At 40.9% G+C, this 72089-nt stretch overlaps 1 protein-coding gene across 1 annotated transcript; it reads right to left on the bottom strand.

The window, feature by feature from the left end:
- Positions 1–39102: 39102 nt before the first annotated feature.
- On the bottom strand, positions 39103–66364 carry LOC121471881 (plasma membrane ascorbate-dependent reductase CYBRD1). The gene is made up of 4 exons (XM_041722761.1): positions 66105–66364; positions 48794–49002; positions 40228–40382; positions 39103–39719 (listed from the first exon to the last, which is right to left on the bottom strand). Exons 1-4 carry the CDS (start codon positions 66289–66291, stop codon positions 39428–39430), a joined length of 843 nt encoding a protein of 280 aa, XP_041578695.1. The 5' UTR covers positions 66292–66364; the 3' UTR covers positions 39103–39427.
- Positions 66365–72089: the final 5725 nt, after the last annotated feature.

Genomic DNA, 72089 nt, shown 5'->3' with positions numbered 1-72089 from the left:
CTCTCTCTCTCTCTCTCTCTCTGTGACTCTCATGAATAAATAAATAAAAATCTTTAAAAAATGTTTTAATATCATATGTCTTTTATTCTCCTTGTCAGAACATTTGAAGCATAGAAGTGGTGGCATCACATTGTGCTGCATTGTTCTTCAACTTGCTTCTCATGGTGTGACAATAACTAAACTTGCTTTCCCATTACATTAGCTGTAAGACCACTAAGGTAGGTGTCCAGTAGCCATTTGACATTCAGTGTACACTCTGAAGTGATCATTGCATCCAAAGAACCATGGAAGATGCTGAAAGTATAAAGATGAAAAAAATAGAATTCTTGACTTCAAAGAGGTTACAGTCTCATGGGAAGGTGGTCATATACTCGGTAAATTACATAATAAAGTAGGCACAAAGAGACCATGCACAAACCATGAGAGACTCCTAACTCTGGGAAACAAAGGGTTTCAGAAGGGGAAGTGGGTGGGAGGATGGGGTAACTAGCTGCGGGCATTAAGGAGGGCATGTGATGTGATGAACACTGGGTGTTATACTATATGTTGGCAAACTGAATTTAAATAAAATTTTAAATTACCCCCAAAAAGAAGAAAGAGACCATGCACACAGTGACTTGCTGCTCTGGAGGTGTTTGTTAGTAAAATTCCTGCATATTTCAAGTAATTATGGTCTTATTAAAGAGAAATTTAAATTCAATTCCATAAACTCTTAGTTCACTTAAGTGAACACCTAGCAAAGCAAATGAATAACTGAAAACATTCTATCACTGAAGCATTTTCTATGCATTTAACACTCTCCCAGAGTCTGTGGAAAGCCCAGAAGAAAATAGGAAAAACTCCTAAAGGATTTTCTGGTCTTGTTAGAGAGGTAGGATTTACGCGTGTGGAATAATGATGAAGAATGAGTAGCCTTGGGCCAACGTGATTTCTCCTCTAGGCAAACTATTCTACAAGCACAAAAGGAAGAAAGAAAAAAAAGTCAGGAAATGATCAAACGGTAGGGATTTTTAAAATCCAATCTATGCTAGGATTACAACAATGTGTGTATGTATGTAAGATGAATGCATGCAAATTTAGGGCACAGGGGAAGCCTAGAAAATGGAATCCAGCTGACTTCTTAGCAGGGTAGGATTGTGACTTTTTAAATCTTTAAAAATTCTAGTTAGTCCTATTGTGTTAATAAGGACAGGAAACTTTCTAAAGCACACAATAATTTGGATTTACAACAGAAAGATCATTCTTAAAGATTGAGAGGAAATGGGAAACAGTAAAAAAAATAAGATCTAAATAATCTTTCAGTTTTGGTGAATTCTAACTAATCAGTTCTCCTAGGCTGGGAAGAAATGACCAGAAACCTCTAATATTTAGAAGTCACATTAAAACAAAGCGATAACATCTCTCATGTGTAGGCTTTGGGTAAATTCGTTTGGTTAAATGGGTGTGTAGAAAGGAGACAGTTTCCCTCAAACTGAACAATTTTGATGTCTAATTTGAGGTCAGATCCCTTTTAGCAGAAGATTTTTTTTGTCTGACGAATACGGCAAATGCCAAGCCTCTCCTGCTTGTCCTTTCTCTGGATTATTTGCTTACTCTGGGAAATGAAAGGATGGCATGGTTTGTGAACAGGGAGTTGTTATTCTTTGCCGGCATATCATGTTGGCTTTTTTTTTTGTAAGAAAAATCATAAGAATATATAAAAGTTTTTGATGAATAGAACCCTTTATTTTTAGCAGAAAATGGATGGAACAGTTTGGGGCTTTGTGGCTGCCTGTTGCTCTCGTGTGAGCACCTCCCACTGCCTTGACTTTTTATTCTGCTGCGTACTCGGTGCCAAGATTTACATGGCCACTGTGGGGAACAACTGGATTTAGCATAAGTAAGAATAACTGCTTTTCCCCTGGGGAGAGGCAAAAAGGATAAGTGCACAAGGCGCAGAGACAATATTACCGGGAGTTATATTCCTGTTCAGCTCTTTTATTCACTCTGAATCCTGGATTCTGTTGCAAATAATAAAAGCAAGAAGCCAGTTGGCTTGGATCCAAGTCTGGGATTAGCAGAAGAGACTATTTTGTTTTGGGCTAAAAATATGTTGGTCAGTGATGGTTCTATATATTACAAATTTGGCCATTTGGATTACAAATTGTTTTTTTTTCCCTCAATTGAGATATTGCCAAGAAAGTACAAATTAATAACAATTTGAATTAGGGAACAACGAGCTTCTGAGCTTCTGTAAGGGCGCCTGGGAGCCCAGGCAGTGTTTGTGCACACCTGTTACTGCTCGCTCCACTTCCTCACTTTGCACCATGTTCTCTGAGTTTGGGTTAGGTTGTTATTACTCCCTTAATAACCTGCACCTTCCCTTAGTTCAATTGTGTGGTGCTTTTTACTCTAGCACTAAAAATGATGTCATTTTTTTCCTTTTCACTCTCATCTCAAATATCCCCCTCTTCTTTTTTTCTTTCCAGAAAATAGACTGAATTGGTTGCAAGAACTCATTTTGAATTCAGGCAAACCTGGGTTAAAATATTAGCTCCCCTACATGCTACCTACTTTTAAATAGATTCTAGGGAAATTACTTAATTTTTTCCTCACTTCAGTTTCCTCATTGATAAAATGATAAATGATAATTGTACACATCTCATTAGGTGAAGATTAATGAGAAAATACATAGAGATCATTTTGCACTGCTCCCATGCAATAGTAATACTGCATAGTAATAGTAATGAAATTTTATTTTGATCATTGTTGTGGGGTAAAGTGGATTTAGAGGGAAATTTATAGCTTAAATATATAGATATACATATATATATATATATATAAAAGAACTATCACCAATGCTATATAACATATTACTAGAAGTCTTGGCCTCAGCAATCAGACAACAAAAAGAAATAAAAGGCATCTGAATTGGCAAAAAAGAAGTCAAACTCTTACTCTTTTGCAGAAGACAGGATACTCTATATGGAAAACCCAAAAGACCCCACCCAAAAATTGCTAGAACTTGTGCAAGAATTCAGCAAAGTGGCAGGATTTAAAATCAATGCACAGAAATCAGTTGCATTTCTGTACACCAACAATGAGACAGAAGAAAGAGAAATTAGGGAGTTGATCCCATTTACAATTGTGCCCAAAACCATAAGATACCTAAGAATAAATCTAACCAAAAGACAAAGGATCTGTAGTTAGGAAACTATAGAAAACTCATGAAAGAAATTGAAGATGACACAAAAAAATGGAAAAACGTCCCATGCTTATGGATTGCAAAAACAAATATTATTAAAATGTTTATGCTACCTAGAGCAATCTATACATTCAATGCAATCCCTATCAAAATACCATTAACTTATTTCATAGAGTTTTAAACGAATAATCCTAAAATTTGTATGGAACCAGAAAAGACCCTGATTAGCCAAAGCAATGTTGAAAAAGAAAACAAAAAGTGATGGCATCACAATTCCATACTTCAAGCTGTACTACAAAGCTGTAATCACAGAGACCGTATGGTACTGGCATGAAAACAGACACGTGGATCAATGGAACAGAATAGAGAACCCAGAAATGGACCCTCAACTCTATGGTCAACTAGTATTTGACAAAGCCGGAAAGAATATCCAATTGGAAAAAGTCTCTTCCACAAACAGTGTTAGGAAAATTGGACACATACATGCAGAAGAATGAAACTGGACCATTTCCTTACCCTATTCACAAAAATAGACTCAAAATGGATGAAAGACCTAAATGTGAGACAGGAATCCATCAAAATCCTAGAGGATAACACAGGTAACAGCCTTTGTGACCTTGGCCATAGCAACTTTTTGCTAGACAAATCTCCAAAGACAAGGAAAACAAAGGCAAAAATGAACTATTAGGACTTCACAAGATAAAAAGCTTTTGCACAGCAAAGGAGTCAATAAAACCAAAGACAACCAACAGAATAGGAGAAGATATTTGCAAATGACATATCAGATAAAGGGCTAGTATCCAAATTTATAAAGAACTTGTCAAACTCAGCACCCAAAGAACAAATAACTCAATCAAGAAGTGGGCAGAAGACATTTCTCCAAAAAGACATACAAATGGCTAACAGATCATGGAAAAATGCTCCACGTCACTGGGCATCAGGGAAATACAAATCAAAACCACAATGAGATACTACCTCATATGGGTCAGAATGGCTAAAATGAACAAGTCAGGAAATGACAGATGTTGGTGAGGATACAGAAAAAGGGTAACCCTCTTGCACTGTTGGTGGGCATGCAATCCTCTTCCAGCCACTCTGGAAAACAGTATGGAGCTTCCTCAAAAAGTTGAAAATAAAGCTACCCTTTGACCCAGCAATTGCATTACTGGGTATTTACCCCAAAGATACAAATGTAATGATCCAAAGGGGCCCCTGCACCCCAATGTTTATAGCAGCAATGTCCACAATTGCCAAACTATGGAAAGAGCCCAGATGTCCATCGACAGATGGATAAAGATGTGATATATATATAATGTGATATATATATATATATCATGCGATACACACACACACACACACACACACACACACACACACACAATGGAATACTATTCAGTCATCCAAAAAATGAAATCTTGCCATTTGCAGCAACGTGGATGGAACTAGAGGATATTATGCTAAGTGCAATAAGTCAATCAGGGAAAGACAATTATCATATAATCTCACTCATATGTGGAATTTAGAAAACAAAATAGAGGATCATAGGGGAAGAGAGGAAAAAATAAAACAAGACAAAATCAGAGAGAGAGACAAACCATAAGAGACTCTTAACCCTAGGAAACAAACTGAGGATTACCGTAGGGGAGGTGGGTGGGGGGATGCGGTAACTGGGTGAAGGACATTAAGAAGGGCAGGTGATGTGATGAACAATGGGTATTATATAAGACTGATGAATCACTGACCTCTACCTCTGAAACCAATAATACATTATATGTTAATTAATTGAATTTAAATTTTAAAATAAAAATTTAAAAAAGCTTTTAAAAAGGAAAAGAGCATTCAACTTAAAAATTAAAGAAAAAACAAAGAAGATGTTTATGTTATAAATAGGATAACTTCTATTTCTAGTTCTATGGAAGACTAGAGAGGTCCAGAAAATGTCTTCCAGTATGGAATTTAAAATTTTGGATAATAAATAAATAAATAAATAAATAAAATAAAAATAAAATAAAATTTTGGATAAAACATACTTTTAAGTATCTTTTAATACACTTGCCTATTGGGAAAAGGAAGACTATCCTTGCCATAGGTAATAAAAAAGAGTAAAAATCCACAGAGGTTGGCCTATCTGATGCTAGTGTTTGGCACAGAGGTTTCTAGCTAATTTTGGTGTCCATATGCTGAAGAGGACAGAAAAAAACACAAGGCCTATATATAAATGCTGAGAGGATGGCCTGGAAACTTTCTGCAGAAAGCCAAAATTCCAGAAAGGTCGTACTACGTGCATTCAAGATGGTAGAACTCAGGGGTGGTGGTGGATGGTGGGTAGAACTCAGGGGTGGTGGAGGGTGCAACACCCTCCAGAGAGAGACAGTGAGGAGGATATACCTGTTGTCTTTAGATCTAAATAAAAAGTGAGAGAAATACTTGGAGAATATATAACCACAAATTGGTTACAACATGTGTTTAGAGCCAGAATTTATACCATCCGTGTTACCTACTACCTAATAAATGTAAGTCAAATATTTGGTTAAAAGTGCTCCCCCCCAAAAAAAGTGCTCCCAAATATTTGGTTAACAGGAACAGAGTAACAGAATAAACCTAAAGAGAGTAGAAGGATGGAAATAATAAGAGAAAAAAATTAATGAAACAGAAAATAAACAGCAAAGTACATCTTTTGAAAAGACTAAGTAGTGATGAACCTTCAGAGAGCTTGACCAAGAACAAGGAGAAAACACAAACAACATAGCCAGGAGAAGAGTACATAATTTAGATGCTAAAAGGATTTAGGAAAAGACTTGCACACCTTTGCTGATAAATTTGAAGACAGATGAAATGTACAAATTCTTAGAACAATATTTCTCAAACTTTCACCTGTATCTGAATCATCCGGAAAGTTTTTAAAAACACAGATTGCTGCCCGCACCCCACAAGAGTCCGATTTCCTAGATCTAAGACAGAGTCTGAAAGTTTGGAACTTTAGCAAGTTCTCAGGCGATGAAACATTGAGGACATTGTCCCAGAAATTATAAATTACCATACACGCTTCACAAGCAAGAGAAATTACTTTATAGTCTAGGGCTTTCCTACCTTTTTCACTTCATGGCACACATACCAAAAACCCCATAATATTGTACGGCACACGGGGGTAAACAGATGAGGCTGCTCTTGAACTCTACCTATGCCCCCTTGACCTGCTTGCTTTTGGCAGCCCCAGTAATTAAAGGATCAACATCCCTGGGTGAGTACAACTCACCTGTACTCCATACTCCACCTACCAACGTGCTCGTGCTCAGGCTGCTGCATAAAAAACTCACCCCCAGATTTAACAGCTTAAAACAACATACAGTTATCATCTCACAGTTTCCAGGAATCCTGGACCAGGAATCCAGACGAGGCTCCACTGGGTCCTCTGGCTCTGGGCTCTACGAAGTCTGCCCTTGAGATATGGGTGGGTGCTCTAATCATCTTCTGGGGAACAACCTGCTTCCAAAGCTCACTTACTTGGTTGTTAGCAAGGGTCAGTTCCTCCTGGGCTGTTAGGCTCAAGCTTCAGCTCCTCTCTGGTTGTTGGGTGGAGCCCTCATTTCTTGCCATGTGGGTTTCTCCACAGGTACAGCCTGCTTCTCACGGGTGAGCAAGAATGAGGGCCACCTGGGTGACTCAGTGGTTGAGTGTCTGCCTTTGGCTCAGGTCATGATCCTGGGGTGCTGGGATGGAGTCTGCATCAGGCTCCCCTGCAGAGAGCCTGTTTCTCTCTCTGCCCATGTCTCTGCCTCTCTCTGTGTCTCTCATGAATGAATGAATGAATGAATGAATGAATAAATAAATAAATAAATAAATAAATAAATAAATAAAATCTTTAAAAAAAAGAACGAGAGTCGGGCAGAAAGCAATTTTTTGAAACCTCTCAGAGGTGGCTCTCCGTATTCTATTTTGCTGTATTCTGTTAGAAGCCAGTTACTAGATGCCGCCCACCTTAAGGGGAGGAACTTACCCACCATGGAAACTAGAGGTGGAGCTCATGGGGTGAGAGTGGGGGACTATCCTGAAAGTCTGCTTACCACACCAGAAGAGAAACAGCTTGGTGGTAGGGTTAAGGCACATGTTCAGCTTTCCTGGATAGTTCCAGATTACCATCTAACAGTGTTTGATACCATTACCATTATTACAAATTCTCACCAACACTTGCTATTGTCAGACGTTTTTGGTTTGGCCAATCTGATGAGTATCAAGCAGGAACTCATTTTAATTCTCTAGTAACTAATGAGGCTGAGCGTATTTTCACATGTTTATTTATCACCTAGATGTGTTCCCTGTTCAAGGCTGTTCATATTTGTTCATCTGTATAGTAGATTTTTATCTTTTTGTTATTGATGCAAAGGAGCTCTTGTGTCTGGCTACGACACCTGAGTCTACGCTGTGTAGTGAGTGTCCCTCCAGTTTTTGGCTTCTGTTTCACTCCCTTGAAGAACAACAGTTTTGTTATTTTAATGTAGTTGAATTTATGCTTCCAGTTTGGTGTTAAGACATCCTTTGTTACCTCCAAATTAGAAAGATAATATTTTACATATTCTTCTAAAATTTTAAAGTTTTGTCTTTGACCCTTTTATCCGTTTAGAATTAATTTTTTTTTTAGAATTAATTTTTGTGTATGGGGTGAGGTAGGAGTTCACTTAACCCTTACCCTCTTACGGCTCATCAATTAATACCGAGGGGTCTGGGGAATCCCTGGGTGGCTCACGGTTTAGCGCCTGCCTCTGGCCCAGGATGTGATCCTGGAGTCCTGGATCGAGTCCCACATCGGGCTCCCTGTGCGGAGCCTGCTTCTCCCTCTGCCTGTGTCTCTGCCTCTCTCTCTCTCTCTCTCTCTCTGTGTGTCTCTCATAAATAAATAAAATTTAAAAAAATACTGAGGGGTCTGTCCCCCTCCTCCTAATCTGCAATGTGATAGATAAGTTCTCTGCATATTCATCTATTCATGGGTCTTACTCTGGACTCTGTTTTGATCCATTGACCTACCTCTGAACCAGTAATATGTTCCAAATTACTGAAGACTTTATAACAAATTTTAATAGCTTGTAGTAGGGTCATTGCTTCTATCCGTCCATCTCCAGGACTGTTTTGGTCATTCTTGGCTCTCTATTGAACTATAGTTTAGGGCCAGCTTATCCTGTTCCATGAATAGAATATCATTAAATCTATAGATAGTTTAAGGGAAATATTATTTACATCTCCTTTAATGTCCTTTACTGAGGTTTTATGATTTTTTCCATCAGAGACTTAGCCATCTGTGGTTAGATCTATTCCAAGCCGCCTTATATTTGCTGTTGCCCTCGTAATTAGCATCACTCATTTCTATGTGTTGCTGACATGTAGATTTGCAATTATGTTTTGTCTATTGATCGTATATTGGCCTGAAAGTTTATTTTCCCAATTCTTCCCTGGTTTTAGTATGAAGGTTACACTTGCCTCAGATAGTAAGTTGGACACTATTCTCGGTTTTTTCTATGCTGTGAGATTTCACATATGATTGAAATTGTCTCTTAAATGTTTGGCTGTTCTTGCCATCAAAAGTAGCTAAGCCTAGTGTTCTCTTTGTTGGAAGACTTATCATTCAATTTCTTTGATGCTAGTAGCAGAGTTTTCTATCTGGTATGTCATGGAAGCAAATTCAGAACACTGGTGTGTTCTGAATGGCTTTAGAGATTTTCAACCCTCGGCCCTGAAGAGGCCAAGGCAGGCAGATGAGAAGCAGACATGGGGCTGCAGATCCCTTGGCCATGCTGCCTTTGGTCAGAAGCATCCTTGTCCCTTTACCCCCACTGTGCCTTTGATGGATATTACTATACTTTTTGATGCCTCCATAAAGATCTTGCATAGGTTTTGTTGGATTTACTCCAAGGTGCCTCATAATTGGCATCTCTCTTCTAATTGTGTTCTCTAAATATTTGTTGCTAAAGTATAGATTTTCAATTGTAGTTTATTGATCTTATTTATAGCCAGCTTAATAAAGTCTCTTATTAATTCTAACAGTCTTTCTGTATAATAGCTTCGGTGGGGCACCTGGGTGGCTCAGTGGTTGAGCGTCTGCCTCCTGCGCGAGTCATGATCCTGAGATCCTGGGATCAAGTCCTGCATCAGGCTCCCCCTGGGAAGCCTGCTTCTCCCTCTGCCTGTGTCTCTGCCTCTCTGTGTCTTTTGTGAATAAATAAATAAAATCTTAAAAAAAATAGCCTTGGTGTATGTGTGTGTCTGTGTGTGTGCACGTGGATGCCATGGTGTGAGGAAAGTTAGGAAGCATTGTCTTAGAGAAAGTCTAGCCTTAGTTTCTTCGCCTATGAAATGGGATTGGAATAGTATGTGCTTCATAAAATTGTTAGGAAGATTAAATGAGCTAACCTGAGTTAGGCAACAGAACAGTACCTGGCACGCGGTGTTTAATTACTGCTAGCGGTTGTCATTGGTTTTTCATTTTCCTCTTTCTTAAGACCTTGTGTTCCTCTCCTGCAGGTTCAGCCTGATGCCCCAGGCCGTCAAGAGTGGGTTTTGATCTTTTCTGGGTCTTATGCCTATGTTTAGATCCTGAAGGAAGCTTTGGATCCTTACCCTAGGAAAATCCAAAAACACATAATTTTGTGCATCATTTGAGAAAGATCAAGATCCCCTTTTCTATATTCATGGATCTTCCCCTGCCTCCAAAAGATTTGTGGAACTAGGGTAAGAATCCTGCTGTAAAACAATCCTCCTAGTTTTCTAGAGGGGCTTAAGCTGGTCTAGTGGGATCCCCTAGGGATTTAGTATGAATTTACTTTGCTCCTAGTCTGGTCATGACACTGCATCAGTTCTGAAAAATAGGACTCTGTCCTGCCTCACTGACCTACAGGCTAGCTTTGGTTTGGGGCCACATCTTACTTTCCTCATCTTGAGCTTTTGCCTTGGCAGACTGTTCAGGACTCCCAACATCCCTGCAATAGGGATCTCACCCTTTTAATATTAGTCTCCCTAGGGCGGAGTGTCTCAGCATTGGCACTACTGTTATTACATGCTGGACAATTTTTTATTGTGTATGTCTGTGTGCAGGGGCTGCTCTATGCATGATAGAATGTTTACCAGCAACCCCGGCCTCTATTCATTAGATGCCACTAGCATCCCCCAGTTATAACAACTAAAAATGTTTCCACACATGACCCCATGTTCTCTGGAGAGACAAAATCACTGCCAGTTGAGAATCACTACCCTTGGGCCCAAAGTCCTGTCATTATGTTTCTTTCTTTCTTTCTTTCTTTCTTTCTTTCTTTCTTTCTTTCTTTCTTTCTTCTTTCTTTTTTGTCATTACGTTTCTGATGCCTAGAGTCCTGCTCCCTGCTGAAGGTCCTCTCTAATACTAACTGCCAGCCTAGTTCTCCAAATGTAACTGCTCCTGGATTTCTCAATGCCATGTTCTTCTTTCCATTAAAGAGGTTACTGCAATTCTGACAGCACCTTTCTGGTGCCAACAGCTTGCCTGGACTACCAGTTGTTCTGTTTCAAGATACAATTTGCTCTGGCTTGCCTGAATGACCCTCCACCCCCACAGCTGCTAGCTTTCCTGCAGGGATGGATGGGGCCCATTACAGTCCCTGGATCTGGGCAAGATCCAGTGAGTTCTTGCAGGAGTGGCTGTGTCATGAGATAGGACAGTGAGAATTTGCTTGTTTTCCCTGAGAAAGTAATCTTCCCAGTGGTTTTAGGTGAGAGGGCCTGTCCTTTTCCTATGTAAGTGCAGATAAAATTTTCTGAAGGCGATAAATTGCCCCACTCGACTGTGCAACAAGTCAGCCAAGAACGAGCAGCAGAACCGCAGAATGTGCAGCCTTAATAGATGCCAACAGCACAAAAGTGGTGAGCTTAATAACAGAGCCTTAGAGAGAGTGAGAAAGATTGATTGAGTGACCAAAGGCTCAGAGCAGAGAACAGAATGAGGGAAAGAATATTGTGTAATGCTTTTCACAGAGAACATAACTAAGAACCACAGGAGAGAGAGAGAGAGAGAGAGGAGAGAGAGAGGAGAGAAAGTGCGGAACAAATTATCCTTTGCAGTATCCTAAGGTTGGCCTAGATAATCATAGTGGGGTAGGGGGTGCTGGGAGGGCCCAGTGCATGAAAGGGACCCCAGGGGCTGATGCAGATATTGACATTGGGAGAAATCCACTGAAGCAATGAGAATGGCATGCCATGGCTGTAATCAGAAGACGATTTCTCCCTCATGTGAAAGTTAGGGCTTTCCTTTGCAAAGTAGTCAAGGGCCCAGTTTTGTTTTGTTTTTTAATTTCATTTATTTATCTGACAGAGAGAGAGAGCACAAACAAGGGGAGCAGCAGGCAGAGGGAGGAGGAGAAGCAGGCTCCCTCCTTGGCAAGGAGCCCGATGCGGGGCTTGATCCCTGGACCCCAGCATCATGACCTGAGCTGAAGGCAGATGCTTAACTGGCTGAGCCACCCAGGTGCCCAGTTTTTTTCTCTCTTGTTGGATATTGCCCTCATCTTCATGACCAGGATGGTCCATTCCCACACCCATATTCCTGCTAGCAGAAAGAGGGAGAGAAGGGAACATACCCCTCCTCTTCAAGGCATAGCCTAGAAGTTGTGCACATTATTTTGGCTCACGTCCCGTTGGCCAGAATTTAGTCATATGACCATACCATATGGCCATGCTTAGTTGCAAGGGAGTTGGAGATTCGGGAAGACCACATGCCCACATAAAAATCAGTGGTCCTCTCTGAGAAATTTTTCTACTACCACCAGCCTGAGCACTTCTCATCCTTAGTTCTTTCTCCAAATTCAATTTCCCAAATGCCCCAAGAAGCCGTCTGGCAGATCCATTGTTGGAAGACAGAAGATGTAAAGGAAAAGAGTAGGCAAGGATGGGTCATATTTAACAAAAGAGGTTAATAACACTTCAGTTCTGTTTACTCCTAAAAGAAAGGTGACTTTCGGTATGATGCCATCAGGCAGGCAAACTGACCTCATCTTGTGCCACCACCCTGCAGGAAGACTCGCCAGCCGGTCACTGCTGTGCGATGGCAGAGAGGCCTAAGGCAGTGTTGCGGGCTGTTGGACAGCAAGGGGACACGTGCACTTGAACTGTGCCCTGAAGTGCAGCCAGCATGCGAAGGCAATCATCCCTAGCAATGCTCATCTTCCAAAAGGTGAAATTTAATTTAGGGACGCCAGCATATTTCTGGGACTGGAAGAATTAGAAACCTAAATGGGAAGTGTGTCTCGGGCCACACTGGAAAAGATGCTGCATGATGCTGAGAGACATTCTGTGGGATGTGTCTCTTGGCTGGACAATCTCAGCAGTCTACCTCTGAATATCAAGAGGACCAGACATCTGTGGTCGTAGGACATCACAGGATTATAGGCTGTGAAGGCAGAAATGGGAATTAGTTGAGAACTATTTACATCCAAGATATTTGACATGATATATACACTTTTATAAGATTATCTTTTTATACATTTAAATAAACTTTTAAAAAGCTATTTATTTGAGAGAGAGAGAGAATGAGGGGGGCAGGGCAGAGGGAGAAGCCTGCCGAGAAGGGAGCCCCACGCAGGGCTCATCCCAGGACCCCGAGATCGTGACCTGAGCTGAAGGCTTAGCCACCTGAGCCACCCAGGCACCCCTTAAATAAACGTTTTAAGAACAATTTCAGATTTACAAAAAAAACTGAAAAGACAGGGCAGGGTTCCCATATGTACCCTATACTTTTATTTTATTTTCAGAGATAAAGGAACTTTTACAGCATAGCAAGAAGCATAAAATCCGCATCTTTGTATCTTATATTTTTTAATGAAGGCCTTTTTATTCTGAACATTTTAGTAGAAAAATTAAGAACAAAATGAGTCAGTAGTAGAAAATTTTAAAAGGTACCATTTTCACTGTTCTGCTACTCCCTGAATGTGAGATTTTTAGTAAATCACTTAACGTCTTTGCACCTCAGTTTTGTCACTTATAAAACAGAGATAAAACTAACATTTCACAGAGTTGCTGTGGTGACAGCATAACAAAGTACATACAGAATATCTGTATGTAGACCTATTGTAAAGTCTAAAACACTGATCAAGTCATGGGTCTAATAATTATTCTGCAGTATCTATGGCATTTTAACTGACTGAACACAGTATGTGAGCTGACATGCAGGGGTTAATTAATTTAATTAGCTTGTCATACTGTGGACTGCTGCCTCAGTAAGGAACGGTTGCTAGACTGATATTAAGGAAAAAAAAACCCTACAAACTGTTAAACAAATATCCACTTGTAAAAGTGGAATAATTTTACTATGAGAATAAGTATAAAAGTTTAGGTGCTCTAATAATAATTTCCCCCCAATAAAACATATTTTATGTGACTGACAGAGGATATGAAAAAGAAATAGTTCTTAAGAGTGTGTTGGATTTAATATGCCTACTTTCTAGGATAAGGAGTAGAACAAATGTACAAGATCTGTGTCTGGAAGTGGATTTTATGAACCAGAAAGGGAATAAGGATTTTCCTAAACTGCTGAGTACGTGAGATGCTTGTAACAGATTTTTTTTAAAAGATTTATTTATTTACTTATTTGAGAGAGAGAGCAAGGATGAGTGGGAGGGGCAGGGAGAGGGAGAGAGAATCCTAGGCAGACTCTGCTGAGCACAGAGACCATTGCAGGGCTAGGGCTCCTGATATTGAGATCATGACCTGAACCAAAACCAAGAGTCCAATGTTTAACTGACCGTGCCACCCAGGTGTCCCTGTAATAGATTATTTACAAAGATAATTATCTCTGGGTGATGGAATTTAATTCTTTTTTTAAAAAAACATTTTATTTATTTATTCATGAAAGACTCGGAGAGAGAGAGAGGTAGAGACATAGGCAAAGGGAGAAGCAGGCTCCATGCAGGGAGCTCAACGCAGGACTCGATCCCAAGACCCCAGGGGTCACACCCTGAGCCAAAGGCAGATGCCCAACCACTGAGCCATCCAAGCATCCTGAATTTAATTTTTTTATCTACCTTTTAATATGTCCAAATTTCCTACAATGAACATGCATTGTTCTTTTGTAATAAAAGTTGTTTAAACACTAACTGTCAATATTTAAAGTATATGGTGGGTTACCTTAACTTGTTAAAATAAAAACTGTGAAGTATTGGTTTTTTTATTTTTTCCTGGTCAAAAATAAATGTGACATATCCTGGAAAATCCCACCAGTCACTAAGCTTGTACTTCGCAATTCAGATTTCCAATAGGGCCACTGTGAAAGTAGAAAGATTCCAATAATTAATGGATGAAAGGGTAAGCTGGTTCATTCACCTTTGGGATCCATGATATATCATCAGTCTCAGATATAAACCCGTGAATTTTCTCTTTTATAGAATCACTAATATTTTTTTCTTTTCTTTTTTTTTTTAGAATCACTAATATTGAAATAAAAGCTGCCTCTGGTCACCTGGAAATGAAAGAGAATGCTAAAAGAACATAATTTTTTCTTTCAAAAGAAAGGTCCAAATCAACTGGCTTGAATAAACACATTATTAAAAATTGATATTCATTTCAACTCTGCCCCTTTATTTGTGGAAGTCATTGTGTTTTATACAATTGGGAAACCCAAAGATGAGACACATGTGTACTGGGTCTAATGGGAATATAATCTTGGCCCTCACTACTCAAGTGAGAGCTACTGACCAGAAGCATCAGCATCACCCAGGAGCCTGTTAGGCAACCAGGAGCTCAGCTTCCACCCACATCAGCATTTTGACAAGCTCTGCATTCAACAGATTTGTACATACATCAAACTTTGAGAACCACTAACCTAGTGAATATTGGGCTTTCCTACCTGACAGTATTGGCTAAGAGATCCAGCTGTTCAAGCTGGATCCAGCTGGCTAAGATTTCTAAGAAGTTCATCTTCTTGCTGATTCATCTAAAGCCTAATCAAACTAATCAGGAGTAAATATAAAAGGTGGAGAAATTAGTCACAGAAATTATCAGAGCTTTGTGCAAAAACTGTATTACAAGAATTTATTGTAATATTTTTATAACAATAGAATAACTGAAAACAAGTGAACATTAAATAATAAGAAATTATGATGCATCTAATAGCTGCAAAGTAGCTATTAAAAACCATGTCATGAAGGGATGCCTGGGAGGCTCAGTGGTTGAGTGTCTGCCTTTGGCTCAGGGAGTGATCCCGGAGTCCCAGGATCAAGTCCCACATTGGGATTCCAGTGTAGAGTCTGCTTCTCCCTCTGCCTATGTCTCTGCCTCTCTCTCTCTCTCTCTCTCTCTCTCTCTCTCTCTGTCTCTCATGAATGAATAAATAAATAAAATATTAAAAAAAAAACTATGTCACAGAAGAAAGTGTATTGGTATGAAAGATGTGCACGTTGGATTCCCAAGTAAACAGACTGGCTATAAAACGTGCCCTGAGTCTGTTTTCATTTTTAAAATATGCATATATACACAAGAAAAAAGAAACTGCACGCCCCAATGTGTTCAGTGGCTACAGATTTAGACTCCTTTTGTTGTTTTATTTTCATTGTGCTTTTCACATTTTCTTCATCAAGCAAGTTTTCTTTTGTACAAAGAGAAAGAGTGTTATAACAAAGAAAAGCAATCTAGACATAGCCCTGTATTTCTGGCCATAAATAGTGGACATTTTCTCTCAACTAGAAACTCATTTCTACTCTGATTCAATTATAACCAATATTCAGTAATGACACTTACTTCCTTTTGCATTAGAGCAGTGGTTCTCAACCTGGCTGCTTGTTATTATCACCCAGACGACTTAACCAACCAACCAAACAACAAAAAACAACGGCTGGTTCCCACCCCAAAACCCCTGGGCACTGGGAATTTTGAAAAGCTTCCCAGAGTTGAAAACCACTACTTAGTATGAGTGGAAAGATATTCACTGTTCATTTCTGAAAACCATTACTACATTATGTTTTAGTTATAAAACCCTGTGGTTATATATTATGGGTTGTTTATCAAAGTACAGCTTTTAAAGTCCTGTCACCATCATTTATACTGATTTTAACAATGTTCAACAAACATTTATTGAGCATCTAGATTATTTGTTCCATGTGAGTCTCACAGACCCAGGAGGTCAGGAGGAGAGATATTATTAAATCCATTACACAGAAGAGATATCCCATATCCCATAGTTCCTTAGGGAAAGGGCTCAAATCTGTCTTCCCAGATGCCAAAGCCAGTGATCATTCTGTTACCACACTGCTTCTGGTATTCTATATTTATGCACAGTTTAGAGAAGGCATTTTTCTCGTTCATGGTTCTTTTTCTTGATATATCTCAAGCATGCTTAGAATGTTTATATCTGAGGAATATGCAAGAGTCTTCTTTAAATTAAAAATTAAAAAAAATAAAAATAAAAATAAAAATAAAAATAAAAAAGGGGCACCTGGGTGGCTCAGTTGGTTAAGTATCTCACTCTTGATCTCAGCTCAGGTCTTATCTCAGGGTCTTGAGTTCAGGTCCGGTATTGGGCTCCTTGCTGGATGTGGGGCCTACTAAAAAAAAAAAAAAAAAAAAAAAAAAAAAGAGCAGTGTCAGCTCAGGAATTTCTGAGGACCCCTTTCTAATTTTCTAATTATCCTTTTAGGGGCTGTAGGTGCTTAAGCGTTCAGAGCTTTTGAATCTGGGCACTGTAAGACAGAGTAAGCCAACTAGAGACTTGATGTGACATTTCCCAGCTGAATCTGGATTTTAGTGACAGTGCCCTACAAAAGGAGACCACTGGGACCAGCCATATTTTTACCTGCTGTCATGATACCATTTACACAATCCAAATTGTTGGGAAGATTATCTGTTTCTTTGATTATTGTAGATGTTGACTCCCACTGTGCCTTCACAATATAAATGTTTTATTATTTAAAATTATTCACATGCTTAGTGCATTTTTGGAAAGTAAGCATGTTTTTAAAATATTTAATGAAGTATTGGGGCACCTGGGTGGCTCAGCGGTTAAGCCTCTCTGCCTTTGCTCAGGTCCTGATCCCAGAGTCCTGGGATCGAGTCCCACATCAGGCTCCCCCCGCAGGGAGCCTGCTTCTCCCTCTGCCTGTGTCTCTGCGTCTCTCTGTGTGTCTCTCATGAATAAATAAATAAAATCTTAAAAAAAAAAATAAAGTAGATCACTAAGTGTACTGAAAAAAAGAAGGAAAAAATGTGAGACTGCTTACACCACATACCAGATTCGGGCTTATATCAGTTGTGATTAAACCTGGATAATTTTCTAATTGCAAATGGTCATAATATTTTTCTAAATCCCAGCTCTTAAAGAAAAAAGCAACTCTGAAGCCACAGGGGGAAGTCAACGGCGGCCTCAGCTGCCCACGGAGGCCCCGGTCGGCAGCTGAGGACTTGCTGCCACCTGGTGGACACTGCAGGTAGCGCAGCCAGGGAGGTGGCTTCTGCCCCGAGGGAGCAAAGGCTTCGCAGCCCAGGCAGTGACACTTGTGACACTTCAGCTGAGCTCCCCTGTACAGCGGAGCACCAGGGGCCTGTGCGGCTTATTATGGGCTTGTGGTGTTTATTAATCCCCGACAGTATTGTTTTTGATAGACAACCCAAGATTACGGCTAATAGAGACTCTGGGAATGTGGACTCAATAATTTTGTTGGCTTGAGAACAAAGAAGAAGAAAGTCAGTAAATAGTACCTGGATCGTCCAGTAATTACTCCATCTTATAAATTACTGTTTTCTCCTATTCCAACCCACAGTCTGTCATTCTCAAAAGTATGATACATTAATTTTTAGCTAAGCAATATCCACAGGGAGTAATCAGAGTCAGCGCCATACAGGTGTTTTTCCAATGAAAAAGGTTACTATTGGAATTATGTATAAACCACATCAGAACTCTGAATATTAACAAAGTGATTTTCATCTGCTTATTAAGTGTCAGGAGACAACACGTACCAAATCATGTTGTTCTGGCTGACATTTGAAAGGTCACGCATTATCCAAGGAAGAAGCTCCCTGACTTCACGGTGTTATTAGCCTCCCTTCTTGTCCTCCTTTTTTCCTTTTAGATGTTATTTTAAATTTAATTATTACAAAATAGTTTAGTCCTACACAGTCGTATTAAAAATATGATTTTGATCATGCTTGCCCTCACCACTCAGCTTAAGAAACACAGTAGTATTAATACAGCTGGAGCCCTCTGTGTCCCCCCTTCTTTCCTGTCACTTCCCAGTTATTTATTATTCCCACTTGTTGCTTTATGCTTTTGTTAATATATGATACATATTAATATATGATATATAAATATGTAATATATTAATATAATACAAAGTATCTGTTTTCAGGTTTTTTTTTAAAGATCTATTTATTTATTTGAGAGAGAGGGAGCGAGTGTGCACACAAGGAGGGGGAGGGACAAAAAGAGAGGGAGAAGCAGACTCCCCACTGAGCAGCGAGCCTGATGTGGGGCTGGATCCCAGGACCCTAAAATCATGACCTAAGCTGGAATCAAAACCCAGATGCTCAACCGAGTCACCCAGGTGCACCAGTTTTCATGTTTTTAAATTTTTATTTCAGTATCATTTTTTCCCTGCACCCTGAGTATTTTTTTCTTTCAATGTTGTGGTTGTGAGATTCACCCATTCCAGTAGTCTGCTAGGGCTGCCATACAAATTAGCTCAGACTCAATGGCTCAGAACAACAGAAATGTATTCTCTTACAGTTCTGAGGGCTAGAAGCCTGAAATCAAGGTGTCCACAGGGCTGTGTTCTCTCAGGGGCCCTAAGGGAGAATCCCTTCTTTGCCTCTTCCATCTTCTGATGGTTCCAGACATTCCTTGGTTTGTGGCTACATGACCCCTATCTCTCCTTCCATCTTCACATGGTCTTCTGCTCTCTGTGTCTTCCTCACTTATAAGAACCCTTATCATTGGATTTAGGGTCCATCTGTGTAATCCAGGATGATCTCCACTCAAGATCCTTACCCACATCTGCAAAAACCCCAGATAGTATGTGGGGAAGGCAAGCTTCCAATCTATGTATTTTGACCAACTCCCTGACCATTGGATCACAATGGCCTCTGAGCTCAGATAGCTGAGACTGCTGGTTATTTAAAAGATGAGCATTCAATATGGCTTTGGTTTTCATGTTTAACCCCTATAGGTAAAAACTAACTAGTATTGAGAGGCTACAGTGTGAGGAAATGGTGTCCTAGCTGGGGAGGCAGGAAATCTGAGTTCTGGAGTCTACCCTTGGCTAACCTCCGAACTCCAAGTAACAGGATGCTGTTTTGTCCCCATTAGTCTTCCAAGCCACTTTACATGATTTAACCAGCAGGGAGGTCAGTGAGAAGAAATAATCCAACTCATTCCCCGGGTTTGGGCTGGGAAGTGCAATGGGATTTTTTTTTTAAACGCTTATGTTCTTTTGATTACTAACGTAAATAATCTTACAGAAATTTGGAAAATCACTTTTAAGCCCACTAATCTAATCTGTCTCTCATCCGCACATTTTTACAGTTGTAATCATTTGAATCTAGTTTTGTTTTATTTTTTTTTTTAAGATTTTATTTTATTTATTCATGAGAGACAGAGAGAGGCAGAGACACAGGCAGAGGGAGAAGCAGGCCCCATACAGGGAGCCCGATGTGGGACTTGATCCCAGGTCTCCAGGATCACACCCTGGGTGAAAGCAGCGCTAAACCACTGAGCCACCAGGGCTGCCCTGAATCTAGTTATATAACCTACAACATATCATCATTTTCCTTGTTGCTATATAATCTTCATAAATGTTTTTTTTTTTAAAGACAAGTATTTTTATTTCTATCTTAAGAGTTGCAGAAAATGAAGCTCAGGAGACTGGCTTACTGGAGGCCCCAGAATTACAAGTGATGAAGCATAGGGACCATAAAGCAACTGTAATTTCTAATTCATAAAATGATATAGCTGTCAGAAGGTTTTGTTGAGATATGTGGATATTTCTAGTAGATATTTGTGAATCAGTATCTGGGTCTCTGCTGCATAATAAACCACCCCAAAACTTAGTGCCTTCAAACAATGACTGCATTTATTTCTCACATGAATTTGTAATTTGGGCAGGGCTTAGAAAGGACAGTTTGTCTTTGCTCCCTATGGCATCCATCTAGGGTGGCTTGAGCCCCATGGCTGAGGCCATTAGAAAACTCACTCACCCAGAGTTTGCTGATTCATGCTGATGTTAGCAGGGCCCTGAGCTGGAGCTGGGGCCAAACACCTATACATGGCCTTTCTGTGTGGCTGTTTGGCTTCCTACCAAAATGGTGGCTGGGTTCCAAAAGCAAACATTCCAAGAAAAAGAAAACAAGGTGAAAGGTGTCTCTCTTTTTGTGAGCTTGTTGGAGCAGTCACATGGTATCACTTCTGCCAAATTCTATTTGTTAGAAGCAAGTCACTGAAGCCAACTCTGGTTCAAAGAAAGCAGAATTAGGCTCTACTTTTTGTTGGGAAGAACTTCAAATACTTTGTGGACATATTTTAAGCTGATCACAACTCACCCCCTGTACATAAATTACTTACATTTCCCCCTACACATGCAAAATACACTCATCACCCAACACACACACACACACACACACACACACACACACACCATACCTAGATCCCTTAAACATTGCACCTGCTGTACCCTCACATTCAAGTCCATGATCTGGACACATAAATCAGGTTCAGGGGAGCAGAGGCTCCTTGGGTACTGTTCTCCGGATGCAGCTGCTTTCAATCTGAAGACTGGAATCAAGAGACAAGCCATCTGCCGACCACATTTAGTACACGGTGGTGGGACACACTCCCAGAAGTGCTGTGCACAGTTCTATTCAAAAAAGAAAAAGGGGGAGGCAGGCCTCTGTCACTGGTACACAGCAGCTCTGAAATCCACCTGAGATCACGTGGCCAGTTCCTCAATTAGTGCTCAGTCCTATTTCCTGGAAGTAACCTTTGGCTCTGCCCACTGCACCCTTGGTTCCATCCTTGGAGCCAGTCTTCCTTCTCCAATGAAGGTAGCCCATATTTGCTACTAGTAGTCCTCTGGACTCCCCTCAGCCCTTGGAAGTCTGGGGATCCAACAGCCAGACTGTCCCTCTCAGTCCAAGCTGATTATAAATCTTAAAAAAAAAAAAAAAAAAAAAAAAAGTTGTAGGCTTCTTATGAATCAGTTTATCACCAACTCAGACAAAAGCCACTCCAGTAAATCTCTTCTCTACCTTAGATTCTCCAAAACTACAGTCTGGTAACACCCTCACTTGTCTGTGGGCCTTTTGTCTGCTTGCAAAGGTCGCCGAAGCAGCACCTAAAATCTTTGCCAGGGCTTGCCACCATTAGAGTCCCGCTGGTGGCCTCACCTTTGATCTGTGTTTTCCTGATAGCATTCTGAAACCACTCTACCTGGAAGTCATTTCTTTTGACATTTGGAGAGGTGAGGAAAGAGAAGCTGTTATTTTCCAACCCAGCAATTCCTGGCTCCTCTATGCGTACCAGTGCTTTCTTATTTCTCTCCTCCTGCATTTTATTGTGGTCAGAGAAAAACCAGGCAGCACCTGTAGCACTCTTCTGGAAAATCTCTTGGACCATTCAATTAATTTGTATATTTTCTATTTTTCACATTACCACAGATGATAGATATTGCTGAACTTTGTACCACTTTATGGCAGCTCCCAATAACATTTTCCTCACTTTCCTGTCAACCCTAACCAATAACTTCTTCAAAAGCCATGCAGCTGGGGCGCCTGGCTGGCATGGTCCATAAGCCTCGGACTCTTGATTTCAGCTCAGGTCCTGATCTCAGGGTTGTGAGGTTGAGCCCCACATGGGGCTCTGCACTGGGTATGGAGCCTGCTTAAGATTCTCTCTCTCCCTTTCCCTCCGCCCCTTCCCTACTACTCTCTAAAATAAATAAATAAATCTTAAAAAAAAAAAAAAAAGCGAGATGCCTGGGTGGCTCAGTCAGTTAAGTGTCTGCCTTCAGCTCAGGTCATGATGCCAGGGTCCCTGGGAGCCTGCTTCTTCCTCTCCCTCTGCCTGCCACTCCCCCTGCTTATGCACTCTCTCTCTGTCAAATAAACACATAAAATCTTTAAAAAAAAAAAAAAAAAAAGCCACAAAGCTTCCAGTAACAATTTCTTGAGGACCTGCCCAAATTCTACAGTCTGACCAGTCCTGAAGTCATCCCCACAAGTTTTCTGTTTTGTCATAGTACCAAAATCTGTTCCAGTCATTTGTTGCTGCATAACAAACCACCCAAAAACTTAATGGCTCAAAATCATAACAATACCTGTTTGCTCATTACTCCATAGTTCTGGAGAACTTGGAAGAAGACAGTTTATCTCTGTTCTGCTCAGTGTCAGCTAGGGTGGTTCAAAGATTGGGGCCTAGAATAATCTGAAAACTCATTCACATGTCCGGTAGCTGATGTTGGTTGTCATCTGGGAGTTCATCTAGAACTGTTGTTGGAATTTCTATGTGTGACCTTTCCCTGTGGCGGCTAGGCTTTTCCACCGAATGGTGAAGTGGTTGGGTTCCAAGAACAATCATTCCAAGGAAGAGAGCCAAGGGGAACTTAGTCTCAGAAGTCACATGGTATTATTTCTGCCACATTCCATTCTTTAGACATTAGTCACCAAGTCTGGAACATATTTAAGGAGGGGAATTGGATTCCACCTCTCAATGGGAGGAGTATCAAAAAATTTGAGAATCTGTTTATAAAACCACCATTAAAAGGTTTTCTTAGCTCCACTCTAAAGATGTAGAGGCTGTAATTCAGAAATAGACTTGCTAAAGAGTTTACAATTAGTAAGGGATGAGGCTCTGGAGGATCAAATGTACTTTGCATAATTCATTACTAATTTTTTTTAATATTCATGAGAGACGAACAGAGAGAGGCAGAGACACAGGGAGAGGGAGAAGCAGGCCTCCCCCAAGAAGCCCAATGCGGGACTCGATTCCGGACCCCGAGATCATGCCCTGAGCCTAAGGCAGACGCTCAACCGCTGAGCCACCCAGGCGCCCCTCATTGCGTGCTATGTAATGAACAATCCATAGAGCATTACAATGCTCCAGCATTTTTCTTAGAAAAGCAGAGATGTGCACGTGTGCAGGAGAGAGAGGCAAGAGAAGTTTTCTAGCAGGCCTTTGCACATACAAAATACTCCAATAATGTTAGATTATATACGGAGCACCTGTCTGTGAATATAATAGCTGCCAAAATCCTCAAATGGCACATTTCTGGATTCCAAAGGGTAAACATTAGTATGATCTCATTCGAGCTTTCTTAGCTTCTTACCACAAGTAAGAGAACTGTAGAGTTATGAATCATGGAACATTGTTACTTTTTTGTATAATGACAAATGAGTTTAATTTGCTGTTAGTGTTCGTTTAATGAATCAAACTGTCGTACTGGCCAGAAATATCTCCAGTCCTGACCTCAGGGCATCTAACTAGCTTAATTTTCCCATCAACCACTGTCCACTTTTACACACAATGCACTTTTACCTTACTAACCCTGTATTTGGCTAAGATAACTGAGCCCAGTGGAGTTCTTTAAAATAACATGACACTGGTTTCTTTGGAGTCTCATGAAGAGGGAATGTGCTCACCAAGTTTTGCCCAAAGGAATTTTTGTTCTCATAGTTAAATTTCTGATTAGTGGTCAGTTTTCCTTACTGAATAACTCATATTTCTTTTTCTTTTCTTTTCTTTTTTTTTAAAGATTTATTTATTTATCTGAGAGACAGAGCTGGGGGACAGGTAGAGAGAGAGGCAGAGAATCTCAAGCAGACTCCATGCTCAGCATAGAATCCAATGTGAGGCTTGATCTCACGACTCTGCAATCATGACCTGAGTCAAAATCTGTTAAGCATCTGACTGAGCCACTCAGATGCCCCTATTTGTTTTCTTACATGACATTTATCCATGTCTGTGTTTGGTGGCATCTGAGAATGGGTACATGCCTTATGTGAGCATTTTTCACCTAGTTTGTTGTCTAGTTGTTTACCACTGGTGGCCCTTTGAGTTCTCTTGGTAAGCAGTTGTGCAAATTATGATATACCAAAATGAAAACAAAATGCTGTGCCTCACAATGTATCTAAATATCCACTGAGGGGAATCCCTGGGTGGCTCAGTGGTTTAGTGCCTGCCTTTGGCCCAGGGCGTGATCCTGGAGTCCCGGGATCGAGTCCCACATCAGGCTCCCTGATGTGTCTCTGCCTGTGTCTCTGCCTCTTTCTCTGTCTCTCATTAATAAATAAAAATCTTTAAAATAAATAAATAAATATCCTCTGAGAAGTATAAAAATATCTTTTCCTGACACTATTATGTCCTTTATGGCCATGTTTATTCTGTCGTTTTTCTGGAACAAAACACCAGTCTCTATTGAATTTTGGCCATCTTTCCATTTTGTCAAAATCTATGATATTACCATTATGTACAATATTAAATATTCAAGGACAAGGATGTTTGGTTTAATCTCTCCCTCTCTTGCAATAATAGAACACAGGAATATTGTTCGGTTCAGATTGTTCTTGCCTGAAAAGAATAATGAATTGTACATCGAGGGAAAATAAGGCATTTAGACTATCATGCTTAGGAATTTACTACCATGATCTATAATTTTCTCCATTGCTTTCGCTCCAGGGATTTTCCCCTTTGCCCTCTTCCTCCAAGTTGTTCTAAGCCAAGTGGATTCCAATCTGGTCCATCTCTAACTCTTCATTCAGTTTATCCCTTATCCCAATCCCAGTCTTGCCTCTGTTGTCACTTTTAAAAAGCTCACAGTAACTTTCATTTCTGGAAATCTTAATGCTTAGATTACAAATGTTCTGTTCCTCTCTTAAGCCTTGAAAATTCTGGATAATTCTGTGCTGAAGCATGGGAATGGTAATATAAATTAAATTAGAGGCAAGTCTTATAAAATAACATAGGTTCATAACATTCTAGCATGAGCCTAGGGCAGTGCCTATGAATAGTGCCTATGCCCACAGGAATGCTTCCATGAATCATTGGTGAGGAAATAAGAAGGGCCTGTTTTTGCAGGGGATAGAGAGATCAAGCACCTTGTCCAAGGTTACACTCTTGGACCATGACAGAGTTCTTACCAGAATCCAGATCTTCCTGTTTTATCCAGTTTGGAGGATTTGACATTGACCAATTTCCAGTAACTTACATTACCCTTGGAAAACTTGGAGATGTTGATGCCTCTGGGGACGTGAGGATCAACAGTGCTGCAAAGCAAGTGGTTCTCAGGCCAGTTTGGTGCCTGACCAAGTTGTGCTCTGCCAAATGCTTTGGCTCTACTTTCCTGGTGTTGACATAGCACTTATTTTGGCTTTAAAAATATTACCTTTTAGTTCTTGTTAAATTAGACAAAACAAAGATTTGGGTGATGTCAACCAGGCAGATGGATTTCTGATAAGACATATTTTAAAGTATTTGTGATATTTTCTTAGTATAGAAGTAATACATGTCGATTATAGAAAATGCAGATAAAATGAAAAGAGGGATGTTTAAAATGCCCATTATTGGGGCACCTGGGTGGCTCAGTCCATTAAGTGTCCATTAAGTGTCCATCTTCCTGCTGCTCCCCCTCCTTGTGCTCTCCCTCTCTCTGTCAAATAAAAAAAAAATCTTAAAGAAAAGGAGTAAAGTGAAATGCCTATAATCCTACTGTCCCAGTGAGAACTATATAACCATATATATTATGCACATTAACATTTACCAGTTGTTCATATACAGTTTATTTTCCTCATTGATATTCTATGAACTGTTCTCCATATTGTTAAATACTCACTTATAGTGTTAACTTTTGGCGATGTAGTTTTTTTATAGTATGACATTGTATTTGTCCATTCTCTTTCTATTGGACATTGTTTCCAAAGACAAGAACTCTTTAAAGAATCATTGCCATATAGATAATCACTGAGGTACTGATTCTCAGTCTCCTGTTGCCCCTCACCCACAATCCAGTGCTCTGGATACGAGACAGAGATTGAGAGGAAGCATGGCCATGTACATGGGGCTGCCTCTGGGAACAAGGATCCACCAGAGCGCTGGAGGAAACCGGAACTTGACCAGCTGACCACAGTGCCCTTTTCCTAGTCTTCCTTGAGGGAACAAAGATTTTCATAACCTGTAAATCTTGTGAGCTTCTTTCTCGCAATCAAACATTTGTACTTTGTAAGGTCGGGAACCAGAGAATTGAAATGGGTTGAGGAACAACTTTATACATTTAATATAATTTTGCAGGATAGAAATAGAATTTAAAAAAATATTTTTAATGAAGCAAAGAAATCGTTTGTATGTCGTATGTCGATTTGTATGTACAAATCGTTTTGTATGTCGATTTAAACTGATAAATCGAGGGTGCTTGGTTAGTTCAGTGGTTGAGTGTCTGCCTTCGGCGCAGGTCATGATCCCAGGGCCCTGGGATGGAGTCCCATGCCGGGCTCCCTGCAGGAATCCTGCTTCTGCCTCTGCCTCTGCCTCTGCCTCTGCCTCTCTCTGTGTCTCTCATGAAAAAATAAAATAAAACAAATAAATGATCTTAAAAAAAAGAAGAAGAAGAAAGAAAACTTAGGTAATTTTATGGTTGTTCTTTGTCTTATTTTGAAAAAACAGCATACCATCTTACCCAGATTTGCAATATACATTAACATGGCTACTCCAACAAGAACAGAGGTTGGCAGGTTGTGGGAGCCAATATACCCCACTTATCCAGCATCTTCTCCATCCAAATTTGCCTGTCCTTAAATAGGTAGCCCTTTGCAGCTTATACTCTCTTCTCCTCTTCTCTAACTTCTGAAAACCTAACATTCTATAGTTAAAGATTTATTCTCTGGGGCCCAAGACTGTCCTTCATGCAGCAGATTATCCAGATTATCTCTGTAAGAAGAGATATGGACCCTGGGGAGGTACACAGCGAGAAGTCATCTTAGCTTTTTTCTAAGAGGGCTACCTAAAGAAAAGTCAAAAGACCCTCTTAAAGGAGAAATGCCGGGATCCCTGGGTGGCGCAGCGGTTTGGCGCCTGCCTTTGGCCCAGGGCGCGATCCTGGAGATCCGGGATCGAATCCCACATCGGGCTCCCAGTGCATGGAGCCTGCTTCTCCCTCTGCCTGTGTCTCTGCCCCTCCCTCCCTTTCTCTCTCTCTCTATCATAAATCAATAAAATAAAATAAAAAATAAAGGAGAAATGCCTTAGGTATCCCCAGATTTCTAGGTGCTGGCTAAGGACAGAGTAAGTGCCCTGTGGACTGGAGATGCAGTTTTTGTCCAACAACCTCTGGAGCTGTGGGCCTAACCCAGCACAGCAGTATCCTCTCTATCCACCCCCTTCCTTTTGAACAACTAGCTAGCCTGTCTCTTCACCCTTTTCTTTTTTCTCTGTCTCTTCATCTGTTTTCCAGGTAGAAGCAGACACTTGTCTGCTGTGGGCACATATCAAACTCTCCAAGTGGCCTCAGGAAAATTCTTCCAAATTAGAAGTGCCTTCTTTAGTTGCCATCATCCCTTGCACATTCATGCAAATGGCTTTTTTTTTTTAATTTTTTATTTATTTATGATAGTCACATACAGAGAGAGAGAGGCAGAGACACAGGCAGAGGGAGAAGCAGGCTCCATGCACCGGGAGCCCAACATGGGATTTGATCCGAGGTCTTCAGGATCGGGCCCTGGGCCAAAGGCAGGCGCCAAACCGCTGCGCCACCCAGGGATCCCGCAAATGGCTCTTGATGAGAGAAAAATAGTAAGGTGAAGGCGCTGAGAAACTAAGGAATGAAGAGTTTAAGAAAAAATGCCAGTGAGCCAGGAAGGGAGATTTAATTCGGCCTGGGGCCAAACAACAATCCCTACTGTCCAGCCACAGAGGAGCAGCAGCTCTCACCAGGTCTGCTGCCCCATGCTTGTTTCTCTTACTCACCACTGACCATCTCTCTTGCTATCATAGCCTGCTTATCTTGTTGATTAACCTTATGTAAACATTCAACATATATCTGTCTGGCCCTACCATAAGCCTGAGGGTACAAATCCTAACTCTCCAACACTTACAGAAATCAGGGAGGAAGAGATAATGAGCAATAGATAGAGAAGCAGGAGCCAGGGCGGGGTTTTCCTAGGCAGTGGTTCCTTGCTAGGCTTAGGACCAATCTCTGCCATTAAATAGCTTACAAGATGGTCAGGATCTGGTAAAACAGACCCAAACATCACGCTGCCTTGTCTGCCTTGTTTGCCTTGTTAAGTTCGGCATCTCCTTTAGAGCTCAGATCAGGTGTACTGGCTTGAAGAGCCAGAGAATAAAATTCAATCTGACCACAGTAGCTTGAAACTAAAGGGAGAGTCCTGGAAAGAAGACAACCTCTAAGAAAAGCCTTAAATTCTGCAAGTAAACTACTCACATCTCTGGTCAACCTGGAACTATACATAGTATAGAACAGACTGAGCAACCCATCTAAGATGGATTCTTTTAACCCATCTGTTAAAAGAGCAGAGGCTTCAGCAGCTGCTTGCTTCAGGGTAAATGGAGTATACGGATTGAGTCTTAAACAACCATGCAGGCTGGAGCAGCTACTCTGAAAAACAGTACGGAGGTTCCTCAAAAAGTTGAAAATAAAGCTATCCTACAAACCAGCAATTACACTACTGTGTACTATTCCAACTGGGTATTTACCCCAAAGATACAAATGTAGTGATCCGAAGGGGCACCTGCACCCCGATGTTTATTAAAGCAGCAATGTCCACAATAGCCAAATGATGGAAAGAGCCCAGATGTCCATCGATGGATGAATGGGCAAAGAAGGTGTGAGATATATATATATATATATATATATATATATATATATATATATATATATATAATGAAATACTACTCAGCTATCAAAAAAATGAAGACTTGCAATTTGCAAGGATATGGCTGGAACTAGAGAATATTATGCTAAGCAGGATAAGTCAACTAGGGAAAGACAATAATCATATAATCTTATTCATATATGGAATTTTAAAAGCAAAACAGAGGATCATAGAAAAAGGAAGAGAGGAAAAAATAAAACAAGATTAAATCAGAGAGGTAGATAAGTCATAAGAGACTCTTAAATATAGGAAATAAACTGAGGGTCACTGGAGGGGAGAGGGTGGGGAGATGAAATAATTGAGCGAAGACATTAAGGAGGGCACATGATGTAATGAGCACTGGGTGTTATATAAGACTGATGAATCACTGATCTCTACCTTTGAAACCAATAATATATGTTAATTGACTGGATTTAAATAAATTTTAAAAATATATATACAAAATAAATAAAAATTTAAAAATAAAACAAAAAAATACAGTAAAAAGTCAGGTGCCCCTGGATGGCTCAGTTGGTTGACGGTCTGACTCTTGGTTTTGGCCTTGGTGGTGATCTCATGGATTGTGGGATTGAGCCCCATGTCAGGCTCCTTGATCAGCAGGGAGTCTGTTTGAAAGATTCTCTTTCTTTGCTCCTCCTTCCATTCACTCATGCATGCTCTCTCTCTCAAAGTAAATAAATCTTAAAAAAAAAAAGTCAATATTCTTTAGAGGAATATAACATAACCCAGAGTCTCTTCAACCTTTCTCAATATCCAGGATACAATAAAAATTGGTAGACATGCAAAGAAATAGCTAAATGTAGCCCATATTCAAGAGAAAAGAACAATCAATAGGAACTCATTTCAAAATGATCCAGATATTGGTATTCAATAGACAAAGATTTTAAAGCAGCTATTGTAACTATGCTCAGGGATATAATTGAAAATATGCTTTAAATGATTGGGCCAAGAAATCCATGACAAGACACATCATAATCAAATTTCCAAAAGAAAAAAAAATAAGGAAAAAATCTTGAAAGCAGTAAGAGGAAATACCCTCCCTATAAAGGATAAACAATGTAAATTACCACATATTGCTTATCAGAAATTATGGAGGCCAAAAAGAATGGCATTACATTTTTCAAGTGCTGAAAGAAAAAGTGTCAATCCATAAATCCATATTCACTGAAAAGATCTTTCAGGAATGGAGGAAATAAAGCCCTTCTCAGATGAAGGAAAACTAAGAGAATTTGTTGCCAGCAGACCTAACCTAAAAGAATAGCTACAAAAGTTCTCTAAACAGAAATGAATCTTGGAACATCAGGAAGGAAGAACAATGAAGAAAGTAAATATATGGGGCAGATACAAATTTTCTCATTAATGGGTTTTCTAATTTTTTTTTGGTGGTTGAAGCAAAAATTATAATACTATTTGATATGATTCCCAAAAGATAGAGGAAATATTTAAGACAATTATGTTATAAATGGGGAAGGTAAAAGGATTTAAGTGGTCTGGAGGGAGAGATGGTGGGTGTGAATATAAAGGAGTAACATGAGCAAGATCTTTGTGGTGATGCAAGAGTTCTGTATCTTGATTGTGGTAATGGTTTCACAAATCTACACATGATAAACTATCATAGATTATATACACACATTATACCAATGTCAATTTTATATTGTGTTATACTTAGGTAAAATAAAATCATTGTTGCAAACTTGATCAAAAATATACAAAACATTCTACTATCTTTGCAACTTTTCTGTAAATCTATAGTTATTTCAAAATTAAAAGTGTTAAAAGTAAAGGGAATATAAAATATCTATAGAAATGTGAAATGACTTGAGCTTTCATCTACTTAAAAATGTATATAACTTTTAAAAATTGAGAGAGCCTCAATGACCCAGGAACAATATCAAAAAGTCAAACACATTATAAGTGGAATTCTAAAATGAAAAGAGAATGGGGCAGAAAAATATTTGAAGACATCATAGCTAAAAATATCCCAAACTTGATAAAACATGTCAGTTCATGGATTCAAGAAGCTCAATGAACTCAAAGTATGATTAAAAAAAAAAAAAAGCTTACACCCAGATATATCATGATTAAACTGCTGAAGCCAGAAATAAAGGGAAAATCTTGAAAGCAGCTAGGACAAGAGACACATTATATCCCAGGGAACAATAATACAAAGGACTACTGTTTTAGCATCATAAATTATTGAGGCCAGAGCACAGCAGAAGGACATTTTTAGAGTGCTGCAACAAAAAGTCTGCCAACCCAGAATTCTATATCCAATGACTATATTCTTCAAAAATCAAAATTATGTAGGTATTTTTAGAAAATACAAAAATGTAGGTATTTTTAGAAAAGACAAGAAGACTTCCTCATTAGCAGACTTTCACTAAAGAAACACTAAAGGAAATTCTTCCACAGGAGGGTAAATGGTGCCAATTAGAAATGTAGACTTCAGGAAGGGTGATGAATACTGGAAATGGTAAGTATGTGAGTAAATTTTAAAAGGCTGGGTTTTTTTACTTCTTCATTTCATTTTCTTCCTTTCTTTCCTTTTATTTATTTTTTTTTCTGAGAAGACTTTTTACATTTGGAATATGGCCTGAGCAACAGTACAGTACTTCTTTATTTCTTTAAATTATATATGAATATATAAAGCAAAACTTTTAATTCTATATTATGGGTTTATAACATATGTAGTTGAAATACCTATGACAAGAGTACAAAATTGGTTCAGTATTCATAACCAATCATTGTATTTCACCATATTAACAGAATTAAGGAGGAAAAACAATATGATTGTGATTATGTCAGTAGATGCAGAAAAATAATTTGACATAACTTAACTTATATTTAATTCATGGCTTTAAAAAACTCAACAAATTTGGGACGCCTGGGTGGCTCAGCAGTTGAGTGTCTGCCTTTGACTCAGATCCCAGAGTCCTGTGATCAAGTCCCATATCGGGCTGCCTGCGAGGAGCCTGCTCCTCCCCCTGCCTGTGTCTCTGCCTCTCTCTGTGTCTCTCATGAATAAATAAATAAAATCTTAGAAAAAAAATCTCAGCAAATTAAAATTTCACAACCTGCTGAAGGTCATATATGACATAGTCAATGATAGAATATTGAATGCTTTCCCTCCATGATAGTGAACTGTCTACCCATTCCAATTTCCTGATGTTTGCAACATTTTTTTTAAATTAATTTTTATTGGTGTTCAATTTACCAACATACAGAAAAACACCCAGTGCTCATCCCGTCAAGTGTCCACCTCAGTGCCCGTCACCCATTCCCCTCCAACACCCGCCCTCCTCCCCCCTTCCACCACCCCTAGTTCATTTCCCCGAGTTAGGAGTCTTTATGTTCTGTCTCCCTTCCTGATATTTCCCAACATTTCTTCTCCCTTCCTTTCTATTCCCTTTCACTATTATTTATATTCCCCAAATGAATGAGAACATACACTGCTTGTCCTTCTCCGATTGACTTATTTCACTCAGCATAATACCCTCCAGTTCCATCCACGTTGAAGCAAATGGTGGGTATTTGTCATTTCTAATTGCTGAGTAATATTCCATTGTATACATAAACCACATCTTTTTTATCCATTCATCTTTCGATGGACACCGAGGCTCCTTCCACAGTTTGGCTATTGTGGCCATTGCTGATAGAAACATCGGGGTGCAGGTGTCCCAACGTTTCATTGCATCTAAATCTTTGGGGTAAATCCCCAACAGTGAAATTGCTGGGTCGTAGGGCAGGTCTATTTTTAACTCTTTGAGGAACCTCCACACAGTTTTCCAGAGTGGCTGCACCAGTTCACATTCCCACCAACAGTGTAAGAGGGTTCCCTTTTCTCCGCATCCTCTCCAACATTTGCAACGTATTAACGTTTAAGATGGAGGGGAGCCTGGGTGGCTCAATGGTTGAGCATCTGCCTTCGGCTCAGGTTATAATCCCAGGGTCCTAGGATCAAGTTCCACATCAGGCTCCCTGCATAGAGCCTGCTTCTCCTCTCTCTGCCTGTGTCTCTGCTTCTCTCTGTGTGTGTGTATCTCTTGTGAAAAAATAAATAAAATATTTTAAAAAATATTTTTAAAATAAAAGTGGTGTATTATATCCACTGCTGCCTAACAAACCTCCCACAAACACAGTGGCTTACAATAAGGATAATTTATAATTTCTCATGATTCTGTGAGTTGACTGGAGCCCCACTGGGTAGTTCCACTGATCTCATTTGGAATCTCTCATGCATCTGAGCTCATCTGGGGCTGGAACATCCAAGATGACCTCTTATTCTCCAGGCTCTCTTTGGGTGGCCTTTTGGTGGCCTAGTCCAGACTTCCTCAACAGCATACTGGCTGGACTCCAAGAGCAGGAAGTAGAATGTGAGTTCTCCTAAAGTGTGGGCTCAGATTCTCAGAATGTCGCTTCTGCATTCCATTGGTAAAGGAAGCCAAAGGCTCAGCCCAGATTCAAGGGAAGAGGAAACAGACTTCAATCCTGGTATAAGGAGCCATGTGTACATACAGGAAAAGAGGAATTGATGACAGTCATCTTTGGAGATTATCTATTGTGATGGCATATCAGAGTTTCCACTTTGCCTTGTTAAAAACATTTAGCATTTATAAATGAATAGTTGTGGTTTATCTTACAATATCAGTCTTTGCTTTCTAGAATACAAAGTTTTGTTAGGTAGCACCTTATGAGTACACTGAAGTGTTGATTCAAGGGTATAGTGAAAACCATTCTGAATTTAAGAGTCAGAAGACCTGTGTGTATATTCTGACTGCTGCTCACCAGGGTTGACTTGAGCAAGCATTTAATCTTTTTTTCTCTATTTTAAAAAAGATTTTATTTATTTATTCACGAGAGACAGAGATAAAGAGGCAGAGACATAGGCAGAGAGAGAAGCAGGTTCCCTGCAGAAAGCCTGATGAGGGACTTGATCCCAGGACCCAGGAATCACATCCTGAGCCGAAGGCAGATACTCAACCACTGAGCCACCCAGGCATCCCAATCATTTAACTGTTCTGAACCTAAGTGTCCTTGTTTGTAAAGCAGGAGTCATGGTATTTAATGCACTGAATTCTATTTAGGGCCAAAAAAGAGACCGAGATCTCCCATAATTCCCAGGGGAGCAGTTTCAATGGAACCAAATCCACTGCAGCCCTGAGGAACCCTCAGCAGGATCATGGGTCTTCATTCTAGTACCTGCCACTAATTTGAGCTGGCCACCCTCCCCAGGACTACTCCACTGCCCACTTGTGTTTCCTATTATCACCTGCCAATTCTTCCTCTCTACCACATAGGTATTTTCTCTTTACCACATAGTTCTTGATTTCTTACCATTTCAGCCCGTCATGCACTATCATGGCCCTACCTAATGGTCTAGACCAGGGAATGGCAAGCTTTGGCCTCTGGGATTAATATGGCCTACCACTGTTTTTGTAAATAAAGCTTTATTGGAACATAGTCATACTCATTCATTTACTATTGTCTGTGGCCTCTTTTGGCTACAATGGCAGAGTTGAGGAGTTGCCACAGAAACCATGTGGTCCACAAAACCTATTTGGCTCTTTACAGGCAGTTTCCTAATCCCTGATCTAGATCTCCTCAGAGCTCCATTAACTTCTGTTCTCCCTGCCTTAATCTTGAGGTTTTCCCAATTCTACGTTCCTAGAAAGAGAGAACCGAAATCTTCTGAAATTCTCATTCTTCAATCTGAAATAAAATGAAAGAGGACATTTTCATTTCATACCAGGCCACTTCACTAAGCATTGGTCAGCTATGGAGGGGCTACATACGGGTGATGTGTTATCTCCCACTCTCATCCAATTAGCTGTGGCCAAAGAAACACAGGTGATATGTAGTCAGTAAAAAGGAGCTGTGGTAGGGAAGGCTAGGCATGGCACACAATGTAATTGTCCATTACAACTGCAAATTAAATTAAATGAGCTAACAGATATAAAATTACATATTAATGTACTTGAGTCATATATTTATAAATTACCAAAAGTACTTGCCAATTAAGATCAAGTTGAAATAAAATCCAACACCCCTGAAATCAATAATATAAATTGATGACAAATAATGTTGTAACTAAAAATTCAATTCATAATATTATAGCTCTCTTGCATAACAGTGTATATAATATTATGGTGTTATTACAACTACACAATATAAAACACCATTAACATTTCTCAGGAGACAAAAAGGAGAAAAAGGGAAAAAAAAACATTTCTCAGGAGACAAAAAGTAGGTGAAAAAAGGCTAAATGAGTAGTTAAATTAAGATTGAACGAGTATTGGCACTACTTAGATATGACTTCTCCTTTTTTCTTATTTGGAAAAAAAAATCCAACAATTCACCCATAGTGAGTTATGTACTTTCTCAAGGATGAGTTACTGCAAACACAGAGTTTTGTAATAACTGGCTTTTTAAATATGCCCTCCTTCCACGCTGTTCCAACTTAAACTGAATCTGCTTTGGTTGCCTAAACCTATGGGTCCCTTCTGCACTAAAGGACGGCTCCAGTTCAGATCCGGCCCAGAGACTACCACGGCAGTTTTGAAACCATCCTCTCTCATCCTTCCAGCAATGGAAAAGGTATGGTAGTCAGAGTACACTTTATTAAAAAGAAACAAAACAAAACAAAACAAAACCCTGACTGCACTTCAATAAAAGTTAAAAAATGTTCTTTCCACAAGGAAACAAGCAAAAAACCATGGGTCAGAAACTTTCAGAACAATAACCACACCTTGCAGCCTGGACAAATGGTGAACACACACAAATAGCTTCCAAAATAACTTTTATTACTGTATAAAACCAGGTCAAGAAAAAATAGATGCATATTTTTTCTACAAAATTATAAAGTGTTTGGGCTACTTAATATTTTTCCCAAAGAAGGCAAGATCAGACATATAGTAATCTTTTCCACTTAAAAGTTTTCAGTATCTTGTAAGGAATAAAGAATAATAGTTTTCATTTTTCCATACTTTCCTATGTGCAGCTCTGAGACATAGCAGTTACAGTTTCCTGTCAGAGTTATCGAAGAAAGGACATAACAAGATAAAAATTCTATCATACTGCAATAAAATTAGCATAACACTTTACTTCTTTCTTTGAGCTTTTAGATTCGGCAGTTGTGGTCAACCGCAGTTGTGGTCAACAGGGATGTCACCGCAATTTTCAGCTCAGCAGGGAAAAGAGCCTAATTAAAAACAAGACATCCTCTTTATTTTGTCCTTTAGAAAACAGAAACCACTTGTCAGTATTACTTAAAAAGTCCAGTTACCTTCTTTGTCATTTGATTGTTAAGGTCTGAGATGCTGTTTCTAACCAGCACAGATTAAATGAAACCACACAAAGAAAGGAAAGGAAAGTGTTCCAGTGGGTGAATTCAAGCCTGCCACTGAGAAGCACAGGAAGCTGTACACTTTCGAGAACGTTAATTCAAAAAGCATATTCATTTAAGTTTCTCAAGAAGCCCTTCCAGAGAAAAGGCTTTAGTGTTGATTTAGAGGAGTGTTAAAATAAAGTCCCCCCCGCCCCAAAATTAGATTATGGGGTAAGCCAAGCCAGACTACCGCTGCTGATGATACAAGCTATAATTATTTGGGAAGATTTCAATCACTGTTTTGGAAATGATACCTAAAGCTTTCTTCTCCCTTTTTCTTTTTGTGGACTTTTTAATGAGATATTTTGGGGAGAGATGCCTTTAGGTAGGAAATACCAGCTTTTGAAAGATAAAGGTACAATTACCATTAGAATAAAAAGCCCATTAAAAGAAGAGTCTCAGAAAGGTTTTCTAGATATATTTTACTATGCATTGTTTTCATAAAGGTTGAGAAAGAAGCTCTTATAATATCCACCAGATTGCTCTCACATTAGCCCACAAGAAAGGGAAAATAAAGGGCTGAGATGATGAGTGCTCAAATACTTTGCAATGGAGTAGAATATTCTCATGCCAAATCCATAATTAACTTTTCACTAGTAACTTCTTCCTTGGCCTTTGTAAAATGGAATGGCAGCTTTGATCATTGGTGCTGTCGCAGACTCGTTTCCCCCTAAAAAACTGGAATTTTGGGCACCTTTAAAGAAACATCCATTTATCAAAAATATGTTTGTGTGTGACAATGCAATTACTCCTTCTACCTGACACCAAAATTGTAGCATGCTCTACCTATACTGAATTTAATTGTGCCTACTATGTGCCAGGCATTGAGCCAGGCACTAGGCATACTTATGACACCTTTATCAATTTTGGAAATAGAATTAAGAAGAGTGTCTTGGTGAGGGAATCTTTAATGGTTAGCTGTGAAGCTTAATGGATATGATGGAGTGAAACTCATATTCAGTCTCAGCTAATTACCACTTAACTTAAAAAAAACTCCACTAAGCACCAAAAAGGTTAAGAGTGTTTGGTGTAAACTGTAAAGTTTTTACCCACATTAAAAGGGTCCAGTTTTAAATTGCATAGAAACCAGAAAACAAAAAAAAAACAAAAACCAACAACAACCAAAAACAAACAAACAAACCAAACCAAAAAAAAAGCATCATTTCAGCATAGGCACTATTCTAGATATTTTTTAAAGATTTCTTTATTTTAGAGAGAGAGCACATGTGCATGCATATGAGTGGGGGGAGGGGCAGAGGGAGAAAGAATCTTCAAGCAGACTCCCTGTTGAGCACGGAGCCTGAGGCAGCGCTCAATCCCATGACCCAGGAGATCATGACCTAAACCGAAACCAAGGGTCAGACACTCAACAGATTGAGCCACCCAGGCACCTCACTACTCTAAGTTTTCATTTAAGTCAGCCCAGAATCTAGACAGAGGTCTCCATGCACAAAAGATGTCACCTCTGAGTCTCAATTCCCTATTAAGAACCCAAAGCTCCAGATATCCCCTAAAATTCCACCAAAATCAGGAAGGACCTTAGCTGTTGCCACTGGGAAGAGCAGACCATGACGTGAGTCTCTTCTATCTCCAAACCTAAAGCTATTCAGCAGCTAAGATGCTGAAGAACAAATATCGTAATTAATTAATCTTGAAGTTACAGATGTTCTTGCCCAAAGTTTTCTTCGTTACCAAGACATAGTTTTAAGATCAAAGGGGCATCAAGTTGGGCCATGGCATGTTGGCTGCGGCAGGGTGCCATCTCTATTTACAGGTGTGGGGGGGCCCCTTTCCTTGGTTATTTGCCTTTCCTTGGTTAATCTGCCTTGGAAAAAGCCAGAGGGTAAACTTTAACAACTCCACTGCACTCCAGCAATTGGGATTTATCGAGCAGTGAGTCTGAGTACGTACAAACTAGTATATAATAGAAAAATGTACCAGAGTGAAGTGGTTAGGGACGTGAACTGAGAAGTCAGACAGCCAAGAGACAAATCTCAGTTCTACCACTGATGAGCTATATGCCCTTGGGGGAAGTTACTGACCTTTCTCAGCTTCAGATCTCCCAGCTGTAAAATGGAGATAATAATAGTACCTAACCTGTAAAGTTTGAGGATTGAATGAGTTAATATTTAAAAAGTGCTTAGAACAGTGTCTGGCATGTAGTAAGTGCCAAGTAAGTACTTTCTAAAATAAAAACAGAAACTTGGGGAAAAGTGCTCTTTGAGGGTGTGAAGCAGTTTATGCTACGTAAGTTTTCAGGCATATTCCATTCTAATTAGGTTTAGAATCTGAGTTATAAAGTGCACCAAACCCCACAGAAGCTTTGGGACAAAGCTGAGTTTCAGAAAAACTTCCAGGTGTGACAAGAAAAGATCTCTTTAGCTATCTCTGGCTCAGTCACAACTCCCAAATGCTCTAATAGAAATCCTGGTCTCCAAGGTGAATCTGAGACCAAACTAGTTGGGGACAGAGCAGGAGACAGGTGCTGAGAGAAGGGAACCAGTTACTTTCCTAAATTTTTTTCTGTACTCCACTCATGTTATCTGTGTAGCATAAACCCTGCCCCAGATCTGATTCTAAAACATTAGGACTGGATTCTCAGAATTAACAAGAAATGACTGCATGACAAGAGACCAGAGATGCTGACAACTAATGAAATTTACCAACCGAGAGACACATTTTTGTTTCTGCTTTTGGTTCGTTTGTTTGTTTTTTGAGAGACACATTTTGATCACCTGTTCTATGTAAGATCCTCAAGAAAGGTAACATAACCACAATTTATATCTTCTATTATGTACACTGATCATCTCCTTTCCAATTTAGGTAAGTTCATAGGCCTTAATCAATACCAACTCTTCAAAGGAATCCTACTTTATGAGCAAAATAAATATTGATTCTGCGGAGCTCAATCATCTTGGGGGCTAAACAGGAGAAGCTAAACTGTAGAGCTAGTTTTCAAAAGTGAAGTTACATGGCCGAATCTCTGTAACATTTTACATGGTAGATCTCTGTCCAGCCTCATCAACAGAGAAGTTTCTTTTCTTTGCTGCTACTTCATTGTTTAATTTTGAATCTGATTGGTCGACATGGCTGAAGTTTATTGCTGAGCCTTCTGCTCCCTCCCGAGTGCCTCCATTTGGCTGAAAAAGGATAGGATTTGGTTCTTTAGGACGTTGCCATTGTGGTCTGGTGACTATCCAAAATATGAGCGCCCCAAATACCACAGTCAGGAGGCCGAGGGTATTTGCGAAAACACCTTCTGGTGGGAATGTACTGTATCCAGAACTACAAAAAAGAGAAAGGGTGTTCAATTACAAATAGGGTGATACAACATGTCAAACAGTCTTGAATTTATCTGCTGAGAAAAAGCACACTGACACACCTTCTATGTAAATTCCCTTGAAGTTTGATATTAAGGAGAAACTAAGATATGCTAAAATAACTCAATTGAAATAGTGTAAAATTGTTAAAAATTAAAAGTCTGAAAATAATATAGCACTTAAAAATTGGGAAAAGGATGATACAAAAATGTAGGTGCATCATAATTACAATTAATATAAAAAACATGCACATCAGAAAGAGTAAAAGGGCATGTGTAACTTCAAAACTAGTTGTTTTATAGGAGTGGTATAATTTTTTTATCCTTCTTCCAAGCATTATTAATGCTATATTACATGTTTAATGAATACATTTTTAATATTAAAAATTTTGTTATGTTTAAATCACATCTTTCCAATGAATAAGTATTTAACATTTTATAGCTCAAATATAACATTAAGAAAATGCAACTTACACGCCAAAGATCAGTTTCTCAGTCACTCCCATAAGTACCGTTGCAATCACTGTTCCAAAGATGAGAAGCCCAGAATAAACATGCATGGGCATGACAAGTGCTCGGAGTGAAAGTGGAGCCCAAGGAAGCAGAAAGACGAGAACACCTAGAAGAAGCTGAACATCAACAAGAACAAAGGTTATCATTTAAGCTTTAACTACTTTTAAAATTATTATTATAAAAACAATTATGTGCAAAAGGAAAAGCCTTCCTATAGAACCAAGGGCATAAGATGAAAAGTTCATTTCTCTGCTCCAGTTCAACTACTCAAAGGCAACACCTATTACCACTTTCTCAAATATCCTTTCAGAAAACCCTATGCCTATACAAGCATGTGTGTATCTGTGTGTGTACAAAAAGAGACTTTTTAAAGTGTAAATGGCATCTTAACATACATACTTGTTCTGCACCTTTCTTTTTTCCCTTAATAGTATGTCTTAGAGATCTTTTCACATTAACATATGTGCATCTGGTTTATTCTTTTTAATGGCCAAATTCTGGGAATTTACTCAGTTCTCTATGGATATTCCTGGTTCTAGTTTTTTTTTTTTTTTTTTAAGATTTTATTTACTTATTCATGAGAGACACACAGAGAGAAGCAGAGACATAGGCAGAAGGAGAAGCAGGCAACCCGTAGGAATCCTGATGCTAGATTTGATCCCAGGACCCAGGGGTCACGACTTGAGCCCAAGGCAGACAACCACTAAGCCACTCAGGGGTCCTTCCTGTTTCTGGGTTGTTGTTTTTTTATCATTAACAAAGCTACAGTGAACATTCTGGTACCTTCTTGTTTGTTTTTATCTATTTCCAAGTAGAAAAGGAAGTAAATATTTTCAAGTCACTAAAACCAAATACGATAGGATACATTTAGTCAGTTCAACCTAAAATGGTATGTGTCAAGAGGCTGACAATCTTGTTTAATGAGGAAATAATGAATTCTGCAGAGAGGTTATCTCCAATTCCTTGACAATTAAATCCCTCATGGGATGCTTCTCTGTAGAGGACAGCAAGGTTTCTATGTAAGTGATGTGTGGTGACACTTTCAATTTGTTTTGTTGTCCCACAGCCCATTAACTGTTCTCTTCTCCCCAAGAGAGTGAAGATAATTTAGTGACCACTATGCTACTGACTCTAAAGAGTCATTTTCTCAGGTACTTACCTTGGACCTACCACCCAAACAAAACAAGTATGAGAAGTAGGGAGAACAGGGAGAAACACAACATCACGGCTCATCTTTCCTGACTGAGATCAAAGGACTTCTGGGGGACACCAGAAGAACGAAGGCAGAAAGGGTGTGAAACCCTAAAACACATTTAGAATAAATTTCTGGGACATGGTAAAGAATGGAAGTTAAAAAATGCATTCGATAGGCTGGTGTGCATATTTTATTGTCTACTCATTGTCACAAATGCCTGAGTGTATAAGAAATGGTACAGAGGGTCCCCCTTGGTGGTTCAGAATGTCATTAATTGTCCTTCAGTGACATTTAGTGATTTCATTAGTATCAAAGGGCAAGCATCCTGATGTTCAGGTTGTGCTTTCTCCATGAAAAGGGGGCTCAGGTAAGTGGCCACCAAAGATTCAGCATATATACACTCTGTGAGTAAAGTCATCACACTTTTTATGTGACTTGCTCATGGAAATACATATTTTCCATATTTCTGTTCTCTTGACTCTTCATTCCTAAGATTCTGTTTTCTCTTATTTCTTCAGGATTCAAGGAAATCCTGTGTGCCTCTTGTAATCCTGTAGGGTTCAATGACCTAAACAGGTGGGTTGCCAGAAATTGGCTTACAGAACCCCATGCAATTTAACTCCCCTTATAATGCTATTTTCACTATTAAAAAAAATATTTTTTTTTTTGGCAAAAGAAAATTAGTTTTAAAAGGAAAGGAAAAAATTACAGAATGCTTAACTTTGATTAAAAGTGTTCCAAATGATGCAAATTTATAACAACTTACAAAGATTTATAATTCATAATAATCATTCTTAATTTCCTTTTTACCATCTTACAAGCAGTATGGTAGCTTAAAACCTAGTGGACTGAAACAGAACAGCTTTGTCCTTTTAAGTCAGTGGTTCTTGAAGTGTTGTTCATAGAAGACCTGCATCAGAAACACTTGCACCTTTCTTTATTTTTTTTTTTATTTTTTATTTTTTTTGCACCTTTCTTTAAAGAGATCCCTTGGGACATATCCAAATCTGCTAAATCAGAACTTCTGCAAGTTGGGCCCAGGAATCTGCTTTTTAACGGAATGCCCAGGCAATTCTTAATACATGTTAAAGTTTGAAGGCCACTGCTTTTGATTCACCTGAATTGTTTCAGAGATATGGGTTAACCGCAGTCTGGAAAACCCCCTAAAAGTGAAGGCAGTGGAATCTTCCATTACTTTCACTCTCAAACATGTATTAAGAGCCAACTATTGGCAAACAAAGTGCTCCAGTGTTTAGGAACCATCACCTACAGAAAGCTGTTCTTCACCACAATGGAGTTCTTAAGAGAGCTAAAGAAGAATAAAATTTCATTTAAAAATTATTATTTTGATATCAAAGTGAATATGTAGTATGACCCCAATTACATTAAAAAATTTTTTAAATGTATATTCATAGGCATAATATATGCGTGAAGGAAATAAAACAAAATATAATGATATGTCTGGATTATGGCATTATCAATGATGTTTGTTTTTTTCTTTATTTTTTCTGTATTTTATAAATTTGAAAATTAATGTGTATTTATATTACTTTTATAATTGGAAATAGACAATAAAAGTTTACTTTTAAAGTTCCTATAGTAAATACCTGGGCTTTCTCAGTTAATTACTAATTATTATCTACTCATTTACAAATGTATTTTACTACTCCAGTTTTATCTCACTTTATGAAACAAATGAGTTTAAAAAAAATATATGTGTGAACTTTGAGACCTAAAAAAGCTTTTATTTGCAAACAACATTAATGAAACTAGGAAATATCTGCCTAGCTAGCTTTTGTATTAGGTATGATTTGCTTTTTCTTTTTTTAACAGTAAAGTTGGATTTAATGAGCAATCAAATGATTTACAGATTATTATATGGAAGTCCTCTCGTTTTTCTGCTATTTTATATACTCACTCATTCCTGCACTTAAAGCACATATTGCTGGGCCCCATCCCTAGAGTTTCTGATTCAGTAGGTCTGGAATGGAACTTAAGAATCTGTATTTCTAATTTCTCTGGCGATGCTAACGAAGCTGTTCTAGGGACCATACTTTGAGAAGCCCTGTCTTAGGCCATTTTCCAGATGTTATAAGCATGTTTATTCCTGGGATTAAAATATCTAATCAGCAGCAACTAGAATATGTCCACAGTTGTTTATTAAGAGAGACAATACACAATTGAACACTACATTCCCCTGTCAATATCCTACATCTCCTTGCCGTACTGTCTTGCATCCCATCTCCCTGGCAACATCCCAGCACTGGCTCAGCCGTCTTCAGGACTATCTCTGGTCTACTAGGTACTACTAGAGTTAAATAACATCACTATAAATTCATGGTTATGATGTTTACAGTTAGGAGCACTTCAACACTGCTCAACAATCTTTTTATTGTCCCACTTCTCAACTGGTCCTCTATGTTCCCTCTTCCTTAAACTACTCGCTGTCTTCTATGCCTTCTACTATCAGATGATTTTATTACCACCTCATGGGAAAAACAGTCTCACTTCTCTGCTACCGAACCAAACAAACCAAAAAAAGCATCCCAAGCCAACAATTCCCTCCTTCCTTCAATTACAATAGAGTTGGTGTTCGATTTTCCAGCTGGGCTTTGCAACCTGCAGAGACATAGCTATAGATTCACCCCAACATTCACAATCTCCCTTTCTCTCCCATGCTTGTCTTGTGGAACAATGCATCCCCTAGAGCCTAGCAAAGAATCTAAAATACAATACGTATTTAACTGTTGAATACATTGATGGACTAATGAACAAAATTTCATTGCCATAAAATGTATGTTCTCAATCATGAAGGTGTCTAGGATCTATAATAGAAATAAAACTTTAAATGCCATCTTCAGGTCACAAAGGAGCCTCCCACAAGACTTATACTTCTAATACCAATAGCTGATTCGTGTCACTCCAGTATGCTAAGCTGAGGCAAGCATTTCCGTGCATTATTTGGCTTTGATTATGATGTTGTAAAGGATGTATCAAAAGCCTTAATTTGGAGGTGAGCAAACTAAGTTCAGAAAAGTTCAATAATCTGTCTTATGGTCACCAGCTACAATTGGAGGGACCTGATTCAAACTGAGGTCTCCCTGAGTGCAAATCCTGTGTTCTTAAACACTACTTGCTCTCTGGATCTGAGCAAGAAAGAAGTGAGAGGTTGGATTTCCTCCTGCTAACAAAAGTCATTAAGTTGTGAAATGACCTTTCTGAGAAGCCTAGTTAGCACACAAATAAAACAACTAAAGATAAGAACTTGAGTATCTCAGAGAGCAAAAGAGAGTCTTGAGACATTTAAAAATGTTTTTAATTCACTCAAGTTTAATATTAGAAAAATCTACTGACATAATTGACTATATTAACAGATTAAAGCAGACAAGCTTTTCTCTTAGGCAAACTGATCTCAAACAGCATGCTTCTGAATCACCTGACGGGCTTGTGAGCACATCCTGCCAGGCCCCTCACCCAGGGTTTCTGATTGTGCAGTTCTGAAGTAGAACCTGAGAATCTGGTTTGTTTTGACCTCAGTAGTGGGGAAGATCTCACAAACAAGTTACCAAAACGAAATAAAAAATAATAGCCTTAAAGGAAAAGATTCATTTGTTTCATTAAAATTGAGAATTCCATTTGTCAGTAAATACTAACAAAAGAGAAAATATAAGCTTCAAACCAGAAGATATATATAAGCAATATATATAAATGAAAAGGAATCTGACACAGAACTATAAATCTTCAAGGAAAAGGAAAAAAACCTCATTTTTCAAATGGACAAAAGATACAGAGATTTCTTAGAAGAGAAACAGAAATAACCAGTGAAATAAACATTAAAGCCACAAAAGGACATCATTTTTAAACCCACTAGTTTGGCAATAATTAAAAAGTTTGCAGAGGATGCATGTTATTTGCAAGTTAGCAAAGATATGACTTATGGGAACTCTTATATGCTGCTGGCAGGTACACACTGGGATCAACCAAATTGGAAAACGATTTGGCATTTCTTGTTTAGGCTGAGTATATATTCCACTCAAGAATATACACCCAGAGTAACCTTTGCATTGAGGTCCAGGAAATGTGTTCATGAATGTTCAATATAACATTGTTCGCGTAATAGAAAACAACTGAAAATAGTCCAAATGTCTAAATAGCAGGAGAATGGATAAGTAAATTCATAACATACTTGTATAGTGGGTTACAAAAGTAAAAATGAGTACAGCTAGAGGAATCAATATAGTTGAATCGGTAGAATGAAAAACAGTTGCAACAGAATATGAATATCAAGAGAATATTTTTTTAAATAGTAAAAAAGCAAAATTAAACATTTTGTTTGGGGATTCATGGCATGCAGTAAGATTATAAAGAAAAACAGGGAATGATGGAAAAACTTCCAGAGCATGGCTACCCCTAGAGGTTGAGGTGAGTAGAGAGTATGGGATTGAGGTAGGAGGGGGTAGAGGTTCTGTTTTCTAAATTAGGTTAGATGGTGGAATCATAACAGTTAATTTTATCATGATTTGTAACTTCTAAATACATACAATAAGGCTTTTAAAATGGAGAACCCCAAAGAGCTTTTATTTATATGGGTTAAGTCTTTTGGTATTTATCATATTAGAAATTAAAGCTGAAACCTCTAAAAATACGGATTCATTTAACAATGATAATAAATTCACTACATATTTACATAAATAACATGTCTTACAGAAAAATAACTCTATGGTGTGAAACAAAAAAACAGCAAGCCAGGTGGCATGTTTGTAAATCATTTTAATAGTGGATCATTGGATTCCTCTATTTGTCTCTGCATTCAGTCTTTTTTTTTCCGCTTTTAACTTTTTGAATTTTAATTTTTTAAGTATTTTACTTAAATTCTTTTTGCCAACATATAGTACAACAACCAGTGCTCAACCCATCAAGTGCCCTCCTTATGCCCGTCACCCAGTCCGCATTCAGTTTTATAGGATATCACACATAATGCAGCCTCTGAAAAAGTCCCCTGAACCCTTGTAAGAAACTGAGACAAAGATAAATACCATCTTAGTATCATGGAAACTGCTCTGAACAGAAAGACCACCTGAAAATCTTGGTTTCCCCACACCTCACCCAGAGTTCCATGGATCAGACTTTGAGAACTATTCTAAGAGGATGCTTTGGAAGCAGAGAGAAGGAACATCTCAGAAAGATGAAAAAAAAGAAAAGAAAAGATATGTCAGCAAAATTTGGGGGGAGATTGTCATTAAGAAATTTCAGATTAATTTCCTCTTCAAAAGAGATATATAGGATCTTTGCTTTGTAGGGGAATCATTCCTATGATTCTATTTTTGGGGCTGGAGAATTGGGCAGGGGGCAGGCAGCAGATCAGATGATCCAAGCTGGTCCAACCCAAGTGCCTTGGTCAAGAGAACACCTAAGGTACAAGCAGACCCAAATACATTTTTGCTGAGTTTAATCTATGGACTCAGGAAAGATGGGCCCTCTCCTTCCTGGGTAGGCTCAAGGATCTCAGGAACCACTTATCTCCTTCCTGGCAACGGGCTGAGAGAAGCAGAGGTCAGATATCCAGAGAACGCAACCCGAGAGAGTACAGTTTGGACCTCTGGTAGTTTGTTATTTTTTAAAATGCCCCAGAGGCTACATCTCACAAGTAGAAAAGAATTCGACACTTGAAATGCTTTATAATCCATAGGTAAACATGAGGAAGAAGGAAGACCTTTCAGCCTTTTCTGGTTGTAGCCTTTGTTCCTTGCCTCCCTCCTTCCTTTATTTACCGAAACCACCCGGACACTGGCTTCACTTGGCAGAAAATTCCAGACATGGAAGCTAAGCCAACCCCCTACGATGCTAAGGTAAGAGGATCTGAACTTGCCAATCTCTCCCGCCCGCACTCTTCATACTCTGTGGTAGGATTGGTTGAGTTGTTCTTGGGTGGAGGCAAACTCCTCACAGACTCGGCGCATGGTCCGCACACAGTTAAACTCTGGGACTGAAGTGCAGGCTGTCATGGCCTTGGAAGCCAGCAGCAAGGGAGCAGCTGCTGCTGCTCCAGGGAAGTGGGACTTCCTGTTCTCCACCCACAAGTGGCAGCTCCAAGAACCTCCACCTGAATTCGTCTTGATTCAAAAAGAGACACTGCTTCCTCTCTTACTTTTAACTTAAGAAACCTGACAGATTTTTTTTTTTAGTTTCTTCCAAATGGATAACCAATTATGACAGTAATATTTACTAAATAAGCATTCTTTCCCTACTAAATTGAAATACCATAGTGTCACAGGAAAAGTTCTCATACGTACTTGGACAGTTTCTGTCCTTTCTATTCTTTCCATGACTATATTTTTTCACTTTCATGTTAATAACTTGTTTTGAATAAGGCAGATCTCCCTTTGCTTCTTTTTCAAAATTTTTTTGATTATCCTTGGATATTTGCTTTGCAAGTTTAAGACTCCCATTGGGCTTAAACTCAGAATTATATTAAACATAAATATGGTTGAAGAGTGAAAGATACTCTTATATTAATTTTTCTCTATTATTAACATGGTATCTATACCATGTTTTCTCAAAAAGATTTCATAGTATTTTACATATTCTATATATTTTATATCTTCATTGTTCAGTTTATTCCTAGGTATAATTTATATATCCATATTATAAATGAATTCTACTTATTTAAGTAGTTGTTTCTAGTTTAAGCAAAAGTTATTGAATTATGAATGGCTATCATAGCCAGCCACTTTTCCAAATGCTCTTATTACCCAAGTCATCTCTTGGGTTACCAGGCATACATTACACGATCTGCAAACTGAAAAAAGGTCACAAATTCTCTATTACTTTTACAGTTTTTTAAAAATTATTTTGTAGCTAAAATCTCTAAAAGAAGGTTGAATGACAAAGGTGGCAGCACTAATGTCTTTTTAACTTAATAAAAATGTCTTCAGTGGGCAGCCCGGGTGGCTCAGCAGTTCAGCCCAGGATGTGATCCTGGAGACCCAGGATTGAGTCCCACGTTGGGCTCCCTGCATGGAGCCTGCTTCTCCCTCTGCCTGTGTCTCTGCCTCTCTCTCTCTCTCTCTCTCTCTCTCTGTGTGTCTCTCATGAATAAATAAATAAAATCTCTAAATAAATAAATAAATACAATCTCACACTAGAGCTTAAAGCCAGAATTCTGTGGTTCTGGTGGCCCCTCAAGCAAGAATACTTACAATGGAAACAAAATGGCCTAGTTGGGGGAACAAGAAGATGATTTCCAAGAAATATGAATATACAGAAAACATCTAAGGTATCAGAGCTGGTTGACTTTTTATATTATGTTTATAAAGACCCTGAGACACTGACCTGTAAGATGTAGAGTATGACAACCGTCAGTCCGACCCAGCTGTGTAGACTGTACATGTTGGGGATATTCCCGGCATTGTGGTAATCAAAAACAGACACCAGAGAGATAATTACGAGAATGGCAGCAACGGTGTGTAACCCCGCATGGATGGATTTCATCAGGAGCTTGCTGCATTTCCAGGTCCATGGCAGTCTGTACACGATGATGGCTAGAAAGGGAGGAAAGGGGACAGAATGTGGTGGTGTTATTTTTAATCAACACCAGTCGAACACTTCAATGCACTGAACACCCCCCCTTCCATGAAACCCTTTTTACTTGGCTTCTGCTTCTCCCCTTTTCCCTGCCTCTCATGAGTTCCTTCTTGGGCTCTTTGGCCCTTATCTTCTTTACTCCCAATTTATGAACAAACCCTGGTGGCTCTCAGGCTCAGATCTAAGACTTTTTCTCTGTGGGTGACCTCCCTCACTCTTTTACTGAGATGTTACCCACATGGCAGGGACTCCAAAATTCATATCTCCAGCCCAGAACTTTTTTCTGAACTCCAGACCCACATAACTCAACAGCTTCAGGATGTCTCTATATAGATGCCTCCATATATCCCAGACTCAACAAATCCAAAACTAAATTGTTAATCTTATGATCTGTTTTTTTCATAGAAGTGTGTCTTAGTTTGACAAGAAAAGACTAAGGAATAGAAAAATACACACAAAGATTTAAATAGACAAAAGAGTCTACCCAAGTATTTTACAAGAAAATTATATCCAAAAATAGAGACAAACATAAGCAAAATATCAACCTCATTAGTCAACAGAGAAATGCAAATTAAAATCAAATGAGTATATGTCTATCATATATCTGAATGGCTAAACATGAAAAATGCCAAGTATTGGAGAGGATATAAAGCAGGCAGAGAGGTCCCATGTTCTGCTGACAGGAGTTTAAATGACAACAAACACTCTGGAAAACCAGCAGTAATTATTCAAGCTAAACTTATATGATCCAGCAATTCTACTCCTGGGTATATACTCCAGAGGAATATGTACACGTTTACCAAAAGACATGCGCTAGAATATTATTAGCAGCACCATTTGTCGTGGCCAAAAACTCGACACTCCCCAAATTACTATCATTAATAGAATGAATAAATAAATTGTCATATATTCACACCATGGAATAATACACAACAAAGAGAATGAATGACCTATAACTACAACTTCATTCAACAATATGGGTTAACCCATAATGCCGATGCCAAGAAATGAGACATAAACAAGTATATACTGTATGGATTCAATTTATGTGATAGCTAAAAATAGGCAAAATTCATCTCTGCAATAAGAAAAGTCAAGATAGTAGTTGCCCTTGTGAGGAGGGGTATAGTAACTGGAAAGGAACATACAAGGTTTTTCTATCTTCTTGCTAATATTCTGTTTCTCAATCTGGGTGCTGGTTACATAGGTATTTACTGAGGGAAGATTCATCAAGCTATATATTATATATATACATTTTTGCATGTAGATTAGACTTCAACAAAAACATTTTTGAAAGCCTGTTTTTTTTTTAAGTGTCCTGGTTTAAGCAATCATATAATCACCTTAGCCAGCATGCAATTAATTTTTGTTCTGAAGACAATATCCTGTCTTTGCCCATCCTTATTCCCAACCCTCCAGTACAGGCAAAATTTAGAGATCTGAAAATGTATGGCAGGTTGAAAAAGTTTGAAGAATATTTCCTTGGAAGATGGATTCTATTGTATCAGCAGTGTATCCTGTATATTGCTTAGTCCCAGCAAGGGGGGGGGGGGGAAGAGCACATTCCCACTAAAGACATTTATAATTTGAATATGTAGAACTTCACAGGATCACAAAAACATATGAGACTATCTAATCCATCTCAGGCAGAAACACATATACACCTACAAAGATGTGAATTCAGCCTCTTTAAAGCTTTCAGCACAGGATGTCACTCTTCCTGTTCTTTGGTTCCATTCCACAACACTTGACAGTCCTCACCATTAAGATAGTATTCTTTTCATCTAATCCAAAATCTGAAGGATTGCTACTTACTAATTTTAGAGCATATATGGATATCTCATAAATGTTGATTGGCTACGTTTCCTTGAGGACATGGAGACTTTTAGGATAATCATTTCTATATTCAGTCAATCTTTTCAAGCTATTTAGTACAACCAGGTAGACAAGTTGACCCTTAAACAAAGTTATACCACTCAACCCTTGAGCAAAGTTAGGAGTGTCAGTGACCCCCACACAATTGAAAATTGCATATAACTTTTGACTCCCCCAAAACTTAACTACTAAGAGCCTACTGTTGACTGGAAACTTTACCTATAACATAAAGTTGATTAACACATATTTTGCGTATTATATTATATATTGTATGCTTAGAATGAAATAGCTAGAGAAAAGAAAATAGTTTTTTTTTTTTTAAAGATTTTATTTCTTTATTCATGAGAGTCACACAGAGAGAGAGGTACAGACACAAGCAGAGGGAGAAGCAGGCTCCCTGTGGGGAGCCCGATGTGGGACTCAATCCCAGGACTCTGGGACCACAACCCGAGCCAAAGGCAGATGCTCAATCACTGAGCCACCCAGGCGTCCTGAGAAAAGAAAATGTTAAGAAAGTCATAAGGAAAATACATTTACAGTGCTGTAGAGCATGTTTATCGAAAAAAATCCACCTGTAGGGCCATTTGGGTGGCTCAGTCACTTAAGTGTCTGCCTTTGGCTCAGGTCAGGATCACAGGGTCTTTGGATCAAGCCCCACATTGGACTCCCTGCTCAGCAAGAAGCCTGCTTCTCCCTCTCCCTGCCACTCCCTCCCCCCCCCCCACCACCCACCCCAGCTTGTGCTCTGTCAAATAAATAAATAAAATCTTTCTAAAAAAAATTCACCTGTAGGGGATCCCTGGGTGGCTCAGTGGTTAGCCCCTGCCTTTGGCCCAAGTGATCCTGGAGAACCAGGATCAATTCCCACGTCGGGTTCCGTATGTGGAACCTGCTTCTCCCTCTGCCTGTGTCTCTGCCTCACTCGTGTGTGTGTGTGTGTGTGTGTGTGTGTGTGTCTCATGAATAAATAAATAAAATCTTTAAAAAAATCCACCTGTAAGTGCACTCACGTGCCCCTATACTTCTAAAAGCTAGTTCAAAGTCCCTTCTCATTCCTACTTCATCCTCTCTGAGGGCAGGAATATGTTTTGCTGTTTCTCCTTGAACCTTGAGCATAGAACAGTCTAGGGTTCAAAGGATGTAGCTCCATTAGTATGTTTTAAAAAAAAAAAATTCTTATTGAGATAATTATAGATTTACATACAGTTCTAAGAAATAATACAAAGAGAGCCCATATACTCTTCACACAGCTGGTAACATATGGTGTTACCAATTGTAACCACAGCACAATATCACAACCAGGAAATTAACATCAACATAATCCATTGACTTAATTCAGATTTCATTAGTTTTATTTGTGTTATATGACCCATACATATTTTTTTTATTTAAATTTTTTTATTTTTATTTTTATTTACTTATGATAGTCACACAGGGAGAGAGAGAGGCAGAGACACAGGCAGAGGGAGAAGCAGGCTCCATGCACCGGGAGCCCGACGTGGGATTCGATCCCGGGTCTCCAGGATCGCGCCCTGGGCCATAGGCAGGCGCCAAACCGCTGCGCCACCCAGGGATCCCCCCATACATATTTTTTAAATAAATGTAAAACACTTTCTTGGGGCACCTGGGTTGCTCAATCAGTTAAGTGTCCGCCTTCAGCTCAGGTCATGATCCCAGCGTCCTGGGATCAAGGCCCCCATCAGGCTCCTTGCTCAGCAGGAAGCCTGCTTCTCCCTCTCCCTCTGCCTGCCACTCCCCCTGCTTGTGCTCTCTCTGTGAAATAAATAAATAAAATCTTTAAAATAAAAAAAATAAAACACTTTCTGCGGGTTGATCAAAGTCTAGAAATAAAATTGGAGTCAACTCAGCCACATGGTTTCTCCTTATGCTTTTTCTCCTCTGATTCAGTGGCATACCATATATGATTTTCTACTTACCAAGGAAAGCAAATGCCTCTTTACCCAATGACTTTGTGACCTTTCATCCACACAGTGGAGCCTTTTGCCATCTGTGTGATCATGTAGTAGTAAAATAAAATTGTGGATAATATTAAAATCTAATGGGGTGCCTGGGTGGCTCAGTGGTTGAGCTTCTTCTGCCTTCAGCTTGGGTTGTGATCCTGGGCTCCTAGAATCGAGTCCCACATCAGGCTCCACCCGAGGAGCCTGCTTCTCCCTCTGCCTGTGTCTCTGCCTCTCTCTGTGTCTCTCGTGAATGAATAAATAAAATCTTTAAAAAAAAAAATCTAATAACACATCTCGCCCTCTTCTGGGTCAACTTCATTTATTACACACACACACACACACACACACACAGTTGAGCCCTTAGTACATAGTAAGCACCATGCTAAGTGCTCTACATGTTTACATTTACATTATAATTGTTACCTCAATTCTGTGAGCAAGGTACAATTACTATTACCATCATCTAGAGGAGAAAACTAAGGCACCGAGAAGGTAAGTAGCTTGCTTAATCTCAATTAGTGTTTTAAAATTAATATTATTTTTGTCATCATCATTGTCATCATCATCCTATCATCCAGGGATTGCCCTCGTCTTAGTTGAGGGAACTTGAACATCTACATGTGAAAAGGAAATATTTGGAAGACATTTGCTTGAAAGGCAAATGATGAACAATATATTACAACAACCTTTTCTCCCCAATCTAGATCCTGTTATATTAAATTTTTCCAAAGTCAAAACTAACCTCTGATGTTAGAAGTCAAGAGTAGTTATCGTAACTAAGTTACAATGGTTACCAGGAAAATTCTCAGATGCTTGGGATGTCGTTCCATGATCCGAGTACATGAGTGTGTTCATGTTGTGTCTTCTAAAGACAATGGGCATCACAGAAGAATGCGATATAACTAAAATCTTTCCCCCTTACATATTAAAACTGGATTTTTAAACCTTTCACATTTACTCCAATGTTTTTAGATTGGTTGCACACTGACTTTCCTTCTCCAGCAGTAGCATAAATGGAACACAATTTAACCTTTTATCGATGATTTGGGGTTACCAATAATACCTATTGTCCTATTACCAGAGAAGAATGCCCTTAGAGGCTTCTAGGGCAGGAGAGGAGCTTTCCTCTGATTCACACAAGTCTAAGCAATTATGGTATTTCAGTCTGTGGATCTAGTTCAAAGTTCTTCAATCTCCTCTTTTAGTTTCTTGCTCAGTTAGAATGCTTACCCTCCCTCTATCATCCTGTATTATCTTTTATTCCTACTACCTTTAAGTTCTAGTTTATAAATTTTTACCTTAGCAAAAATCAGAACATCTGTAAAATTGGGGTGATGAATACATGGGGATCTGTTATGTTATTTTCTGTATGATTGAAAGAGTACCTAATAGTTTTACAGTTATAACAGTATTTTTGTAAGCTCACAAACCTAACAGTGAATAAATCTCTACTAAGCAGGCAGCCTGTGGAAACTGGAGAGCCTCTCATGTGAGGCATGGGGTTTTCTGCTTATCCTGGGTTTGAAGAAGTTCTGTTACATAGTTGATTAATATTTAAAATGCTCTTTAGATAAATGAGGGATAATTGCAAAATGCTGTATTTGCATAAGGTGTTTAAATGTTCTTAAAAATGTATAAATAAGCCAACTAGGGATCCCTGGGTGGCGCAGCGGTTTGGCGCCCGCCTTTGGCCCAGGGCGCGATCCTGGAGACCCGGGATCGAATCCCACATCGGGCTCCCGGTGCATGGAGCCTGCTTCTCCCTCTGCCTGTGTCTCTGCCTCTCTCTCTCTCTGACTATCATAAATAAATAAAAAAAAAAAAATAAAAAAAAAATAAGCCAACTATGGTGGACTTCGAAGGAAAGGCCAATCTTAACAGACTGAACCACCTTTCTTTCTTTCTCTTTCTTTCTTTCTTTCTTTCTTTTTCTTTCTTTCTTATTTTTGAACCACATTTCTTAAACAAGAACCTACCCTTAATAACTATAAAAACTGCCTGGAGAACAGAATTTAACTATATCTTGCTTCTTTGGCTTGGCATTTACCTAGACACCATTCCTGAGGTTCAGCGAGAAGGAAGAAAAAGGTCTCATGGGCCCGTGTGGAGGGGAAATGGCATCAAACAGCTACTTGTAACTGAAACAAGGGTTTTCTGTTAGGGGCCCTCATTGGCAAGGATCATTTACCCCCAGAAAATGAAGGGAAACATGAACACATATATGTGAGAAGCAAATTTTAAATCTTTTTAAAAGAAAAATCATTGGCAGTGGAGTATGCTATTGTGATAAACTTAAGAAAGCAAGGAAGAAAGGAAAAAGGAAATCAACACCCATGTGTAATAATTTTTTGGACAAATAAAGGTGAAAATACAGTAACTTGGAATTGAATTTAATTATTAGAAAATTTCTCAGGTCCTCACTGCTTCATCAATTCATGAATATGTGAAAATATATACTATCTAAAATGTAATCTCTAGGGATCCCTGGGTGGCTCAGCGGTTTGGTGCCTGCCTTCGGCCCAGGGCGCGATCCTGGAAACCCGGAATCGAGTCCGCGTGGGGCTCCCGGCATGGAGCCTGCTTCTCCCTCTGCCTGTGTCTCTGCCTCTCTCTCTCTTTCTCTGTCTATCATGAACAAATAAATAAATAAATATTTAAAAATAAAAATACATAAAATGTAATCTCTGGTTTGACATTGGTTTTCCATCCACATACCATTGCAGAACTATCTATATGCAGGTTTGTCTTATGGCAGGTAATGCAAATTTAGAATGTGGAGAGGGGTACTTGGAAGGAGGAATGTCCCCAGACATAGAAAACAACTTGACTCTAGTTCTTCTGTGTTTAAGTCTTGTGATTCATGAAGGTTAGGACCATGTCTATTTTGTCCATTGATTGTCATATCTCCCCAGAAATTGAGCAGATCCTCTTTTAAAATGCACAAGTCAAAAACTCAAGACAATCTGTACTGCTGATCTAAGTGTTACAGCTAGTATAAGACCAAAGGATCCTTTCAAGTAAGTAACAGGTACCCTACACTTGGGCCCACTTGACGACTTTACATAAGCTTTAAGTGAACCCCCAAATAAAAGAAAAGTGGTTTGTTTGAAGTAGGCGCTAATTTATTTTTTTTTAAGATTTTATTTATTTATTTGAGAGAGAGACAGAAATAGTGACAGAGAGCACGAGCGGGGAGGAGAGGAGAAGCAGGCTCCCTACCCAGCAGGGAGTCCTATAGCGGCTCCATCCCAGGATCTGGGATCACGACCTGAGCTCAAGGCAGATGCTTAACCAACTGAGCCACCCAGGCGCCCTGAAGTACACTGCAAGTTTAAAACACCTAAATATGATATATCCATTACACTTCTTAATTCTTTGAATAAAGTATTATTTTGACACCCTTGGTATACATTCCAAGCAGGATTATCAACTAATTTCCCCGTGCCCCACCCCACCCCCGCCATGTACCAGGCTGTACAAAGACCTCAAGGTTACACGTAAAGGCAGAGAACCCTTTTAAAGGGATCTTCTTGGAAAGACTGGGGCACTGGCTAGCAAAGAGAATCTGAACCTGGAAGCGCCCCAAGCCTGGGCCCCGCCCGCACTGCGCAGGCGCAGCCCGCCAGGCCCCGGGCCGCAGCAGCAGCCCAGCCTCAGCCTCAGCCCCGCAGCAGCAGGGACACCGGGCAGGAGCCGTGGGCGGGGAGGGGGGGAGGCAGGAGTGGGGGGGAGGGAGCAGGAGCCGCGGGCGGGGGCGGGGCCGCCTGGCGCGAGGTCCGAGGGCTGGCAGCCAGGGCCTGCGCGGGGCGCCCCGGGCCACCATGCCCGCCCTCCTGGGGCGCCCCCCAAGCTTTCCGGGCCGGGCAGGGATGTGGCCGCGATGATGGAACAGAAGACGGAGGAAGAGCCGGAGAGAAGGAAGGAAAAGGACACGGAAGAGAGAATGTCACTAGAGGAGCCCGAGGAACACATCCTGATTTTGCAGGAGCAGCTCTGGGCCCTCGAGGAAGAGGAGCAGCGGCTTTCCTGCAGCTCAACCAAGTGTGACCTGAGGAAAGGGGCAGGGCGCCCCGACCACCCGGTCAGCAGCTGCGCAGAGCCTGACTGTCCCCACAGGAACCCAGGGAGCATGCAGCATGCTCAGCATGCAGGGGAGCCTGAGGACGGTCACCGAGGCACCCTCATGTGGCTGACAGGGCCAGATGCTTGGACCCCAAGTGCTTAAAACCCGGCCCTCGGCTCCACTTCATCCAGCACAGCTAGACTCTGTGGTTCTACCACAAGTGACCCATTAGATTTTTATCTTCAACCTCACCCCCACTCTGTGTCATGGGTGAGGGTCCCCAGTGTGTCCCAGTCCAGTAAAATCTATCTGCCACTGCAAAATAATAATAATAATAATAATAATAATAATAATAATAATAATAATCTGAGCTTTGAAACATGCCTGTGTATTCAGACTGTCTCACTACATGACTATCATGAAACTAAAAACCTTTAAAGAATCAAAATGGGGATCCCTGGGTGGCTCCGCGGTTTAGCGCCTGCCTTCAGCCCAGGGCCTGATCCTGGGGGCCCGGGACTCAGTCGGGCTCCCTGCATGGAGCCTTTTTCTCCCTCTGCCTGTGTCTCTGCCTCTCTCTCTCTCTCTCTCTCTCTCTGTCTCTCATTAATACATAAATAAAATCTTTAAAAAAAATCAAAATGCAGGAAGTGATTTGGATGATTTGGAAGATTTGTTTTAGTATCTTGGCACTTAAGTATCTATTTAAAGTGACTGAAACCATCACAAAGGCAGCCACTTTGTACAAAATAGTGTATGAAGGGAGAAAAAGTCAATTAATTGCTAGACATTTATAAATATCCAGAAATCCTGCACTGTTAGAGACAGCAAGTATATTTTCTCACACCTCATATCAATATTATAACAGATTATAAGTAGTATTGATTCTGACAACACCTCTTTGTCTGACCATTTGATCTCTAAAATTAGGAACTGAACTTCAAATCCTGGCCAGCTCTAAATACACAGGGCTCAGGTTTTCTAAAAAATAAATCATAACTTGGGGCGCCTGGGTGGCTCAGTGGTTGAGGGTCTGCCTTTGGCTCAGGTGGTGATCCCAGGGTCCTGGGATCAAGTCCTTCATTGGCCCCCCCTGCAGGATGCCTGCTTCTCCCTCTGCCTGTGTCTCTGCCTCTCTCTGTGTCTCTCATGAATAAATAGAATCTTTAAAAAAAAGAAAAAGAAAATCGTAACTTAGCTCTAACAAACTCAAGTAAGTACAGCCTGTAGACAAGGCTATATTTTACTCATTTGTTTTACACAGTGTCTGGCATCCAGTAAGTGCTTAATATATGTATGCTAATTAAATCGTATGATACATGAAAACCGAATGAATGAATGAATGGACTTAGAAAAGTACAGCCAAAGTCTGTACAGTTATTTCCAAGCCTTTTTTGACTTTTTAAGAAAGTTCCTACAGGAAAAAAAATTATAACAGATTTTTGATCTAATTGTTCTACTTTTTAAGGGAAAATTTTTAAACCCCACAAAGTTAAGACAGAAAGCTCCAGCAGAAGTCACCTGTAAACTGGAAGGTATGGACTGGATTTGGTCCATAGATTTGTTTTGTTTGATCAGCACAATGTTTACAGGTTTTGTTTTGGTTTTGCGGCTGGTTTACTTTTAGATCAAACCAGTTTTTAAAAATCTGGATTCTCTTGGATAATGGGAAGCTCTAGCCACTATTGGCATCACCATGTAGCCACAATCTGCTGTAGCTAAGAGGTTTCCTATTTTGTCCAGACTAGGCACTCTCCAATTCTTTACAGTACCCCCCCACCTGTAACACACACACACACACACACACACACACACACACAGCATTTACCTTCCTTTGCATGAGAATCTGATCTTTGGTTAACTGTCCTAATAAACAGATATCAGCGGCTTCACACTAATGTTATTAGGCAATGTCATTTATGATAAAAGTGACCCCGATTGGTAAACTGTATATGGACTGGGAGAAACAATGAAAAAAAAATCTATAAATACCTGATAAGAATGCCAAACTTTGGGCTTTCCAAGGTGCAATGATAACCCTTATATCCTGTGTTGGTTTCCTAGGGCTACCATAACAATTACCAAAAACTGAGTGGCTTCAAACAACAGAAATGTATTTGCCCACAGCTCTGAAGGCCAGAAGTCCAAAATCAAGGTGTTGGCAGGACTGGTTCCTTCTGGAGGCTCTGAGGCAGAATCCAGTCCAAAACTCTCTCTTAGCTTCTGGTGGTTACTGGTAGACACATCATTCCAATCTCTGCCTCCATCTTCACATCACCTTCCCCTCTCTGTATCTACATCTTTCTAGATCTTTCATTTCTTTTATAAGATCACAAGTCATTGGATTTAGGCCCCACTCTAAATCAGGATCTTTTTTTTTTTTTTTTTTAAGATTTTACTTATTCATTCATAGAGACACACACACACAGAGAGGCAGAGACACAGGCAGAGGGAGAAGCAGGCTCCATGCAGGGAGCCCGATGTGGGACTCGATCCCGGGTCTCCAGGATCAGGCCCTGGGCTGCAGGCGGCACTAAACCGCTGCCTTGAGATCCTTAACTTTACATCTGCAGACACTGTGGTCATATTCACAGGTCTATAAGATTAGGAGTTGGATGTATGGGGGGGGGGGGCACTCTTCAGCTCACTGTATATCCCCTGCAAGGAAACTGGAAACCAGATCTCTAGAGTATTACAAAAGATACTGGCTCCTGTGGGGCATGGGGCACTTAAGCTTTGATCCCACCACTGCCACTCTCATCTCCTGGTGTCTGAACTATCGTGGAGAGAGGCTAGTTTCTGGAGGGATATATATGGCTGCTACATGAACTACTGCAGAAAGGATGCCCACTGAAATAGGATACTCAATGCTGCCCTGGCAGGAAGCTCTGGTCCCTGTCCTTCATCCTTCTGAGTATGCTGGTGCCCAGCATGGTCTTGGCAGTCTTGTGTTTCTGAATGTTTAGTTGAACACAGAAAGACACTCTGGTGGATACTATACCACTTCACATATGTACTTTACAAGCCATCCTTGTAGGTATGGCCCTTGGTTTAATTTAGTACAATTTTTAAAAGATTTTATTTATTTGAGAGAGAGAGAGAGCACGAGCATGGAGAGGGGGGTGAGGGGGAGAGGGAAAAACAGACTTCCGCTGAGCAGGGAGCCCAACATGGGGCTCGATCCCAGGACCCCGGGATCATGACCTGAGCCAAAGGCAGATGCTCAACCACTGAGCTACTCAGGTGCCCCTAGTAAATATTTATGGAATGCCAATTATATGTTAGGTAACATTCTATGCACCATGGATACAACAGTGAAAAAAACAGACAAGGAAGCTTCCATTCTAGTAAAAGACAGACAATGAAGGAGTAAATAACTAAAACAGCCAATGGTCAGAGTCTGGATAATACTGTATTTTGAGTTTGGAGTCTATTCAATTTTCTGAGGGATTGGACGAAAAGTATGATAGGAAATGAGGAATCCAGGATGACTGTATGAATGTCTAAGAAGTATGAAGCTACCATTTACTAAGATGGGTAACCTGGGTGATGAGTGGTTTTGGAGGTCTGAAGAAGATGGAGAGTTGAGGTTTGGACATGTCTATTTGACATCCAAATAGAGAGTTTGAGTAGACAGATGGTACGTGGGTCTGGAGTTCCTGGGAGAAGTCCAGGCCAAAGACATAAACATCAGATTCAGTGAGTAGATGGGTGTTTAAAGTTATGAGACTGGATGAGATCACCAAGGGTATGAGTGCATCAAGAAAGGAGAAGTGGTCAGAAGACTGAGCTTTGGGCACTGTACATTTAAGGGATCGAGGAGATGAGGAGGAACCAGCAAAGGACATTGACAGGCACAGCCAGCGAGGAGAGAAGAGCCAAGAGTGCTGGGTGTCTTGGAAGCCAAGTGAGGGAAGTGTCTCAAGGAGGAGGAAGGGATCAGTTATGCCAAATGCTGCTTTCTGATCAGGCAAGATGAGGGCTGAGAATAGACCACTGGAATCCGCAAAGTGCTTGCCAGTGGTAACTACGTTAAGAGCAATTTCAGTGAAGCAGTGCAGTGAAAGCCCTGACTGCAGTCGGTTCAAGAGAGAATGGGGGAGAGGAATTAGGAGGTATTTTTTTGTCAGTACTGCAGGTATTGACAAAAATTTCCAAAAAGTTCTGTGGCAAGCAGAGAATTGAAACAGTGGCTGAAGGGGGAACATGGGGTTAAGAGTATGGTTGTTTTTAAGATGATAGCAATTGTAACATGTTGTAGATAATCCAATGGCTGGTGAAAGTTAATGATGCAGAAGGAAAAGGGGAGATTTGATGGCTTTCTGTAGGCAACGAGGCACAGGTAGTACTCATGAGCCTGAGGCCTTTAGAATAACAATGCATTTCCAATATAATATGATGCCCATTCTTCTCTAACAAATCAGTGCTGCCAAACTGGCTACACAGGATGATCACTGAGGGACAAGGGAGGGCACTTTTACTTTAGATGCTATTATTATCATTACAAATGAGTAGAACTACATTCTGTTACTAACAATTTAATGATGGTACAGAACCAATCATTCATCCAATAACTATTTATTGGCCTACCATCTGCCATTCTAGGGGTCATTCTAGGTGTCAGACAAAAGTGAGCAAAATAATCATTTCTAAAACACATTCATTCATCAGTTACAAAGAGATCTGCATTCATTTATTTATAACAAAAAATGTGTTTTGGGTTCCCTTGAATTGTGTGCCTATGCTCTGTAAAAACCCTCCCTTTACCTACCTACAATTGGTAGGTTTTATTATCAGTGGTGTCCCCAAGGCTGACTTTGGAGTGTCTGTGGCACTTTCTCCATCACTTTCTTTGCCAGGCTCTACCCCAAGAGCCTTTGCAAATACACTTAAGTTGACTTGGAATTTGGTCACTTTTAGATGTATTAATAGGATATGCCAACTGCCTTTTAAGAAATACTCAGTTTCTTTTTGTTTTAAATGTTACTGAAATGTAGTTCTATTCTCTCACAAAGCCAACCTGAGATAATTAAGACTATTCAGTTTCTCTCCCTTTAGTTTATACAGCAAGCAGATGGAAAAGGAAGGAGTATAGAATTGCTGAGACTTCTATTCACCAAATTTATACACTTGAATTTTCTACCCTTCGCCAAATAACACATTCCACCTTGCTGAACCTTTTAAAAGGTCAACTGCCACTTTGAGAGGGTTTATTTGTTTCAATCTTTTCTGTGGCCTTCTTTTCAAGGGTTGTTTCTCTGATTTCCTGGGAAACATTCCTTTTAGAGAAACACAAAGCCTCCTCTAAAGTTCTCTTTGAAACTCTTCCTCATTCATGTTTACTAGATACCCCCCACTAGCTTAAATTTTTGTTTTAGATATCCTATCTCTGTCATACTCTATTTTAGAATACATATATTTCCCAAAATATATTTGGGCTCCCGTGTTATTTCCCAAAATATATTTGGGCTCCCGTGTGTAGGTACCTCGTGTACCCCATGCACACACATTTATTTTGTAACTTTTATGCTTACTCCAGAGCTTACTTCTTAAAGGTGCTTCCCAAGTCTCTTATTTGTTCTCAAATGGTTTTAAATATTGTTTACTGTTTGGGAATTGTATTTGCAAGGCTTTTTATGCTTAATGACCATATTTTAGCCTTCCCTTCCTCATCTCTAAATATTTGTGTATCACAGACAAACTCAAATGCATCATGTGCATTACTAGAGATCTGAAACACCAAAACCTAAAAATTTCCTCCCTGAAACAATTACACAGGGGAGAAAAAAAAAAAGCCTGTGTTAATATGGTTAGTCTGTAACATGTATTTCCCTCCTGGCCTGCAAAGTCAACTATTTACTGTACATCCTTCCACTGAAGACCTTCTATTGTTGGATCTGAGGAGATGCTGGCCCAGCAAGATTTGCAAAAACTCAGGAGTACTATGCATGCGCCTGTAGGTAGGAAAAAGCTTATGTTTATGTCAATTAAGGGCATTATCTGATTAAAGTGCTTTGCAAGTCTGGAATCCAAATAGTAAACAGGATGGGGAGTGTTGACAGGACAAACATTCCAAAACTAATAGAAATACAGTAACTAAGCTTTAAGAAAACAAGGTTTGCACAAAAGCAACAGATGAAAATTTCCAAAATATCCATTAAAAAAAAATCCATTTACATGTTTTTTGCTGAGGGTGGGGGTGGGGGAGGGGGAATCTTAAGCAGAATCCCCAACAATCCTGAGATCATGACCTGAGAGGAAATCAAGAGTAGGACACTTACTCAGCTTACACAGCTGAGCCACCCAGGCATCCACCATTTACATGTTTTTGCCCAAAAGTAAGTATAAACAGATTAAGAAAAGCCCAAAGTTTAGAGAAACTAGAAATCTTTTTAGGAAAACTCTAATGGACTCTAACACAAATAACAATTAAAAAAAAAAACACACATTTTATTTATTCATAGAGACAAAGAGAGAGAGAGAGAGGCAGAGACACAGACAGAGAGAGAAGCAGGCTCCATATGCAGGACCCATCCCGGGTCTCCGGGATCACGCCCTGGGCTGAAGGCGGCGCTAAACCGCTGAGCCACCCGGGCTGCCCAATAACAAATTTTAAGGTGTATTTTAGATGAAGCTTTTTGCTCCTCTTAAGAATATTTTGCAGGAAGTAGGCATATTGCCATAAAGGCAGAGAAATGAAGCTTGAAAATAAGGCCACTGAAAATATATCACTTCCATGGGTAAGGTACTTAACTGCTCTGTGCCTTGACTTATCCTTACATACCTGTGAAAGAGTGCACTTAGTGGGCATACAGAAAGCACTCAATGAACGTTAGCAACTGTTTTGTGACCATCTCCTCTTTGATAAGTCAGGAAACAACTAATACCATCTGTGTTTCTCTTACCCTCAATTACGAGAATACTCTGGGAAGTTTCTTGGTATTAGGAGCTACTCTAAAGTCTAGTTGGAAGAGATCAAGAGACTCTTTGAACAAACAGAAGATGTTGACAGCTCTGGACACACTTACGGGCTCCACCATGCAGGAAAGAGTGTTTCTGATGACAGCAACTTTGGAACTTGAGTATGTTTTTCTCATTTTAGGTCCATGGCAAAATAACTGGAGCTTACGTAACATTAACTTGGCTGGCTGATGGCACTCGCACCCCCACGCCTATTGCAAACCAGGTGGACCAAGCAGTAGCAATGTCTGCCACTACTTGGGGGGTGGGGGAGATGCTGGCCACACCTGCGGGACGCCTGCAGCACAAGTTTTACACGGAAACAAAAGTCTTTTATTTGGGAATGAGGTTGGAGTTTTGTTCATTTGTTTGTTCTGGAGAGCCACATACTGGTGGAGAAAAGGCAGCCTGCTCAGAGACAAGGCTAGAGGTTTCAATCTAGAGGTGGGCACCTCTTCCTGAAGCCTTTACACTTCTAGTCCGTTACCTTCTGAGATAGAACACCAGCCCACCACTTTCTACCTTCTTCTAAATACTCCATCTGCCAGGCCTTGACTTCATTTTTTTGAAAAGTGGCTACAAATAAATGCTGCTTGCTTGCACCACTAGCTAGAGCTTCCTCCAGCCAATCAGCCCAAGAAGGAAACATTAGGACACTGAGCACACAACCACAATAAAAACTGCCAGGGATTAGAGGGATGGGGGGGGGGGGGGGGCGCGCAGGGCCCACAGGCAAAATGGGTGAAGGTGGTCAAAAGGTAAACTTCCAGGGGAATCCCTGGGTGGCTCAGCGGTTTAGCACCGCCTTCGGCCCAGGGCTGATCCTGGAGTCCCACATCAGGATTCCTGCATGGAGCCTGCATCTCCCTCTGGCTGTGTCTCTCTGTCTCTGTCTCTCATGAATAAATAAAATCTTAAAACACACACACACACACAACAACAAAAAAGCCAAATGATAAACCTCCAGTTATAAAATAAGTCCTGGGGATGTAAGGTACAGCACGGGGACTACATTAACAACATTATATTGTATATTTGAGCCATTGCTAGGAAAGTAGATCTTCAACGTTGCTAACAGAGTACATCTTAAACGTTCTCATCACAAGAAAAAAAAGTGTGTAGTTATGTGAGTTGGTAGATGTTAACCAGACTTCTTGAGGTGACCATCCCGATTTATATAAGTCCTATATGTAATCATACACATGGCCACGTCACACACACGAAACACGTAATGCTTTATGTCAGTTATATCCCCAAAGCAAAAACAAAGTCGGCCACCAGCTGGGCCCGCCCTCCGGGTCAGGTCAGCCTCAGCCCGGAGCGTGCACAGCAAAGCCCAGGGCGGGCTCAGGGCTCAGGGCTCAGGGCTCAGCGCTCAGGCAGCAGCATCCCGGGGGCCAGGCGGCCCCGCAGGAAGCCCCGCAGGGGGAGTTCGCTGGTGCGCAGCCCCGCCAACAAGTTGGGCTCCAGGCTGTCCGAGGGCCCGGCGGGGAGCCCAACACCCCCTGGGGGCCTGGCGGCTTCCCGACCCTAACGGCCTGGGCGGAGCGACGCCAGAGCCCAGGCTTCAGCGCCCGCGGCCGTCGGCTGCCGCGGCCCTTCTCCCGGGGCTGAGGATGGGACGGAAGGCAAATTCTCGCCCCCCCGCACCCCACCCCGTTGCCTTCCTCTCCTAATCTGCAGCCCTGAAGGAAGTTGGGAGCAAGGCCTCACGAGCGTCTCGGGGGCCGGGACTGCGCAGGCCCCGCCCGCCGGGGGCGACTGGGGGGCTTAGGGGCCCAGGGTGGGGACGCGCGGCGCTGCAGCCTCCGTCCTCGGCCCGGGGTGCTGGGCCCGGGATGCCTGCGGGGCGCCCCGGGCACTGGCGGCGAGGAGTCCGCCAAGTGGGGCGGCCGTACGGGTCAGCCGCCCCCTGCAGGGCGTCTCGGGCGGTCCCGGCCCCCTGCCCCCGGCGCCCCGCAGCCCCCCGGCGCCCCGCTGCCCCCCGGCGCCCCCGCTGCCCCCCGGCGCCCCGCAGCCCCCCGGCGCCCCGCTGCCCCCCGCGCCCCCGGCCCCGTCCAGCGCCGCCGCCGCGCCGTCTCCGCTCCGCTCCGCTCTCCGGCCCCCCCGCCCCCCGCCCCGCCCGCGTCGGCCGCACTCGGCTGAGATGGGCCCCCGTGCCCCCGTGCCCCCGTGCCCCCCCGGGCGTGCCCAGTACCGATGCCCTGGATGAAGACGAAGCCAGTGACCATGAACACCGGGTGCCAGTTGAACTCGAGCGCGGTCCCGTCCCAGCCGAGCCCCTCCCGGTAGTGCAGGACCCAGACGAGGCTGAAGATGACGGACAGGAAGCCGACGAGCAGCGCCGACACCAGCAGCCCCAGGAAGCCCCTGTAGCCGTCCATGGCCTCAGCGCCCCATGCCCCGCGCGGCGGCCGCTCGCGCTCGGCGGGGCCGACTTAGGGCTCCGGCCCGGGGGCGGGACTCGGCCGCCGACTCCGGAGCGACCCCGCCCGGGGGAGGGGCCTCCTCGGCGGACGGCTGCGGGCGGCGACCAGCCAGTCCGCCTGGAGGACCCCATGCCCACCGCTTGTTTTGATGCATTTTTAAATTTTTTTTTTAAAGTTTATTTATTCATGAGACAGACAGAGAGAGAGAGAGAGAGATTGAGAGAAGCGGGACTCGACCCCGGGTCTCCAGGATCGCCCCGGGCTGAAGGCGGCGCCGAACCGCCGAGCCACCCGGGGATCCCCCGCCGCTCGTCCTGAGCCCTGCCCTGTTCTCTTACTCATTTGGGGGCAGCCCAAGGCAGCGGTGCTCACGCGAGGTTCTGAGAAAACAGGAGGGGGAGGGGGTCGTGTGATGGTTTTGATTAACGAAGCCTCCTGAGCCGCAGCCCTGGGCGTTTGGCCGTGCTCAGGCGGGGCAGGAATGTGCCAAGGAGGCTCTGCCTCGCAAGGAAACCACTTGTAGTTTGAGCTGTAGGGAGGGAAGACACATAGGTCCTGCGCCCTGGATTTGCCTAGACAGCGTGATAAATAATGGCTCTTAAAAATGCCCACCTACACAGACTACTTTGGACCAAAGCCCCACTTTAGTGAAGCTTCACTCTTTACCCTCTTGCCAGCATCACTGTCACCCTTCTCCATTAGGCTGTTGTCTGCTGCTGTTAAAGAAAAGGTGGGGCAGCCCGGGTGGCTCCTCGGTTTAGCGCCGCCTGCAGCCCAGGGCCTGATCCTGGAGACCCAGGATCGAGTCCCACGTCGGGCTCCCTGCATGGAGCCTGCTTCTCCCTCTGCCTGTGTCTCTGTCTCTCATGAATAAATGAAATTTTTTTTAAAAGGTGGCTCTGGCGTCTAGAATGCATTTGGGAACATGCACTCATCTCCAAGGACTGGTTTACCATATTGTCTTGTTGCCATTTTGAAAGACCTTCGGATGTGCAGGTGGTGTATGCAAGTGATTTTTCAAGAGAAAAGACCGGTTTCAAGCCAAAGAAGTAGGAGTGTCAAGTCCTGAGAGTGGGGCAGGATTAAGGGTTATGAGTAGGAGGCTGCAGACTTCACCTATGTCATTATTTTTCCCTTGGTGGAGAGAGAAAGAGAGGGGGGATAAACAAATGGAAAGGAAGGACCCCTCCCTGCAGGACAAGGCTTTCTATAGTCTGGCCCCACCTAACCCTCCTCCCCTCTCATCCCTTCACACCCTGACTGGCCCTGATGTCTGTGGCTGTAAACTTCTCACCCAGCTCCTGACCACTCTACCCACACCCTTGCCTCTAAATTTTCCTGACCAGGTCTCCACCAAGACAACTTCTCTGAATCTGCCCTTGCCTCTAAATATTTTATGCTTCTACTCACCCACCTCCCCATCCAATGCCTCTCCGCATCATTTATCAAGTTGTGACATAATTAATCATCTGTTCCTGTGGCTGTCTCCACTCCCCACGCTGCCCCCTTGAGAGTATTAACTGTCTAATTTATCATTTTATTCTTCCTTGGGATATAGTAGTTACTCAGTAAATGAATCCTACCAAGTGTGTAAGGGTCCTGGCAAGAAATAGCTGGTGCGTTCCAACTGGCCAATTTAATAATGAACAGGAACTATTTACAAAGTTGTGGGCAGGGTGTAGGAAACCACAAGGGTTTTGCAGAGCCCAGGCCTAAAAAGAGAAGCGGGTTACTGGAATCCAGAGAGGCAGCTGTGCAAGGAGGGCAGTCTCAATGAAGTTCTGGCCTTGAGTTGAGGGACCCAGCCCTCCTGTAGCGACCTCACAGGCAGGAAGAATGAGAGGAAGAATCTCTGGGATTCCAGATTCCATTTAACAAAACATCTCAGGGGAATGAAAACATGACCGAATGGTACGGATGGTGTTGAATTATCTTGAAGCTACAAGCTAAACTGAGAGGATTTCAGCTTTAAAGTTGTTCTTGTCAAAAGTTCAGAAAGAACAGAAAACCAATGAATTATGGAAGTAGTGATTAATAAAAGTTTATTTACTGGGCACACAGCAAAAAGTTTGCAAACTAGGAGCATTCAAATCAAAACAGAATGAGTTTCAGGGGCACAGGTAGAATGAGTTTCAGGGGCACAGGTATACTGTTATAAAGCAGCTTATGTAGTGAGACAGCAGTGACTTTATTTTTTTACAGTGATTGGTTTTAATATTGTGTCAATCGTGGGAAACAGTTGAAATTTTGATTATGATTTCCAGAGGCATAAGCAAGAAATGACCTTTGTCAAATTAGTCTTACAAAATGAGCTAAATTAAGCTTTGCTTGTATGACTAAACTGGCTTTGTCTGCTCAGGCAATTTTCTTTTTCTTTTTTTAATATTTTATTTATTCATGAGAGACAGAGAGAGAGAGGCAGAGACACAGGCAGAGGGAGAAGCAGGCTCCACGCAGGGAGCCCAATGTGGGACTCCATCCTGGGACTCCAGGGTCAGGCCCTGGGCCAAAGGCAGGCGCTAAACCACTGAGCCACCCAGGGATCCCCTGCTCAGGCAATTTTCAAGCCCAGTCTCTATTTGTTTCTCAACATCCTTTAAGGACCTAACTGTGATAAAACTTGCCACTTGAAAGAGGAACTTTTTTTTTTTTTTTAAGATTTTATGTATTTATTCATGAGAGAGACAGAGAGAGAGGCAGAGACACAGGCAGAGGGAGAAGCAGGATCCTCGCAGGGACCCGGATCATGCCCTGAGCTGAAGGCAGATACTCAACTCCTGAGCCACCCAGGCATCCCGAAAGAGGTACATTTTAAAATAAATATTGTGGCTTAATATTAACAACTTTTTAAAACAAGAGTTGTTCAATACTAGAAGTTTCCCTTAGGAGATGGTAAACAATTTGCCACCAAAGTCAAACTAGATAATCTGTTAGCAATGCTATCAAAACCAATTCCTGATGTGTGTGGGAAAAGATGAGGGGTGGAGGTGGGGCAATGAACGGCACAGGATAGCCTTCCTAAAAACCTGTGATGCTTCAGGCATGTACATGTTGACATAGATTTTGTTTTGTTTTGTTTTGTCCCCGACAGACATGGAATGCAGAGTAAGGAGATAGGATATGAAGGGATAGGGAAAGAAAATCCAAACCCCATCCATCCTGAGATTAGAAACCACGTGTCCTATATGCCATTTATCTATCGAACTTCCATAAGGTAATGTTGCATTTCTTTTGGTGCAGGTTTGGTTTGAGAGGTTGGGTTTGTAGGATAAGTGCGCCATTATTTAAATTTTCAAATATTGACTGTGTGTTGGTTACTCTGTTTACCTCTCCATTCTCCATCCTTTTTTGCCTTGCCTTCTGCCCTGGCAGACTCCTTGCCCACTGGCTTCCAATTGGCTTTGGCCAATGCAGTGAAGAAGATTAGAGGGCAGGAAGAAAGAGAGATCAACCTATTTCTCTCTCAGTGCCCCCTTCCCAGGCCATGGTTTTTGCAGTGGTTGCATTTCTTTGCCACAACAATATTTGAGTGACCCCTCTTCCATGGCTGTAATTCTTCCAGGGTCAAGTAACACCATACCCACTTGCTTATACAGGCCTACATGTAGTGCTGAGTGCCACCTTGCTTTGCTTGTCCCCCGTCTTCACCACTTCTTGTTGGGTTTTCTTAAGTCTGCCTGGACCTCTGTAAGCACTCCCTTCATACACTGTCTTCAATTAAGCCTTCGTGAAAATTAGCTGTTTCCTGCAGGAACCTGACAGACAAGTGAAAAAATCATCTCACCTAATACTACTGTTCTCCTAGCCCCACCTAATTATCTATGCCTTCTTGGGACATATTATGAAAGGAGAAATAACATGAAACAAGAAAAAAACCACTAGCAGGAGGAATGAGCTCACATCTTGTTCTCCCTTCTACTAGACAAGAGATTTGGGGATCAGAAAGCTGTCTCAGTGACTCACAGCTGACACCATGACCCATGATATAACCAAGCTCAGGCAGTGGTCAAAGGCTCCGTAGCAAAATAAAGCAAGGATTATGACTTTGAAAAAACAAAAACCCATGTTGATGAGAGGAATATACTTCCCCATGTGAGGCTAGACTATGTTGTCTTTGTGGAAAAAAAAAAAAACACAAACAAATATTTGCTTTGCTGGGATGTTTCTCCTCTAAGGGAACTGATGAGAGAGAGAGAGAGAAATTAGCTCCAGCTCTGGCTGTGGGGAGATTGGCTGTGAAATCAGCCTCTACTACCTCTCAAGAGGCTCTTAGAGTTTACCTGCCCCAAGAGGGCAGAGCTGGAGTAAAGACAGATTTCATTTCAGGAACCCCAGTTTGGGAAGACGTAGAAAGTAACTCTCTTCCTGAGGGAGCCGAATGGTACACCAGCCTGGGAAGCAGACACAAGAAGAGGAAGATACCTGGGGAGAACAGAGGAAGTAAGGAAATCACTCTAAGAGGTGCCCAGGCAAAAGGCCTAACTCAGTAAGGTCCTCTTCCCCATGGATGGCTGGGAGGGTTTAGAGGGGGATTGGTCAGATCAAGGCATTACTTTTGTTTGCCCACTCTATCCTGCTCTGTGAGATCTAACTGACCCTTCATTTAATTTTTAAAATTGCTTCCATCATCATCCCAGGAGAGTTTGGGAGTTTGGTGAGGCAAGAAGTACATGGGAAAGGGATTAGTAACTCTTCCTAATCATCTTGCTTTCTCCTAATCATCTGGCAAAATAAAATTACAAGAACCCTATTCTGGCCCTATCTCCTCAGTCCAGACATTAGTAGGTAGAGCTTAGTCTAGGCAGAGTCTGGCCTTTGTCCAGGAAAGAGGGAAATAGGGTTCAATTCTTTTTTTTTTTTTTCTTTAAAGATTTCATTTATTTATTCACAAAAGACACAGAAAGAGAGAGAGGCAGAGACACAGGCAGAGAGAGAAGCAGGCTCCCTGCGGGAAGCCCAATGTGGGACTCGATCCTGAGACCCTAGGATCATGCCCTGGGCCGAAGGCAGGAGCTCAGTCACTGAGCCACCCAGGGATCCCAGGATTCAATTCTTTGATTCCCCAAATATCATCAACCACCTTTACTCCATAGGTTAGCAGGAAATAATCAGCTGAAGAAGAAAAGAATGGGTCTTGGTCATCCCTAGGTTCAATTTACTCTATAGCCCTCCTCCCCACACAAACTTATAAACCCCAGACCAAAAAAATACAAACTTCAAGGTGAGGATTTGGTCTACTTTATTTGCTGCTGCTCTTTTAGGGTTTGTGTCTAAAAATGTGCTGAGACTTGTTGTGGATGAGTGCATTCAACAAACAGACATGAAAAGGACTGCCATGAAGGAAGAAGTTACTTTTTTATATTCATGGCTCCCTAGGAACAGAAAGCCCTGGAAGTCCTAAATGCCTGCAAAGCCATGCAGGGCCATACAGGAAAGCACCAAAACAAGATGAGCAGGCCGAAAGGGGAACAGCAGCCTGGAGCCTTTACTGTGGTTTTGGGGGGAAGGAATGGGAGAGGCAAGGTAAGCAAGTAGAACAAACTTATGTTTGGATACTTTGAATAATTTCTGTGGGTGGTGGTTTATAGGGGAGATTCCCAGTTGTCTTGGATCTGGCCCTGTAGTGATAAGGGCAAGGGACAGATACCCAGAAAATACTAGAATTTGATAAAAGAGCTGGGTAGGGAGATGGACTACATATCAACTACAAGTGGTTGATCTACACATCGGAGGTGTGCTGGCAGGCAAATTGT

This window comes from Vulpes lagopus, chromosome 11 (assembly GCF_018345385.1).
Source record: "Vulpes lagopus strain Blue_001 chromosome 11, ASM1834538v1, whole genome shotgun sequence".
NCBI lineage: Eukaryota > Metazoa > Chordata > Mammalia > Carnivora > Canidae > Vulpes > Vulpes lagopus.
This window is presented reverse-complemented; position numbering and strand designations above follow the sequence as displayed.

Bases quoted from the DNA above. Each gene is read 5' to 3' on its own strand.
- LOC121471881 (XM_041722761.1), bottom strand. From the start codon at position 66,291: ATGGACGGCTACAGGGGCTTCCTGGGGCTGCTGGTGTCGGCGCTGCTC. The intron at 49,003-66,104 runs GTACTGGGCACG...CTCCCTTTCTAG, and splicing joins CGTCTTCATCCAGGGCATCG to CCATCATCGTGTACAGACTG. The intron at 40,383-48,793 runs GTCAGTGTCTCA...GTTGATGTTCAG, and splicing joins TCATACTCTACATCTTACAG to CTTCTTCTAGGTGTTCTCGT.